Source organism: Anguilla rostrata, chromosome 5 (genome assembly GCF_018555375.3).
Source record: "Anguilla rostrata isolate EN2019 chromosome 5, ASM1855537v3, whole genome shotgun sequence".
In the NCBI taxonomy this organism is placed as follows: Eukaryota; Metazoa; Chordata; class Actinopteri; order Anguilliformes; family Anguillidae; genus Anguilla; species Anguilla rostrata.
The window spans coordinates 58,715,082-58,786,522 of record NC_057937.1 but is presented as its reverse complement, the minus strand read 5'-3'; the positions used below and the strand labels follow the sequence as shown (position 1 = coordinate 58,786,522).

General features: G+C 45.5%; 3 protein-coding genes, 1 long non-coding RNA gene and 1 other non-coding gene across 5 annotated transcripts in view; 3 read left to right on the top strand and 2 right to left on the bottom strand.

Moving 5' to 3' along the window:
- Positions 1 to 7,272, top strand: part of pnp6 (purine nucleoside phosphorylase 6) — a 19,492-nt gene extending 12,220 nt beyond the window's left edge. Inside the window, exons 4-6 of the mRNA XM_064337404.1 lie at positions 2,528 to 2,703; positions 3,705 to 3,895; positions 5,886 to 7,272. Coding sequence (XP_064193474.1) covers positions 2,528 to 2,703; positions 3,705 to 3,895; positions 5,886 to 6,082 — 564 coding nt within the window. The 3' untranslated portion in view covers positions 6,083 to 7,272. The remainder of the gene's footprint in view (positions 1 to 2,527; positions 2,704 to 3,704; positions 3,896 to 5,885) is intronic.
- On the bottom strand, positions 4,989 to 5,059 carry trnag-gcc (transfer RNA glycine (anticodon GCC)). The gene has a single exon. It is a non-coding gene; the product is annotated as a tRNA-Gly (tRNA).
- Positions 7,273 to 17,823: 10,551 nt separating the features above from the next.
- On the top strand, positions 17,824 to 44,976 carry calb2a (calbindin 2a). The gene is made up of 11 exons (XM_064337403.1): positions 17,824 to 18,027; positions 29,120 to 29,196; positions 30,992 to 31,081; positions 34,066 to 34,146; positions 37,173 to 37,229; positions 38,711 to 38,788; positions 41,175 to 41,230; positions 41,357 to 41,396; positions 41,589 to 41,642; positions 43,818 to 43,889; positions 44,197 to 44,976. Exons 1-11 carry the CDS (start codon positions 17,937 to 17,939, stop codon positions 44,311 to 44,313), a joined length of 813 nt encoding a protein of 270 aa, XP_064193473.1. The 5' UTR covers positions 17,824 to 17,936; the 3' UTR covers positions 44,314 to 44,976.
- Positions 44,977 to 54,738: 9,762 nt separating this feature from the next.
- Positions 54,739 to 59,789, bottom strand: LOC135255786 (uncharacterized). The gene is made up of 2 exons (XR_010330268.1): positions 59,186 to 59,789; positions 54,739 to 56,014 (listed from the first exon to the last, which is right to left on the bottom strand). It is a non-coding gene; the product is annotated as an uncharacterized LOC135255786 (long non-coding RNA).
- Positions 58,815 to 71,441, top strand: part of LOC135255785 (aspartate aminotransferase, mitochondrial) — a 13,137-nt gene continuing 510 nt past the window's right edge. The window contains exons 1-10 of the mRNA XM_064337401.1: positions 58,815 to 58,982; positions 63,058 to 63,214; positions 64,510 to 64,638; positions 64,886 to 64,945; positions 65,066 to 65,227; positions 65,804 to 65,908; positions 66,966 to 67,116; positions 68,660 to 68,825; positions 69,512 to 69,662; positions 69,964 to 71,441. The exon at positions 69,964 to 71,441 is cut by the window's right edge and continues 510 nt beyond it. Coding sequence (XP_064193471.1) covers positions 58,900 to 58,982; positions 63,058 to 63,214; positions 64,510 to 64,638; positions 64,886 to 64,945; positions 65,066 to 65,227; positions 65,804 to 65,908; positions 66,966 to 67,116; positions 68,660 to 68,825; positions 69,512 to 69,662; positions 69,964 to 70,086 — 1,287 coding nt within the window. The 5' untranslated portion in view covers positions 58,815 to 58,899 and the 3' untranslated portion in view covers positions 70,087 to 71,441. The remainder of the gene's footprint in view (positions 58,983 to 63,057; positions 63,215 to 64,509; positions 64,639 to 64,885; positions 64,946 to 65,065; positions 65,228 to 65,803; positions 65,909 to 66,965; positions 67,117 to 68,659; positions 68,826 to 69,511; positions 69,663 to 69,963) is intronic.

Genomic DNA, 71,441 nt, shown 5'->3' with positions numbered 1-71,441 from the left:
GTGGATGAAAGTTGGGCAGTCAATGAATGACTTACTGGACATTTTGCAGTAGTGGAGGGGCGGGGGGGTAGTTTCTTACAGGAATGCACAGTCATTCGCAGATAATACCTGCCCCTACATCTGTCCTGAGAGGCTGTGGTTTTTGCCCAATGAAAAAGCAGTATCTCATTGCGAAACAGGAAGTGCAGGCAGTGTGACAGTTTTCTGTTTCATGTGGTTAGTCACTGTAGCGTTATGACTGCATGGGGCATGGTGGGGGGGGGGTCCCTCCTTGCTTGCCTGTGTGACTGGAGCTTGAACGCAGAATGTGATTTAACTGAGTGTGACCTGGATTATTCATATAGCATATCCTGCTGACGCACTAGTCTTTGGTGCGGCGACACACCCTATTCTCTGCAATCAAACCCCGATCCCATCCGCCCAGGGAAGGAGCGTTTCGGTCAGCAGGGTATTCCCGGTGCTCACCCAAATTTACAGAGGGCGTGCACGCTAACGTGCACTCTCCCAAATTTAGAGGGCATGCGCACTACTCTGAGCTCTCTGACAATTTACAGAGGACACACACGCTGATCTGCACTCTCCCAAACGGGACCCACAAGTGTGGTTGTGCTTTTCAAATTTAGAAGAAAGAAACGGTAGGTAAAAAGGTAGAAAGTTAAAAAATTATTTTTAAATAAGTATTTGTCATTATAGTCATAAATCAAGGGTGCAGGGTAGGGGTTAGCCTGTTTGAGATCTGTGAGATGCAGGTTGGATTGGTAGTTGACCCTCTTTAATTTTCACCCATTTTTAAGTTAATCTTTGACTGTTAGATTTTCATGCCTGGCTACAGAATCATCTCCATAACCAGCCCTAGCCCTCCCTGGTGACCTTTGACCTGTTCTAGTATGATGCAACAGTGCCTCTAGAATAGTGCCTCTCTTGGTGATCTGCCTGCCACAAGCTGCTGATTACAGACTGAAACCAGAGATATTCTAATATATAGAGATATGTCCCTCGATGAATATCCCATTCCACCTCCAGGGAGCGACTATGAGCACTAAAACTGGGTTAAACAGAGTATAATGAATGGGGATCAATGGCAGTCTTCCATAAAACCAACTCTGTAAGAGAGAGTCATTTTTATTGAAGAAAATTTACTGACGCTTTTATGCAGATAAGAATTTTTTATGCACTTGAAATGTTTACATAAAAATACCTTCTTTTTTTAGTGGTTATGCAAATAGATCATGAATAGTCATGATTTTTTTTTTAAATGTATTTTGTTTTTTAACTTAAAAGCAAAAAGCAAGATGGAGGAGCTGCAGGCAGTTGGAGTCTAAATAGCGAATGTTATAGGCCAGGGCTTAATACAAATATACAAATGAAAATATGCAAATGAAAATATACGCAAGCACCATAGAAGTAAAAATAATGTTACTTATAACAAAATAATTGCATATTATGAAACAACAGCTTAAAACTGTAGCTAACATGATTCACTCACTAGCGAACATGCTAGCTCTAAAGACGAACACTAGCCTACAGCAAGGATGCTAAACTATTGATAAAATATGAAAATACATTTTTTTTATGACACTGCAACGTTTTAGCTAGGATGCTGGCATTATACTGAAATGTTTAATGGCTTGCGTAACATTTCTTTCAGTACAGTTGAATTATTTGAAATAGACTTTGACGATCAAGTCATAGCATGTAAGCTCCATTCACCCCCATACATAACCACTGGTTCTGCTCTGTTTAGCAGTGCCCCCCGATGGTCAAACCATGGCACTGCACTTCCATTGCCGTCGATGGAAGTGGCATGGCTTTCTCTCTCTCTATGGGCTTGGCTGTAACTGAGAAGCAGAAAATGCCCCTCGTTTGAAATTTAGTTCTGAACATGCACCAGCACGACCCCGCCACATTCCCATCAAACCTGTCGCCGTGCCAACGCCGCCGCGTCTACAGCCCAAGCATGAACCCCTTGCCTGTCTGAGCAGGCATCGCTCTCATCTGCTCAGCACCGTAAAAAAAGGAATTGTTTTGCCGTGGTCTTGTCGTTGTTTACCGCCACCAAAAGCTGGCCGATGTGCAGTTACCCCACGGGATGGATTATTACCCAGTTACATAACAAGAGTCAGACTTTACACGGCCTGTTCCGCGGAGAAGTGATTATATTTCCATCGAATTGCCGGTGGTTTTATGAAGAGGCCCTCGTGCCAGGAATGAGAGTGGGGCACCCAGCCGACGCGTACTGTACCTGTCCTGTGTGTTTATTCTGCTGTTTCGTGACTCCGGAAGGAAGGTGTGGACTGTCAGCAGGAGCAGGAACCGTTTCACTTATCGAGAAAACTGGCCCATCGCTTAAGGTTCTTTGTATGAAGGGGGAGATCTGTAACTGAGTCAACTGTTGAGTTTTGATCAATTGTCAGAACAGGGAAACCGCTGGATTATTGGCAGGTCCAGTAAGTCAGGGATGAGAGTTCAGTGGTTACTAAGGGTTTTGCTCTCTCTCTCTCTCTCTCTCCCTCTCTCTCTCTCTCAGGTAACATACCCCGTGCGCGTTTTTCACCTGCTCGGAGTGGAGACTCTGATCGTCACCAATGCCGCGGGGGGCCTGAACCCCGACTTTAACGTGGGCGACATCATGCTCATCAAGGACCACGTCAACATGCCCGGCTTCTCGGGGGTGAACCCCCTGCGTGGTCACAATGAGGAGAGGTGGGCTCTCAAAACATTTTATTTATTTTGCTGTATTACGAAACTGCGTGTTTTATTTACTTAGCGCATATCCATATATTATTAACTGAAACGGAATGAAAATGGCCAGGAGACGTATTACGAATTGTAACGATCTGTCAGCGTGCTGCTCGTAGTTGGGATGGGCTCACCCTCGACAGGTGACCTTTTCCTAGGGGGGAGCTGTCTGAGCCTTTTTCTTCCCACTGGGGAGTTTATTTACTGTTTACCTCAATCGCTCGCTTTTAGGGGGTTCAGGTCTGGGTTTTTTGGCCACATTTCTTTTATTTTCTCATTGTGTTTTCCCCAAGTGTCCCTGTAAAAAGCACTGTACATATAAAATTGAAGGGGACCTGAAGTTAAGGCACTTATACAGGATTCCCCCGGCGATGATTTACCCTTTTAAGGACAGATTACAACAGAAGCATGCCGTGCAAGTCCCAGATTCACATGGCAGACCCTCAGCATGTGATGAACGCGTTAATTTGCTGTAAAATAGAAGAGGGTTTCTTTTGCAAGTGCTTGCGTTTTAACTGAACGAAATGTAGACTGACAGCCAAAATGAGCGGGATCCAAAACTGCGTTGACATCTGGTTACTGGCGGGAAATTTAAAAGAACAAAAGGCACCCATGGATTTAAACGTCAAACGCGGTGACCAGGAGAAACGTGCTCGCAGTCTAACTGCATGGGACCGTTCGCGCAACACACAAACAAAAAAACTGAAATCGGACTCGTTAAATTTAATTGGTTTGAGTATTTTGGTTTTTCAGGAAGCAGGATGACTGCGCTGAGTAAAACCCGTAACAGCTTTTTTTTTAATTTTTTTTTTTTTACTTCAGTCCATGTTCCAGATTTGGGAGGGTTCCGGGTTTTACTCTTTTCCCAGTTATCCGGCTAACCCGGTGATGATCCCGCTCTGTGAAACAGGGTCCAGGGTGGACTTTCACGGCCTTGTTTCCTCCCTCCCTTCCTCGCGCCCCAGGTTCGGGACGCGGTTCCCCTGCATGTCGGACGCCTACGACCGGGAAATGATCCGCCTGGCGACGGAGACCGCCGCGGAGCAGGGCTGTTCCTCCTTCCTCCAGCAGGGGGTGTACTGCAACCTGGGAGGCCCCTGCTTCGAGACCATCGCGGAGTGCAAAATGCTGCAGTCCCTGGGCGTCGACGCCGTCGGTCAGTTGCCGCAGAAATGTCCCAGCATCCCTCTCTTCTCTCCCCCCCCCTTCTAATTCAATAATGCCTGACCGCCAGGCCGCCCGGCAAAGCAGCTGTTGGGGGAAACTCGGTAATATCCGGATCCGTAGTATCTGCTGGAAACGGGGGCCATTTTCACACCAGTATCTAGATCAGAGGTTTTCAGCCTTTCTTTATGATCCAGGGACCCCCGGCCCAGAATCAGAGGCGCGGAGGGGAACCCCAATCATACCTGAAAAAGGGTTTTTTTAAGTTTTATTTTGAAATATGTTCCCAAATCAAAAGTATAGTCCATTGCGTATTGTACCATGGCATGTCTTGAGTTTCTGGGGGGGTTTTTTTCCCCAAGAGATGAAAAATCTACTTACGTGTGTCAGATGGATACAGATGGGTGTCCATGCTCTGGAACTGTGAAGTATTACACTGCTCTGAAATATAATTAGCGTTACATAACGTATATGAAATAAAATAAGCATCATATCGTATATATAATGCTTATTCTGTTTCCATAAAGGTCCAGCCTCACTAGTGCAGGTCGGGGCAAATTCTCAGGCAGAGTAACATGCCGACAAACAGCTGGTTATTCGTCATGGCAACCGAGTCAGGGAAGTCAACCTCTGAGTCAAAGGTCAATTAATGTGAACTCTCGGCGGCGTGGAATTACATTCCAAGCAGGGAAGCGTATCCCATCTCAATCCGCGCACCAACCGCGCGGCTACTGCTGCACATAAATTCTGACTGCGTTAGTTTCACGTTCAGCAACAGGCCAGCAGACCACAGGGCACCACGTAATGTTCCCGTGGTCTCCTTAATTCATTTATTGATCTTAATAAAGAGCTTGCGTGACGGGAAGAGGCTGATGGTAACATTGGACTGTGATGCCGCCGCATATTAAGACAAGCAGAGTAGCACAGCCTGAGGGACCACTTGGCCTTATCTCACTTCCCAAAATTCCCCGTCACGGCGAAAACCCTGACGTTACGTTTTCATAATGCAGTTTTATTTGCTTACGCATCAGATTGGTGCGGCATTGCTGAGGAGGATGGCATAGGAGGGTAAGAGAAAAGGGTACTGCATTGGCCGGGAATCGAACCCGGGCCTCCCGCGTGGCAGGCGAGAATTCTACCACTGAACCACCAATGCTTGCACATTGCTACACTGTTGCTAGTGTGCCTGAAGTAGGCGGAGCAGTAGAAAGAAAAAAAAAAGCCGTATTAGCATTTTCAAGCGACGCATAATAAATTGTTTCACAAGTTGCCCTGCAGACAATAACCTTTCTCTCTCTCTCTCTTTCTCTGTAACGTCTTCTCTCCTGCTTTCTCTTTCTCCCTTTCACACAGTATCTATAGACATTCTGCATTTGTGTGCTAAGTAAACCTGGTTGCTGTTTCCAGTACAGAGATCACTGGTAGTAGTTCCCAGAGACAGCGGTTTTAACAGTTTATTCCCGCTGATTTTAATCTAATAATAAACCATTCTTTCCCCCAGGCATCCCTGTTATTCCTGGGCATGCCCATAAACAGCCTTTGATATCTGAAATGGCTGGATAGTTTTAAGCAATGTGATGAATGTGCTTCCCTATCTAGTCTGCCTGAAGCAAAAACCACATTGCCATATATCGAACATTTTGAAACATTAAAACAAGAGTCTAGGGCAGTGGTTAATGAACTCTGTTCCCGGAGATCTGCCATTCAGCAGGTTTTCATTTCAACCTTAATTTGGCACACCTGACTTTAGAAAAAGCAACTTAGCAAAGATCTCCAGCTGTTGCAAACGAGGCGCGCTTTGTTAGGGTCACAGTGGCTGGTTGCGGCCTGTAAAAAAAATGCCCACAAGTCATTGCAGTAATCACAGAGAAAATGGCCAGTTGACTGTGTGTGTGTGTGTGTGTGTGTGTGTGTTTTAATGAAACACTGGAGTGAAGCAGACTTACCAAGAATACCCCCCACCCCCTCTCTCTCTGTTGTAGGAATGAGTACAGTCCCAGAGGTCATTGTTGCTCGCCACTGCGGCCTGCGCGTCTTCGGGCTCTCTCTCATCACCAACAAGGCAGTGATGGACTACTCCAGTGAGCAGCGGGCCAGTCACGAGGAGGTCCTGGAAACTACGCGCAGGAGGGCCCTGGCGCTGCAGGGGCTAGTCAGCAGCCTGCTGGCCAAGATTTAGAGCGCCCACTGTCTACGCAAGTTGTTCTTTTCTGTGTTTTTTTTAAATTTTATTTTATTTTTTAGGTTAAAGGAGTTTTTTTTTTTTAATCTTAAAGGGTAGTTAAGATAATATTGAGCACCAACAAACAAAAATGAAAAAAAATCACACATCATGTTATTTAACATGTGACACGGCTTCAGATAATCTTCTGTCAGTGCATCCTGCATTGGCAGTGTATATTTGTAAGCATTTTGTGTTACACATTTAGCTTGAACAATCTCCCTCTGTGTAATCTACTAATCCCCCCAAAACCGTGACCAGGGAAGGCCCTAATGCTGGAGGACCCCTAAACGGCATTTACATTTTATTTGCACTTTGTCCGTCAGCGGCTCACGGTGGCAATAGATCAAAGACTACAAAGGAATACTGCAGTCTGTCACAGGCATGTTATTGCATCACTTCCTGTTCTGCAGAAAATGACTTTTGGTGTGGATAGACTGCTTTTTCAACAAACAAATAATAATAATAATAATAATAAATTATATATATATATATATACACAAAAAAAGTTACTGTAAAGGGAGAGGGAAAGTATTGTCCATGCATGTTTCCAGCTACTGACTATAACTGTAACTGTTTCAACGAATGTATTTATTAAAGATTACTTCTGGTACTTTCGCACCTGATAATACCTCTAATGCTTACTCTAAGTCTTGAGTCTCTAAATAAGATTTAATTTTTTCCCCAAGGGCTAATACACAAATGGGACCACCTAATACGTTTTATTGTATTTACTAAGAAATATTACATTTATATTTTTTAATAATGCTGATATTTACTTCCATATTTATGTTTTAAAAAAGAGAGACTACATCATCGGTGGTACATTAGCCTATAGCCATGGGGAAGATATATATATATATATATATATATATAGTGTTCTTCGGTTGTTTATTTCACAAATGGTGAAAAACCACTTTTACTTGAACATTGTGTTACAGCATTGTGGGGACTATAGCAAAGGGATACTTTAGGCTATGCTCCAAAGATTAATATAGCCTATATCTACGTAAATATAATTGATGGTTTAATGAGATTGTAATATAATTACTAATTAAAGTATTGTAAACCAAGGATTAGGGATTATGAAAGTATATTTTGTATTCTACAATAAAGTAGACAACAATAAAACAAAAAATAAAAACAGACATTTTGTGTCTTGTCTATGTTTTCTGTCTACATTTCTGTAACAGCTAAAGGGGGGGGGGCCTGGAGTCCCGCTTTTTACCGCGCTGCTAACCCCATTCCCCACTACCGTGTGTTTGTATGTACAGATAAATAATACGGCAAGTACTGTTGCTAATAATAATAGCATAACGTTAACAACAACAATGATGATAACAATAACAATAATACAGAAACACATACATACATTCCAAATATACAACCATACAATAAATAAAAAATAAATAAATAATGTAAGCTTCCAGGAACATTTCGCCATTCCCCATGAGTGCCAGTTAACTGATTTTCGCAGCTCAAGTCAGTCTGGGGGGGGGGGGGGTGGGTCCTGCGTTGCCTTGGAGGGCAGTGCAATTCCCAAGGTGGGAGTGAGCGCGGAAAGCGGGCTCTTAATCCCTGATTAACACAATGTGAGGGGGGCAGTTAAAAAGCGGTTCCATTAAGGGATAATGTGAGAAGCGGTGCCGAGCGGCTCTCGTGGTCGCTGAGGTGTCGATGAGGAGAGGCCGTTATTAAGCCACGCGGACGAGCGAAGAGCCCGGCACGCGGCGCTATACGGCGGTAGGCAGGACCCTGGCGCTGCCGCGGTTTCTCCTGTCGCGGTGTCACTATCGATCGCCGGGGAGATCGAAGAGAAATAGACTCGCATCTTTTTTAACAAGCTTCATTGAGCAGAGGAAGAGATTTTACACCGTGTTTAGAAAGGGCATTGGGGGTAATAGTCGTCAATAAGGGAGATCAATAACCACAGAGGAAAGAGAGGTTGAGAGAAAGAGAGAGAATGAGGTAGACGGGGGAAAGAGAAAGGCGCAATGTTCTCCCTTTTTCTGTCACTTTGTAAATAAAAAATATGCAAAGTTACATATCTGATATATTAAAGTAGCCTTTTCTCAACTGTAGGGGGCGACATCTCCAACCATCAGGCACTGGCGTGTCGATAAACCTGTAATTACCTCAGACCCTCAGACTGATTTCTTTTCATTTCTCGCCCGGTTTAAGAGTGAGAGGAGCTTTCTGTGTCACTTTTTTATTTCCCACGGTATAGCCTTTCACCGTGGGACTCTAATCATTGTACTGAAAACCAGGTGAGGAACACTCATTAACTATGTCCCAACATTAAAGAACCTTCAACCATGTTTCATGTACAAAACTTAAGACCATGATGTCATAATGCTTCCCCAATGGCTGGACGTTCTCTGCCACCTTCCCTGTAAATTCCACACAGTTTCAGTGAGAGTCACATTGGCAAAAAAAAAAAAAAAAAATCTTAATTATAAAGCAGAGCGTGTAAAGAATCTCCTCAGGAGAGTGTATGATGGCAACAGCAATGTTGATGATGTAGGTGAGGCTCAATTTAAGGATGTAATGTGCACCAGTTTCACAATTGTGTGTGTGTGTGTGAGAGACAGAGAGAGTGTGTGTGTGTGAATATTTATAGTTGGCACGGAAATGGCTCAATGTACAGTACAATGTCTTTCTTGCTCTTAACATAAGCAAGCATGGTACCGTGAAGCTAAATGGACTTAAATTAGCTTCTACACTGTAAAATATCCAGTGGTATTTCGACTCTAACAGAGTACATATATAGTCCAATAGGGGCCATACAGTATGTACTCTGTAAAAGTTGATTTAACACTGAACATTTTACTGTGTAAAGACAACCACAATGACACACATATGTGGAATTGGCACCAAATGGACCTAGGTCACGTTAAACACAATACTGGGTAGCAACCAGTCCACAAGACAGACACTGAAAGCACCCGCTCATTTGTAGCTCCAGGCAATGGCTGTAAAACAGAGATTTTACAGCCATTACAGCCATGAGATCGCACCTGTCCAATATGCATCGCACTTTTGGATCAAAATGTTTGGCCTTCACCCCATGCGGCAACATTTAGGAGTTGTGTGCTTCGTCTCGTTTGAAATATCTTTTCTTCAGGGAAACAGTCAGCAGACAGTACGTATGTAAGAAGAACGCAAAATGTTCAGAATTAAATGAACTCTCACAGAGTACAGTTTACTCAGAAAGAATGCATTTGGTCCCTCTTAGTTATGAACAAGATGGAAAAAATCCAGAATTAAAAAAATTTTTTTTTTACATAATTCAAGTGTCAAAAATGAATTCCAGGTCTAAGGAGGATAATCAAGACCACAATTAACAAATAAATGTATGCACAATTTTTTTTATAATACTGATCTAACCTGCTATAGAATAAGGCTGCAGAACGAACAAATCGCATGTTTTCTCACAAATGCAAAAAAGGCAAATTGACTTCTAGGTCTGGCAAATCATATAAATAACATGGTCTGCAAAATTCATTTTAGAAATGATTTCTATACATTTTTAGCAATAAATCTCTTTAATAGATTTCTCCACTTTGATATTTTGGCCTCAGTCAATACCAAACAGGGTCTGATATTCTAAAAATGGATTCACCTCTTATTAATATCCATTTCGCTTCATCCACTCCACCCCTCCTTCCACGGTTGTGCTTGAACTGCGCAGTAACATTTTACATAACATTACCGAGACGGAAGAACTACACCCTGAAAACGATCTGTCCAGATATAGCCGCAAACCATTAGGCTAATGTCCTCATATGCATCATCCAGCATACCTTCGGTGATCACACACTGTGGCTAAAATGTCAGGTTCTCACAATGTGTTTGTAACGCTATGGCAACGCTGTCCCATTTTCAGTGTGACCGGATGTGCAGAACAGGGGTACCCACAGGTATAAAATCAGGCGGACATGTTGGATATGTACGTAAGCTTTAACATGGAACTAGCTTGTGCTGTCGTTTGAGAGGTTGAGAGATGTGTGTGTGTGTGTGTGAATGTGTGAGGATGCGTTTGTGTGTGTGTGTGTGTGTGTTATTGTTGGCTGACCCTTCCAATAGATTTGACAGATGTAACAGAATTCTTTCACAGACAATACATCACAATCACAACTCCCGTTGCACAGAAGGCCACTTTCTGCTTCTGTTTCTGAGACTCATGGATTACATTATTCATTAGCTTTGTATATGTGCCCTTCCACAGGAAACTTTTAACAACTTAGTTTTCTAAAACATATAATCTATCTATATGGCTGGATATTTTACTGAGGCAATTCAGGGTAAGCTTGTTCCTCAAGGGAACACAGACACACACACACACACACACACACACACATATGGACACACACACACAAACACAAGTCATGTGTGTGCGCACATGCATACACGAGCATGCACCATTGCTACTGAATGAAATGCAAACTCCATTTCTCAACGACCCCCTCCTCCCCTCCCCCCCTCCCTCCTCTCTCTCTTCATTATTAATATTTTCTGCTTCCCATTCACCCACGCTCTGTAGAACTGGGACTGCTATAAAACATTAACACAGTGAGCTTTAATGCCAGGCTGCCACCAAGGCCAGAGAAATGCTGCCAAATAATATAACATTTACATTTTCAAAATAAAGCCGCAAGGGTTTCTGCTGAGGGAAAAAAAACCACATAGGACATTCTGAATGAAAGTGTAATTTAATACTTTAAATAAAATACAGATAATTTGTGAGGCCTGTGAAAAGAGAGAGAGAGCGAGAGATTTAATTAAGATCTTAAATGTTAATCTCAAGTGTTTTAGCTGCTTTGCTCTGAGGTATTCCCGGAAAGAATGTTCCTCTCTAACCTTTCATAAAAAACACACACACACACAAACATACACACACACACACACATAAACATACACAGAAGCATGCACACACACACGCATACAAACACACACATACAGAAGCATGCACGCACACACACACAAGCACACGCACACAAACACACACAAACAACTGAACATTTTCTCTGTGGTTACTACAATGAGGGGATTTTTCATTGTAGAAAGACAGAGAGAGAGAGAAATAGAGAGGGGGGGGGGGGGGTAGCCCAGTATTATACACGGTTTCATGAGTCATTGACTAAGGATGTGCAGTGAACGTCTTGCTCAGACCTATTTTTGTTCAGCGCTCGTTCAATTATTCAATCATTCATTTTAAAACAGTACCGCTGTTTCATGCTAATCTGTTGTCTTTCCTGCGGTTATGTCTACAGTGCACATAGCGATTCTATTTCCCGTGTAACATATTATTTTTGATAACAATATTATTATATTGGTAGTCAAAGACGTGCAGTAGACTAACTGGATACCGTAGGTATGAGTGCATGAGTGGTGTGTGTATGCCCTGAGAGGGATTGGTGACCTATCCAGGGTGTATTCCGTACTGCGGCATGCTCCAATTCCCACCCCAAAATGATTAACGCATTGTCTTTAATCGATAAAAATAATAGGTTTACGCGTAGCCTATACTTTTTCCTTTTCTCATATTTACTTGTGAAGCGCAACGAGCGCTGGACGAGAAATAATCTTATTAAGCAAAAACACTGAAGAACACGCCTCTGTCCTTATTTGAAACGATCGTAAATCTTGAAATGTCATTTATTTAAAATACACTTCCACACTCGGGCGACCATGTTTGCGTTCTGCATAATGCACTTGGCAAACGGCATTTTCTTATAAGCGGACGAGTGATCCGTGAAGCTAACGTCACACGAATCACCAGTGAGCTCCTTTGGCATTCTCGCGACCCACTTCAGTTAGTAATGTGGCCCAGGGCTTGATCTCTATTTAAAAAAATAAAAAAAAGATTTTAATCTCAATGGATTTCTAGGAATAAATGGATTATGAAAAGGAAGCACGTTTCCTGTTGCTATACATGGCACCAGCGAGGCTAATTGTTGTAGGCCTAATAACAACTACTAGTCCTAGGTAGAGGGATTTGTGGAACGTATAGGGCCTATATCACAGTTTGTCTGCTACCACAGTAAAAAAAGAAAAACTAACTTTCATCCTGCGATAGGCTGTTAGTTGATGTTAGCGCCGGTTCAGGATGAATCACGTAGCGTGTTTATCAGGTTTTAGCAGCGTTTAATGATCAATTTTAAACCAATATAATTGGAGTGGTTTCTTTTGTTTCCTAGCTGTCAGTGCTCTTACTGTCATAATGACCATTTCTGAAATCTTCCTGTAAATACAGTAGTCAGTGAGAGTCCTGTGACTGGTCTAGAACAATAGTATTCGCACCTGGCTGACGTCCTTGTTACGCTCTGGGATACAGGAAATTGTTATTTTTGTTCAAATAGTTGACATGGGCTGTTATCAGGAGCACTCGTTCGCCAATTGTCAGATTTAGTAGGCTACGTGCTTTGTGTACAGGCAGTATATTCTGCACACGCAGGTGTGAAGAGTTATGCTTCGTGCTGGGCACTGTCTTGTTGCGATGAAATGCGTGAAAACTACGGCGTGCTTGGCTAAATAAAGCGTCCTCCTCCAGAATATATCACCATGGCGGCGGCGTAAGTACATTTAAAGTCCACATTGACTCTGTAATGGCTATATCTTCTCATTCCGAGTAATTAAGTCAGGACTACTGGCCATAAAAGTGTCAGTGCGCCGTATGTTTGCGCTCGGACTGCCAATGTACTGTAGGCTTCGCTTGATCACAATGATGGCTGTGTAGGAGCCATATATCCACGGAGTTGTCCCCCGGCGTTATTTACTTTAAGATATGCCCTGTGACGTACCCTACAACCGGTGTTCATACAGTTGAGTTCAAAATGAGCGGATTGGTCAGCGCGTGACTGAATGTGTTCCTCGAGTCCATTCGTCGTAACTGCGCATTCACTCACTGGGAATCAATAACTTTGGCTTGGGTGAAATAAGGATAACAGCCGCGAAGGTCGGCTAAAAAGCTCGTTCAACGCAGCTGGAATTGCTTTACCCAAATTATGTGCATGGATTTTTACAAGCCAGTAACAATTTAGCGCCTTCAAAATGTGGCAGAGGCCTATGTGTTTTGTCCGGGAAATAACTCCTTTGTAATCTACCATTATCGAATGTGGCACTGTTCTGATGCAGTCTTGCTTCTAGCAGTTGGTTGATTTATGAATTAGGTAGACTGCGCAACAAACTTTACAATAAAAAGCCATGTCTGTGTTCATCTGCCGAGCCATAGGTGGAGATTCAAGGGGGGGCTTGGCGGCCCAATACAAAGTCACTAAATTCATGACGTTATGGTCATGGTGAAAATGACGGTATAATCAAAGTGTGATTAAAGTGTACAAAACAACACATTTCCCAGGTTATGAGTTTTTAAATTTAGCTTACAGAACGTGAACTCGGAAAATGATCTGGAATTTGCAGCTGCCAGAACATAAGGGTTCTTTCAAAATAAAGTAAAAACGGATAATAAAATTAAAAAAGAATCAACAAGACTCTTCCTAAAATCAAAATAAAATCTCATTCTAACACCCGTCTGCAATCAATAAGATACACACATACCAGCACCATTCACCAACACATTTACCCCCCCCCCCCCCGCAACCCAGCCACCCACCCACCCACCCCTTCACCCTCACTCTGCACAATTATATCTATGGTAGCCCTACATGACAAATTGCTGGTTTTATTAACTTTTTTGGGGGGAAAACTCCATCCATTTTGTGATGAAGAGACAGAACCCGCCTCTACCATCTTTTCTCAGAAGCATGAATGCTCTCTTTCACATCTCCCTCTCATCCCTTTGTCTCCTCCTCCCTCTTTTTCTTTTTTCCAGCTCTTTTTCATTTTGTCCTAATCAACACACTGCAATGCCTAGCGACGATGGAAAGAGTTTTCTCTCTTCCTCTGCTGTGTACTGTACCTTTAATCTCTCTCACTCAGTCTCCCTCTCTCGCTCGATCTCTCTCTCCATCTTTCTCTCTCCATCTCTTCCCCTCCTTCAATATGGAGGCTAAACCATAGCTGCTGATGCACCAGAGAGAAAAGAAGAAGGAAAATATGAGCAATTCTTCCAACACGAGGCAATAGGCCCCCTTCACCTCACCAGTGATGACATTCCCCTCAGTCTCCAACACACGGCGGTGTCTGTGGACAGTTTAGCCCTTTACTATTGAAACACGAAATGCTCGATTACTAGGAAGGTTATGTCCAAAATGATGGTGAATGGTAATTACCTGGCAGAGCTGGTGGTATGGCTTTCCAAACTATGGAAAAATTGATTAAATGAGAAAAATGAGAAAATTCTCTGGGAAAATAAGCTAGCTGAAATAATTAACATTCAGGATAGCAACCAATAACAACTTAACATTGTGCAGTGTATTATTATTTTTTTTTTGATATCACACATAAACCTTTGATGTCAAGGAGAACAGTGCATGTACATTATTTATATGTACAGTACGTACTTCATGGTTACAGTTCTACTTCGATGCCCATCTGGTTGAGAAATGGGATTCTGGGAACTTTGCTTTGAAACTTCCAGGCGACGGCCTTTGACGTCATCATTTAGTCATGACAAACGTCATGGAAGCTGCTCGTCGAATACGATTACAGCACGTGCCGAATGAAAGCGACGAATGCCAGATTTATTTATCCCTTTTAACATTCCCCCCCCCCCCCCCAAAAAAAATGAACACCGATGACCATCTGCATTTCAAGTTATTTACGACGTTGAGTCGCAAAAACTGGCGAAACATTCCACGGACCTTTCTTCCACGGCATCGTTCGTTGCGACTCGCTTGGAATGCCGTTATGAAGGGAGATTGAATTCCACTGAAATCGGCCTCAACGAGGAAACGCTGGCCAGCCCAGGAGAGGGAGTGCAGTCGCCCCCCATTAAAGGAGAGAGTCCGAGGCTGCGGTCAGCTGTGTTCTACACTCACGAGAGAGGCAGGTGTTCTTCAAAAGAGATAATTACTGCCCTCCTCACCTACTCTTCTGAAACCTGACACAGATGGGAAAAATGTCAGCCACTTGTGTCCTGGTAAAGCAGGCCTTACAACCTGAAGGCCGCAGGCTGAGTGCCCAGCACGGCAAACACTGAACGTTTTTAATTGTCTGCTTGAATCACTGTTGTTGTATATAATTTTCTTATTATTGGTCATTATGATTCTCCCCTCTTGTAGATGTATATATGTTTCAGGTTTACATGCATTTGTGCTTATGTATGTTAATTTTACATGTCATATAATTATTGCAGTTGTTTATTGGTTGTTTGTTTGTTTGTTTGTTCGTTTACTTTAATTTCTCATGACTGCTTTGGCAACACTGTCGTACTGTAGGGTTGTGCTGTCAGTAAAGCAGATTTTAATCAAACTGAATTGAATTTTAGACAGGGAGAAAGAATGAGAAAGACAGACAGAAAAGGAGAAAGAAAGAGAGAGAGAGAAAGAGCTGAGAGAAATGCTGAGATACAATGTGTTATGACAGACAGGGGGAGAGAGAGGAAAGGAGAGAGAGAAAGAGAGCTTGACTGTCGAAAGGTTACACATTAATCCTGTCTGCAGCGCTGACAGTTCTCATCTTGAACGGACGATGCGTTGGCTTCTGTCCCACCGATAAGCTGCATGGGGGTGGGGGGTTGGGGTGGTTGGGGGGGGGGCAGCGTGGGCCCAAACACCTGTGCTGATTAATGTTTCTCGAAGGACCCAAACTGAGCCGTCATCACCAGGCAGAGGGGTTCTGAGCCAAGGCTTCCAGGGGTCACCCGATGTGCTGGCTGAGGCCCAGTGGCCAGGGAATCCGGGCTGTGGCTCCTGCCTGGGACGACACTGTTGCCCCCTTCTGGACGGAGTGGGTAGTAGTGGCGAAAGACTTTGCGACATTCTCATAATGTTCTTCCAATGCGAGGGGGGTGGTGGGGGGATTGGGGGGGACTGTGACCTCATCTCTCAGCCAAGACAGAGTGCTCCCAAACATAACGTTACGTGACCTGTGTGTGCACAGTTTCCCTCACATTGAGTCCAAAGTGTGTTCTATACATGCCTGGTTGTATGTTCTATATGGCCCTGCTTGCTATGCTCCTTCCCATCATAGTTATGGGTTAAAAAAACAACAACAACAGCACAAGAGGCTGGCCTAGAGTGCAATGTGTAGTGGATAGTATTCCACCCGCTTCCTGCCTCCCCTCCCCCACCCCTCCAAAGCTGGGTGGAGTCAATGTGATTACACTGTACACCGGAGGTGTTTGCTTTGGGACACTGCAAGCCAGGGAACTCAGTCTGACAAACTCTGGCATGTATGTGTTTCTGTGTGTGTGTGTGTGTGTAGTGTAGTGATGTGTGGTGTGGTAGTGTGGTGTGGGTGCATGATGATGCAGGTGTGTGGTGTGTGATACAAGAGAGCACAGAATGGAGGATTTGATGTCTCTTGTTTAATGAAAGTCGGGGGAGTGGAGAGTGGGGGGGTGGGGGGGTTGGGGGGGTGGGTGGCACTTCCATCGAGCGTATGAAAAAAAAAAACGTTCCTGAGGTTAGAATCTTAAATCAGATTTGCTCCTTGCACTGGATCTTAAATAAACGGACGGAGAGGCGGAATCCGTTCGTTTCCCACCGCCGCTGATCGGAGGAGCAGCGGCTGCACCGCCTTCACCTGAAATAGGGAACGGCAGGACGACGCGCTGGCGGATTTCTCCGGGGACTCGTGTAATTAGTGATTAGCCGGCGGTTTTCTAATTAATCAGGCCCTCAGGGCGGTTGCTGGGGGAAATCGCTGGTAAACGGCTTGTTAAAAGCGAGTTTTTTTTTTTTTAAGGTGCCTTCCTATCGGGTCGGGCAGCCGCTCCGCTACGGGCGCGTAGCAATTACTGCTTTGCGTACCCTCACTCTCCCCCTAACCCCACCCCACCCCTCGTTCCGCGCCCCCCCCCCCTTCTCCCCGCCCGTTGGCATGGTGCAGCCATGCGAAAGTATTCCCCTCGGCCCTGTGCTCCTGAGTGACTCGGTCCCGTACCAGAAGCCTGTAAACAGGCGTTGCTGTTGCGGGATAATTGGCCCGTACCTGGGATTCGTCCCAGGTGGCCAGTCCTTCTCACTACAAGAGTAAACACCTTTTTCTTGCCGTGAAAGCCCATGGACACCTCTTCTGATGAGTTTTTTTTTTTTTTATTTAAAGAAATGTAAAAATTTGCACACAGCACGCACTCACGTTCTCAACTACTATCCCACTGAAAACATACACCTGCTATCTTATTCACGTTCTGTATTACACTCCAAGCAAGCCGGTTGATTGATCTGTAAAATACAACATTTAAAAAAAAACTATATAGTGGAGTCGTTTGAATATGTTTCTGCTTTAGGAAGAGTGGACACATCAATCTCTCTATATGGCATGATTTCCATAATTCCAATAGGATAGAAGAGCAGCGCTGTCAGTTCACAGCCTGGGGGATCAAAGCAGCAGCAACCCGCAGCAGACATGGCGGTTGGAACAGCGGTAGATGCGTCCTGGGGCATTGCGCATCTCTCGGCGTACCGAGAGGAGAGAACCCGCGCACTCTAGAGAGATTCCTCCCGCCGGGCATCGCGCGTGCAGGCAAAGTTTGCTGGGAGAGGGGGGCGTGGATCTTAGTGCCGCTGCGCCTCCCGCAGGACAGCGAGCAGTACTGCACGCGCGGTTGGGGGTTTAAAAGCTCCGACTGAGCAGCGATGCTGTGACAGTAAGAATCTGGATCTGACTGTGTAAGAAGTTCGCTCGGGATTTTCAAGCGCAAAAAAAAAAAAAACACAGTGAAGAAAAAAATTAACACCGCACCATGGCCAACAAAGCGCAGCCTCCTTACCTACACCTGGCGGAGCTGACTGCCTCCCAGTTCCTGGACATCTGGAAACACTTCGACACTGATGGTTAGTAAGAGCTATGCGAACTTATTATTAAATATTTTTTGGGATGAGAGTGACTCTTGCTGACGGGGCAAAGTTGTTTTAGTTTCACGGTAAATGAAATGATGCTGTGGAAGAAAGAGGGGCAGAATGTACCGTGAGTTGACCCTTTGCTTTGAAAAAAAAAAAAAAGATATCAAACCTAATCAGAAATATTTTAATTATTTGAATTCATATTTTCCCAAATAAAAATACTCGCATTCTGTCTGAAATATATTGCGTCAATCTGTGGAATTACTTTAAAATAGGCGACGAACTAAACCCTGATTTCAGTTACGTCCGTCTTGAGGGCAAATCTATTAGAAGTGGTACTATGAAGACAGTTCCGGAGGATGTTCAATATTGCTGCGTAAAACTACCTGAAATATTGGAAAATTGTCCTGAATAAGAAAATGAAACAATGCATTTAAACATATTTCTTTGGGTATGACTTTTGTTTTATTGAAAACGACTTGCCCTGAATTGGTTTTTATTTAAAAAAATATAACCATCTTCAGATGAATCCCGAGAGCTCTATGGGATACACAAACATTATGTGTCTGAGGACCCGGGTCTGGCATTGTGCCTATTTAACCCTAATGGTCAATTTTCCTCGCGTAATTTGGACGGGACACCACGATCAATTTTAATGCGAAGCCATGTATAAACTTTTTTGAGAGAAGTCCAACAGTAGCCCATAAACGATATCAATGCAGCGCAAGCTTGAAATAGTTTTCGTTTTCTTTTAGCACTGTTATCCAGACCCAGTATACAAATATTACAGTTTATCATTTTAAAACATTTGCTTGTTTTGTTTTGTTTTGTTTTGTTTTATTGTGCTTGTTTTGTTTTATTTGTTTGGGTCAGTTATATTCATTATAATAAATATAATCGATTTATATCACAAGATATTTACTAAAGCAATTGCCTATAAACAGCTGTATCAAGCACTGACCCACTTGGATATCAAGCCTACAGCCTGTATCATGTTATATACATTTTTCGCAACAGCTCCCTATCGCCACGCATTAAGACGCAACTGGGAATGGGGATGGGAGTTTATATTGAGTTTCTTTATCAAAATTGCTGAGACGTAATGAATAATGTATACCGCTGCCAGATATTGATTTTTTGCGGCGGAATCCGATCCGATTTAAATGGACCGGTGTATTTTTATCAGTAGAGTTTCTGTCAGCGGAGCGGAATATTGACAAGAGAAGCTGTTCTGATACGCGCGCATCCGTGTACCTCGCGCTGGAAGAAAGATGGGCGTGTCAGCAGCCTAACTAGCGTTTCAGCCGGCAGCGCATCTTCGCCGCTCTCCTGGGACGCGCGTCTTTCATTTCCAGTCCAATAATCAATGGGGCGATTGGATTTACTATAATAAACGCCGTTATCTTTTCTTAGAAGTTTAATCACAGAAGGCTATGTAACCGATATTTTTCTTCCGGCACCACCCAAGGAGGAGGCATTTAGGAATTTAACTTGTGTTAGTATAAACATAATTTAAATACATATATATATATATCGATAGAGTATCATATATGAGAAAACATTTTACTGAAAAGTGTATCATCGTGTGAAGTAAAATACAGTCATTATGAGTAAGTTGTACGAACGCACTTTGGAGTCGGCTGCTGAATAGAAATGCATTTGGAATTCGGACTTCTGACAGACACACATTGGCACATTTAATTCCTTTAGATGCATTCCATGATTTGTTCCAATTAGCTGCGCAATTCATCCTGGCAATGCACACGGTGATCCGCAATCTGGGAATTTCACCAAATTTCCGGCAGTGGCTTAATACCTCGGCACGCGCATTATTGTTGGATTCGTTGACGCATTAAAAATTCACCAAAAAAAACAAAAAAGATTTTCTGACGTTCACTCGCTCGACATCGTTTTCTCAATGTGTGAAAAACACTCAGCAGTCAACGCTCAACATCAGTGCGCATCTTCTCCGCTGCTACAGGCTGGCCCCATTCATAAAGTGTACTCAGTCCTTTCGACTGCGTGATCGCCGCTCTCCGTGGGTGTCTGCGATGTGAAACGAGACGAGAAGGCTCTCGGTGATAATTATGGAATTATGGTGATAATTATCGTACGCTCGCGAGTATGAGCCACAAGGGCGTCCTCAACTGTGTTTAAATATGATTTCTACTTCTATTTTTACAGATGTTTTATGTCGATATTACTGCATTTCGGGACATCTGTCTACTTATATGCTTTGCTGATTTTTTCAGTTAGAACCATTACAGAAACGGTGGCAAATTATAAAAGTGCTACTGATCAGTCAGTTGCTTTCCATGCATTCGATTTTTGTTTTGCATTCACGGATCACTTATTGTACCCTCGGTCACCCAATACCCTCTCCAGACCATTATTTTTATCTCTCGTATAAGTTGAAGCAGTAGTCCATATCGCGAAAATTCAGTGGGTACTATAACCGTGTTACGATTGCTGTCGGCTCCCAAGTGGCCTTTTCCAGGATGAAAGTACCACACAATTAACTCGTTTTTCCTGCCGAAAAGCTGATCGCCTGTCAGGAAAGAAATACGTGTGCATTCCACTAAGGAGTGGCGCAGGTTTTTTTCTTTTTTTTAGCGCACCGCTGCGCGCGCTGATGCTAGGAGAGCCTCATTTGGGGGATAGGGGATTGCTCTTCTTGCGAGAAAAAAGGACACACCCGAGCAGAGCTAGGGAATCCTCAGTCTGTGCTGACGCGCACGGACGTGGGACGGTTCTAGTTACCTCTCTATTAGACCCCTCTTGCTCATGCTGAATTGCACCGGGTACCGGAACAAAAACGCAGGAACTTTTAAATTGCTCGCTGTCTCCATCCAGCGGCAGCGCAATTAGTCCAGTTTTCTTTACACCCGAATAGTTAAGCTTCCCTGAGCGCGACGGAGAATGCTCTAAGCTCGGTGAGCGCACGCAATTGCGTACTCTCAATGGCACATTATGTCAGAAACAGATATTCATATTACAATGAAGTTTTCAGACACACACTCTCCCTCGGCATTAATAAAAAGACTTATGATGATCTCTCTCTCTCTCTCGCTCTCTCTGCGCGTGCATGTGTATAGATAGAGAGGCAGAGGTAAACTTGTCAACAACAACTGATGGGCTCTTGTTTTCAAGTGATAGCCTACTCAGAATCGCTTGCATCACATTGATTAGAAAACTGGCCTCATAAACTAAGGGCTGCACATACCATTCGAGAACGGGGCAGTGATGTCACAGCTTTAAGTAATACGATAATAATATTAAAGATGTATGCATTAAGCTCTGCATATGAATGTTTGCCTAGCAGACAGCCGACATCGCAACCCGCTTCTCTAGAAGTCCTTTTCCACCTCTGCATGGCTTTGTGCACTTCGTGGAAATAAGGGCAATCAGTCATCCATAATGATTCACATTATTACTCTTTTAGAGGCCCGCACTGAGCCGTTATGCAATATCATCATTGACAGTTACGTATCGTTTAAGGACCGTTGGGAAATGAGTGCGGCGCGTGACAAATCACAGAAATGCGATTATGACGCATGTCGTAGCGCAGTTTCAGTTTACCTGTAAAACGAGTCAGGCGCTCGGTGCTACTATGAATTAATCAGCCTCTTCTGCGACGCCTGAAGTTTGAATGCATCTAGCTCATAAAACGAAATGGGCTTGCACTCCAGAAATATCACAGCTTTCGGGATCTTTCCAGGAACGAAAGCATTCTGTGTGGGAAGAGGGGAGATACCCTCATTTGCAGATTCGTGGCGGAAAAAAGGAAGTGTCTTCATTTGCATTAAATATGCCAAGGCATTGAAATGCACTATTGGAACTGCAGGCATAATTGCAACATTCGTTTTGTTGTTGCTGGGTTTAAAAAAGAAAGAAAAAAAAAGAGAAAAAGAATAGGAGCCAATCAGCTGGCAAGGTTGGTGTCTGTGGTTATTTTAAGGCTGCAAAGAAGGGGCATGGGGTGTATAAATATTAGATGGGAAAGATGGGGGTGGGGAGCGATGGTCTAATCCTAGACATAATCTCTAGTTTATGAGATACTGTTGGCGATTTTTTTCTTCAGTTTAGATATCATGATCTTTCAATTCAATGATACACAAAATAAAATTCAAATAATATATTGAACAGAAAATATGCTTTTTATGGTGATCATTACACATTAGTGGTTTAACTTGATTCTCATTTATTACTTGAAAATATGAAAATAGGTGCAATGAACTGGTGAGGGAAACAGCACTTGTGACTAGAAGATTGCAGGTTTGAATCCCATGTGCCACTTTAATATTTGCCTGCAAGGCAAGATGCTTTGTCTTGAAACTTGAGTGGGTATTTTTCTAAATGTCAGTGCAGACTGCTGTCCAGATGCAGGTTATATGTCTAATTTCATTGGTCGGCTCTCTGGGGAAAACTCAGATGTCAGCCATAATCATGATAAATCCCTCCTCGTGGGGAGTGGGATTTATGTATGAGGTATGATGTATGATTTATGGTTTTTAAATCGGCATGATAAGTGCGATGAGGGAGTCTGTGAACCAGTCCCTCCCCCCATATTAGAAATTTGATAATGGCTGTGGTGATGAGGGTGACTGTGGAACAGACAGTGGTTACAAAAATGAGGACGGTCACGGTAATGACAGCGCTCGTATGGGTCAGCCAACGCCTGAAATATCAGCTGTGCCACGTCGAGAAAAAAAAAAAAAAAGAAATAAATTATGTAAATATCCACCACATCAACCGTAAGCAGTGCAGTGAGGACTAGGACTATCCAAACAAACCAAGAGATGTGCAAAAAGGGAACTGATCCTGAATGGTAGATTAAAAAGAGCATTTATTTATTTCCATTTCTACCCAGGTTGCCAGCATTTCCCCCATCCTGCCGTCTATAAACCAAACATAACGGCGATCAGCTGCATGCTCCAGTGTCCCGTATCCATTCCTACAGTCATGGCACAGTGAAGAGCCGCCCTTTGGACTGGATCAGGGCGGATCATTGCGGTTTATCTCTGCTGCTCTGTAATGCCTGCACTCTGTGCCAATCCCCATGCAGGGTCATGTGACCCTTTCCATCATGACCTCTGACCCCTGACCCCTGACCCCATCCTCAGCCATAATCTCCTCAGCTCTTCTGAGTGCCAGGAGAAAATAAATATTCTGTTCTATTCTATTCTATTCTATTCTAATAATTCACAATTAGACTACAACTCCCACAAGTATTACACTTACTGTGAACTAAGATGACAGTAACGGTTATGATGTAAAATACATCTTAAATCTGCACTCAGTTTGTTGGTTTGCAGTGGCAGTTGCTGGAAGATGGGTGAATATGAGGCTTAACTATCAAACACCACTGTGTGTCTGCTGTCATAGCTGGATTCTTCACCAGCACAACACACATTATTACTAATAAGAGGATAGAGACCATGCAAAAAATAAATAAATAAATAAATTCAGGACTAGGTGAACTCCAGGGGCAAGAAGGTGCTATGCGGACTGCAGTGGCCTAACATGAATTTAATTGAAATTAGTAAAGGACTTTTACTGGAAGTTGTGTTAGAACTCCACTTTATAAATTACCAGTAGTGATTGTTACATCAGCATTAGAATGTTCCATATTTGTGATCTCACACCTTAACGGGCTAAGTGCCATGGGATCTTTAGTGAGCGCAATGCGTCCGAGTTTTAGCTTTACTCATCCAAAGTGCAGTGTCTCCTACAGAACGGTATTCCCTCCATCAGTGCCCTGGCTGATTGCCTGTTCTTTTTGCTTCCTTGATGAAATGCTGCCCCCTACTGTCCCACCAACGGCACTGCCAGCAGCAACATGCATTTCCCAGGGGGGTCTCCCACCCAAATGCAATCAGGGCTTAGGGCTGGTGAAAGCCCCCCCGCCCCCACCCCCCCACCCTCGGGTTGAGTGAGTTGAGGGGAGTTTCCCCAGACTTTGGCACAGATGGATTTTTTTCGACGGCTGAACAACCCACCTGAGGCCAGGGGGTTGATCCTCCCGCCCGTACTGCAGTTGGCCTGAATCAGAAAGAAACGGATGAAGCGGCGGTTAATTTTCAAATTCCAACTGCCGTTGACTATATCAGCAGCCCTTCTCCAGCACGTGGTTCTGGTACATCTGAGGCGGGAGGAGGAGGCTCAGAAATGGGATGTTCTGGCACAAATTCACCAAACTACCAGGAAGCAGAGAGCAGGCACAGTAGAATGTCCAGTGTTAATTCAACTCTGACAGACTAAATACGAGTCCAACAGGGACCACGTATACCCTGTAAGAGTTAATTTAACACTGAACATTTTACTTTGCAGCAGCAAGGAAGATTTGAAGTATTCCATACTGTGGTTGGAGATGGTGAGACAGTTTATATGTATTTGAGATATTTGTTGTTTAAAGCCAATGTTTTCAGGAAACAACCTTCATAAAAGTTAAAAAAAAAACGATCAGGTTGCTTTTCCCAGCTGGTCAAATCAGGATTCAATATGGTGGATGCTGTGCCACCTCAACGCAGAGCTCTCCTACTGGTCACCAGTGATTTTAGGCGCTTAGCAAAGCTCACAGGAAGCCCAAGCAAACACAGCATCACGGTCCAATGTGCACTGGTGAGCCCTAAAGTAATGACTCCTCACCATGTGTTTCCCAGTAAGGTTTTCTCTGCACTGTGACAGAGGCAATGTGAGCTGTGTGAAATCGCACATGCGTTTATGTCCCATGCATTTTATTCAAACTGATATTCAGGTTATGAAGCGTGAGAGTGTCACAGTGTTCCTTCAGCAGAGACATTTACAGTAAAGCAACCGCTTACGTTAAAGGTGACGCTTCCGGAGCTGGACCAGAGGAATCACGTCTCAGTGCTGCTGTAGTCGGACAGATGTAACGCCATCTCTCCACCACCTCCCCCCCCCCACCCCTGACCCAACACACCACAGGGCACAGCTGGCCTGCTTTGTCTGGCGATTTGGGTAGATCTCCTTGTGCGGATTGCCGAGGATTGGAACATTGTTTGCAGCTGGCTATTTACCTATCAAAGTATCATGCAAAGACAAGGAGAGGGTGGGGGGGGTGGGGGGGGGGGGGGATGGGGAGGGGGAGGTGTGATTTGTTTGGAGATAAGCTCCGCTCCTGTACACATGCTCGCTGTGTTGTACGATTGGTATGATTGGTCAGTGATCCGGCCAATCTGGCTTAGGAACAAGGCAACGCTCGCGAGTCTGGGTATTTTGAAAATATGAAAACTTAAAGCTTAAAAAAAATAATAGGTGAGACAAAATATCAATCTATATTTTTATATTCAAATGGTGTATTTAAAAAAAAAAATGTCATATACGGATTAAAGAGTAAACTCATCACATATGTATGCAATATGTAATGCATGCTCTATATATGCCAATAGATAATGCATAGCACTCAGTATGAGGTGGATGAATGTTTTAGCATAACTGCACGGCTGTTATAGCGCCTCCATTAAAATGGCTCCTTCCTGGGAATAATTCATATCATCCGGCAGGAAGCCGTCGTGTCCGAAGGGACATTTCCGCAAACGTAATATTCACCTCGACCCAGAAAGACATCGCAAGTCTAAGATTTATTGCATTTCGCCACATCGGATTTGGAGCTTCCGCTAATTGAGTCGAGAATGCGCCAAGGTAATACGCTATCGCTATGATGCAATGAAAGCTGTTGTGTACGGTTATAGAAATTCAGCACAATATGAAGTAAATTGTTTTGCAAGACAGCGGCGCTTCTTTTCTGTTGACTTTTTTTTTATTGTAATTGTTTTTTAATGTATTCTGTTCTGCTTTTCTATTTAAATATCATTCTTTGGTTTTCCCCCCGGGAGTGTTCCTTCTCCGCATCGCCTGCAAATGAAAGTCATCAAAGATTTGAAGGGTGAATTAATCGACAGACGTGGGTTGGGGGGGGGGGGGCGATGGCATTGGGCTTTGACAGACGGCATTTTGTTTTCACCCTTGCAGGTGTATGGGATGTACAAATACAAAATTAGAATGCTCTTCACTGAACATTCCAATGCTGATGTAACAGTCACCACTGGTAACCTAAAGCAACGGAGTTCTAGAACACTGGCTGTATAATTGTAGAGAAAAAAAACATTCCAAAAATCCTACTCGCTGAGGGATGGAATATTTTAAGTAGGCCCAGTGAAGGCGTGTGCAGTGATGTGGGACTGACTCCGCCTCCTTCCTCTGCCTCATGGGAAGACGCGCTCCGACTCACGCTCCTCCGCTCGAACATCAGCTCTCTGCCGGCAATTTAAGCAAACTGGCATTATCCATGCAAGGGGTGGGGGAGTGTTGCGGGGGTAGAGAGGGGGGGGGTGGGGGGGGGTTGTTGTTGTTTGCGGGGAGGAGGGTGACCCCAGGAGGGATCCCCGATTTAAAACCCAGCCCTCCCCATGCACGATTCCTGCGAGGCACCCATCTCAAGGGGGTGGGGGGGAGGGGGGGGGGTCTTTGGGGGCCTGTGAGGGAGGAGGCAGCCATTAGAGAAAACACACAATGTTAATCTATCAAATCGACCGTCATATACACGCACCCGACACCCCCCTCCCTCTTCTCTAACAAATCCCATCCGTAAAACAGTGCTGCCAGATAGAGTCACCAATCCCTTTCCTTAAACTCCCATATTATCCCTGCCATGGATGCCCCATAAGCCCACATTCCCCCTCTCATCCCCTTTACCACCATCACCACCACACAGATTAGTGAACCCCTTGGAGCACTCAGTAAAACCTTTGTCCTGGTGATGGCTGCACTCCAAACTGAGGTATTGCATGTGGATCGAGAAGACCGTACAAACCCAGCCCACAGACGTGAGGAAGGACATTACTTTTTCCAGGATTTGGGTGAATTTCTGAGGTTTTTTTCTCAACCGCGGCCCGTTTTTTAGAACAGAGAAATTAAATAAAATGGAACCTGTCTGTCAGCCTGAAAATCTCTCTCTCTCTCTCTCTCTCTCTCTCATCCCTTCAAATGAATTAACTTCAAAGAACCACGGCAGTAAGGCAGCCCCAATTAGAGGCATAGAGAAAGTGTGTGTGTGTGTGTGCGTGTGTGTGTGTCTTGGTGTGTGTCTGTGTCTGTGTGTGTGTGTGTGTATATGTGTGTGTGTGTGTGTGTGTGAAACGTGGGCCGGGGGGGGGGGTGTTCAGTCTCAGAGAGCCTGTGACAGCTTGCACACTCTTTCCTGGATTTTTAATTAAGATCCATGAAGTGGGGATCCTGCCAGCCAGCCGGCCAATGAGGCGGTCAGAACAGAGAGACTGGAACAGGGAGAAAGAGAGGGAGAGAGAGAGAGAAAAAGAGAGGGGGAGAGTGAGAAAGAGAGAGGGCAGAGAGAGAGAGTGAGACTCTTCTACTAAAAAATGCTTTATTCCATATGACATTAAACAATGGCCATTAAATAGTGAGAGAGAGAAAGAGACAAATAGAGCAGGAGGAGAGAGAGAGTGTGAGAGAGAGACAGAGAGAGAGAGAGATAGACATGTTCAGAGTCCCTCTGAGTGATGAATTAAACTTTCTTTAATAACAGCCATCATTTGAATAAGCCACCAGTTCAGCAACCAGAGAAAAAAACAAATCTGACCCCAGGCCACTAATTACTGCTTTCAGCAAATACAAATACATGAAAACCACAGAGATCTGCTGAGAACCACTGTTTACTGGAGCACCTATAGTACTACACTGAGTCTGCTGTGTGTGTGTGTGTGTGTGTGTGTGCCACTGTGTCGGTATCTGTTGTGTATGTCTGTGTGTGCAGATGTGCATGTGTGTTTGTGTGTGTATGTGTGTGTCTGTGTGTGTTTGCGTGTGCGCGTGTATGTGTGTATGTGTGTGTTTGCGTGTGTGTGTGTATGCGTGTGTGTGCGCACGCGTTTGTGTGCACGCATTTGTGTGTGTGTGCTGGTGTTCCTTCACGTCCTTAAATTTTTCATCCTTGCCTGCCGAACATCTTCTCCGGTCTTCACATTGGCCATTCGTTCACAGGTTATGCATGCGCACAGGTACATGCATAATTTACCACACGGGTGCAGCACGGGGCAGCAGTGTTACATAATGGTTAGGAAGCTGGGCATGTAACTCTTAGGTTGCTGGTTTAAATCCTGGGGCGGGGCACTGCCACTGACCTGAATACTGAACGTAAATATTAATCCGTATAAATGGATTGCATGTAATGAATTTGTAAGCTTTGCAAGTCGCGTTAAACAAGCATGGCCAACGAAGGCCTTAAATTTAATGTAAATGTCGGGAGAATTGTTGGAGAGTTGGTGCTCTTTAATACCAATTCTATAGCATTAACATGCCCTGGGGGCGACATTGCTCAGGGGGTAAGAGCGGTTGTCTGGCAGTCAGAGGGTTGCCGGTTCGATCCCCCACCCTGGGCGTGTCGAAGTGTCCCTGAGCAAGACACCTAACCCCTAAATTGCTCCCAACGAGCTGATTGGTACCTTGCATGGCAGCCTTTCACCGTTGGTATGTGAGTGTGTGTGTGAGAATGGGTGAATGAGAGGCATCAGTTGTAAAGCGCTTTGGATAAAAGTGCTATATATATATATGCAGTCCATTTACCATAAATGTGTTATTAACATACCAGCCGTTATAAAACATGTATAACTTGCATGTTAATATAGTGTAGTTTGTATGTTCATGAATGTGTGTGAAGTGCTAATGGAGGTGCTATGTTGGGCTAATATTTGCTTGAAAGGGTGTAAAAATCACATTTAACTGGGTCCAACTCCCTGTGTAACAAAATTAGTGCTAATTATCAAAATTAGCAGTGTCACACACACACACACACACACACACAATGTGCTTTACAATGGAGATTTTCTGGAGGGAAAAAACAACTGAGTCAGTTTTGGGAAAAAACTAGAAGATTATTGCCCAAATAATGTCACGGTCAATATGTGCTCTTGGGAAACAGTGGGATAGAAGGTTATGGATGTTTCACTCTGAGACAAATTCTGCATTTTAGTTCTGAATGACACCTGCGTTTGATCTGTGGTCGTCTTTCAATTCTGATCGAATCTGTTCACCTGTGTTGCAGGTAATGGCTACATTGAAGGCAAGGAGCTGGAAAACTTCTTCAAGGAGCTGGAGACTGCCCGAAGAGGGGCTGGTGTGGTAAGCAACACACACACACACCCACACACACATGCACATTCACATGCACGCACACACACACACGCATACACACACACACACACACATGCACACACACACACACACACACACACAACCACACACACACACACAACATCTGTTAGTCATGATCAGGATGTGCAGGTGACCAAAATCATAAGCAGAATCCCTTTAGAAATCAATCACTGATCTCAAACCCTCCTGTATTTTGCTTGCTTGACACTCGTGCGACGAATCGACTCGATGGTGAAACGCACAGTTTTGGCCGCTAATGCTCTCCACCCCTGCGGTTCCGTGCGATAGCATTCTGATTCTGTGCATCTCCGAATTTACAGCACGCAAACGCGCCTGTCCCTGCTCCTTCCTCACCAACAGAGCACAGTAACAACAACATAAAGACCAATTAAGCGGGACAATCTCAGAACAGCGCAAATCTTCATGAAAATACGTTCCTTTCCAGAATTAACTTTATTGCCACTTCGCCATTTAACCACATGCTGTGCCAATATGGGGCAATGTACCTCTTTAAAAAAGGCCTGTCTTAGTTCATTATTACTCGGATTTTGGAAGAAGTTATCTTGAAATGTGCTGCACGAAGGGAAAGGGCATTTTTGCACCTGCCCCAAGGGATTAATTGTTTGGGTAACTGGCGTACAGTAATCGTTAAACATCCTGAACAAATGGGAAGGAACGTGAGAGGCACAGCGTTAAGTTTAAAGGTCAGCCTTCAGCCCCTATTTTAGACTCGAGCACTGCCACCTCAGATTCAACAGGAAGTGGACTGGAAACAGGAATTTTTTTTTAAAAGTGAAAGTTTTAAAAAGTAGGTCAATGTGGCATTCATGTAGCTCAAAGATAGACCACCGCCTTGGTTTTGAATTTTTTTTTTGATTAACGGTTTGAAGCAGAAACTGAATTTTTTTTTAAATAAAAAAAATTGCTAAATTCTATTCTACTCAAGTGGCAACTGCATTGTTTATAACTGTTTATCAGGGTCAGAGCTGTCGGCTAACAGACTTTAATTGCATGTCATTTGCGATTCGAGGAGGTAAAATATGTGTAAATTAAATATGTGTCTGACCTGTGATTTAATCTCCGCCAGTTCACATCCAATCACAGACATGTTAATATGGGGGGGTGGGGGGCGGGGGGGACGGGGGGACGACGAGAATATATGTCAGAATACATCAACCATAAAAAAATTTTTCACAGCACTCAGAGTTATTCAAATAACGCCCTCCAGTCCAATCAAACAGTACTTCATTATCAAAATTATGTCAAGGCTTATTTCCCTGGAGAGTTCTACTCAAGCACAAAAACAGAGCTTTTCCCAGACAAACAGGATGTGTTGTCATTTTTTTATTTTTTCTAATTTTTTTTACGATTTGTGCTCCGTGAACAGCAAGGCCATCTGAAAGATGAGGGAAAATTGTGGAAATGCGTTTGATTCTTGGCTTGGATAGTGCTCGTCCTCAGGCCAGCCAGTATGGCAACCGGCATGTTAAATCAACCCTACGGCTATTGCATTTGAGTTTAGAAGCTCTCGTATCAGAGTTGATTTTGCAGAAACCATTTTGCTGTGTGGGAATAACTGAAAATGAGGGGTAATGGGCCATAAGTTGGGCTTGCTGTAGTGTGTTTTTCTTGTGCCTGTAGGGCTGGCTTTCTCACAAATATTGACATCATTTCGTGGGCAAAGGGGACAAAGTTATGTCGATACTCAATCAAAACTCTCAGAGTGCGAGCTAAAATTATTGCTGTTTGTTCAATTGGACAGGATCCCACAAACGTTGCCTTCAAGGAGAAGATGAAGGAGTTCATGGCAAAATTCGACAAGAACGCAGATGGGAGAATTGAGATGTCCGAGGTAAGAAATCTTTTTCAGATGTTCCCAAACTTGACCCTTGGGGGACTGACTGTATATCCCCTTGAGTCCTGGCAAAAAAAAAAATTCTATTTTGTGACATAGCACAAGTGTCTTGGATGACAATACATGTTGCAGTGAAAATATTTTTAGAAAAATATTAATATAGATATTATTTTTCATATATTTATCGAGAGCCTTGTAATGTAGGCTTCAACATAGTAGAATATATGGTTCTTGAGATTGAGACCAGAGACTCATGTCCCCAACAGAGGACAAATATGAATTGCAGGGTCTTGCAGGGTGGGATAAGGTTTTTCTTGATAAATTATGGTCGTTGATAAGGTGCCATAGCTGTGTTGGAGAATTTAGCGCTTGAACAGATTTGTAGGATAGGCGCATTGCCATTTTACGTTGTGTCTTAGACCTCTTTGACCAGGTTTACACACATTCAACATTTCAGCTAAGAGAGAGAGAGAGAGAAAGAGAGAGAGAGAGAGAGAGAGAGAGAGAGAGACAGAGAGACAGAGAGACAGAGATCATCATAAGTCTTTTTATTAATGTTGAGGGAGAGAGTGTGTGTGTGTCTGAAAACTTCATTGTGATATGAATATCTGTTCATATATCTGAATATTCTGACATAACGTGCCATTGAGAGTGTAGCTCAGCCCTCCTTACATATTGAAAGTGTCAAATTAAAAAACAATTACCAGCCTCTTATGCTTCTGGAGCTGCAATTATGGCTGTGAGGAATCCCAGCGTGCACTGGAGTACCCTTAGCCCCCCCCCCCCCCCGCTCTGTAGTACACTGTGTAGAACGTACGGTGGACACACAGCCTTCCAGGACTTTTAATCGTGTCAAACGCACAAAAAACTCTCCTCGTTGTGCTCAAACACCCCAACAGTAATCACCAAACACCTGCTCCACCCCCCTCCCCCCCCCCAGTGGGATCGAACTCTCAGCCCCTGTGGCAATTAGAGAGGATTCAGCGGACCAGGTGTTACCTGTGTGAGATAAACACCTTGAACCCAACTGCCCCCCCCCCCCCCCCCCCCCCCCTTGGCTCAACTCGGGCCACACAGCGCTGTGCTGCCGGTGGCTGTCACGGCAACACACGCACACAAGAGCGGCGCATGTCACTCCCGTGCAGACGACGCGCACTCACACGTCAGGGTTGCCGGTTCAAACCCCACTCTGGGCATGTCGAAGTGTCCTTGAGCAAGACACCTAACCCCTGACCCCTAACTGCTCTGGCGAATGAGAGGCATCAATTGTAAAGCGCTTTGGATAAAAGCGCTATATAAATGCAGTCCATTTACCATTTGCGTGTTCACGCGCATGGATTGCGTGCGCACGGGCACACACGCGCACACACATACACGCACACGCACGCGCACACACGCGCGCGTGGAGGGAGCTTAGAAAGGGCTTTACTCTGCCGATAATCCGGCTGGGGGGGGGGGGACGGCGCTCGTATTTGTCCGAATGTTATCGCGGCACACGTAACGCACCGCGCAGCCATTATGTAATCTGCGCTTGATCCAATCACGGTCGGCTTTGCTCCTCGTAATTACAAGAGAAGCGCGCTTCGATTCGATCGGACCCGCCTGTGTGCTGGCCGTGCTATTTTCGCTCTGTGTCTCACTGTGTTTCGGTGTCAGTAGACGGCATGGTACAGTGGGACACGACGCAAACGACGCGTCGCACATTTTAAATATCCAGCACTGATTTTCATCAGACTATTCGGCTATTCGCTATTACGTGAGATCGTTTGTTGAACTAGAGCAGTGGCAGAGTAATAGAGCATTTAAAAACCTGTGCGCTCTGGTATTTTTCCTTATCTTTTAAATGAACGGTAACACTTTACAATAAGGTCACATGAATTGCCATTAACTAATGTGGTTGTTAACTGCTAACTCCTGAAAAGTTCATCTGTACAGCTTCGTTAATGTATTGCACATCATTCATTCATGTTAACAACTACATTAGTTAAGGCCAACTCATTTCGGGATTAAAATAACACATTTATTTGTTAATGGTTAACTAATTATAAGTCCATCCTAATGTAAAAATAATGAAGTAACTAATACATTAGTTAATGTATTTATTAACTACTAACTACATTTCATGGTTAATTAATGTATTTGTACACCAATAATTAATGTTAAGAATTACATTAGTTAACCCCAATTCATGTGACCTCATTGTAAAGTCTTGCCATATGAACAACTGATGGAACAGTGAAGTTTCATGAAACACAAAATGGGTGGAGCTACAAGTATTTTAAAAAAAATCTCAGTAACTATTTGGAACCAATCATAATGCTCTGCTGTGGGAAGTGATTGACAGCTCCACCTTCCATTGAATTGTTTACTATGTCACATCTGTGTCCCTCTGCAGTCTGACATACATCAGTTACTTACATATACAGTTCACAGCCAAGCATGTGGGGGGGAGGGGCAGGGGATCAAATATATCAGGATGGGGGTCAGAGGCGACCCTGTGGACCCAGACCAGTGAAAATGAGGGTGCTTGTTGTGAGGTTGTGAATAAGAGGGTCCCGACTCCTGCCTTTTCGGTTTGGCCGCCTGTACACGGCCCGTTTGTCCCGAGGTGGCAGGGACAAGCGTGAGTCTGTGCAGGGTCGTTCGTCAGTCTGACGGTGTGTGAAGGATGCCCAGCCCAGAGAGGGGCGCATCCATCAGCCCAAATCGACCTCGTTCCAACGCCGCTCTCCCACGGGTCGGCGACTTCTGCACTGTCAGGGAGAAAGTGGGTCTCTGAGCCCCAACAACTCATGTCACCAGCACTGAGAAAGCCTCGCTTCTCCCTGTCTCTCCCCAGCCCTCTGTCTATATATTTATTTTCTTTTTCTCTCTCTCTCCTTGTCCCTCTCTCTCTCTGTCTTCGTCACATTATCCCCTGTTTTTATTCTTTCTCTGTTTCTGTCTGTTCTCACACGCTCTTGTTCCCTCTCGCCCTGCAGCTGGCTCAGATTCTGCCCACAGAGGAGAACTTCCTGCTGTGCTTCAGACAGTTTGTGGGGTCCAGCTCGGAGTTCATGGCGGTAAGCGAAGGGAGGAAGAGTGTGTGTGTGTGTGTGTGTGTGCGCATTGTGTGTGTGTGTGTGTGTGCGTGTTTGAGTGTACATGTTTGTGTGTGTGTGTGTGTGTCAGAGAAAATGTGTACATTTCTGTGTGTATGTGTGTGTTTGTGTGCACGTGTGTGTATGTGTGTGCATGTGTGTGCGTGTCCCTAGTCTTTGAAGACATTTCTGAAACCTGAAGAGATTTATAAAACCCAATCACCTATTTTGACACCGCAGTCTAGAACTGGTGACATTACCCGAAAGTGCGCCTATCGCACACAGCCCCGCTGAGGAGTTTTCGTCTCCACAAATGGCAGCCCGTCCCGTGGAGCGCCCTTTGACCTTTCAGTTCTGCTGTCTGAGCGATGCTATCGGCTTCGTGACTGAACACCTGTGCCGTTCGAGAAAAAAAAACAAAAAAAAAAACACTCCGCAGGTGATTATGAGCTGTCATTCACGGTCTCATCGAGACCAAAAGTGTTATAGATAGGTGGCGGAGGACAATCCCTCACACCCGGCATCGGCAGAATGTAATATTTATCTTCCGCACGCAGCATTTGAATACCAGAACCGCAAGCCAGGCTCCTCGCATTTACATACACAGTGTATTCATTCGTTCGACTGCATATCCTGCGACTTTTCATTTTCAGCTCGTGTGACTGGAAATCGTTTTTTTTTTTTTGGGCAGAGCCCATACCAGTGATTTTGGACAGGAACGTACTGTCGGCTAACATACTTAGGTTTGAACTACCACCCGCCCCCCCCCCATCCCCTCCACATAAGCATTCAACCACACACACACAAAAACACTTGCACATACACATACACACACACACAAACACACTTGCACATACACATGCACGCACACACACAAACACACATGAACGCACAAACACACACACACACACACCACACACAGACAGACAGACACACACACACAGACCACACACACAAACACACACACACACACTCTCTCCCACACTTTCTCTCGTTTTTCTCCCGTGAAAGAGAGTGCCATTTTCAGTGCCATTTGTTAGCCAGGTTGGCATTTAACGCTGTTTTTTTTTTTTCTCTCTTTTTTTTTGCCGCCCTTCAAAAGTAGCCACAGCGCCGCGCGGCTGACGGCCGGCGGGCGGAATCGGTTCTGATAAACTGACGGCACATTATTCAGCCGCCATTGTCTCCGCCAGCCTCGTCCGCAGCAGAGACAAAAGACACGCATCAGCTGCCAGACCTGAGAACGAAGGAAAAAAAGGAAGAAAGAAAAAATTGATTTTTACTTCCTGGCTCCCACACCCCCCCCCCCCCCAACCCCACCCACCCTATTCATTTCTGTGTCAGTTTAAAGGATTTCATACCTTCTAATAATGAGAAGGGTGGGGGTGGGGGGGGGGGGGGGGAAGAGACGAGAGAGATATAGAAAGAGGGATGGAGAAAGAAAACCAGACGTTGGAAAGAGATGAGGCGGGGGGGGGGGGGAGAGAGGTATAGAAAGATGAAGAGAGAAAGAGGAAACAAGAGGGTGAAAGTGATTAAACAACAGAGAGAGAGGGAAAGTGAGAAAAAGAGAGAAAGAGAAATAGAGAGAGCGGGAGAGAGAGAGAGAAAGAGAAAGAGAGTGAGGGACAGAGAGAGAGAAAGAGAAAAGGGGGAAGATGTACTGTGTTGCCTAATTGTGGAATTCTCTCTGGAGGGATAAATGTGTATATATAAAGAAAGAAAGCGGTGAAGGGGTGCTCTTTAATCACCCAAACCTTTTAAAAAGGAGAGAATGAGAAAGTACAAACTGCTATTTTGAGAGAATCATGTATTATAGATGGGCCTTTCTGAGGCTCTGCAAGGCCGAGGGCGGGGGAGCATCCATCTTTGATAAGAGCGCTCGCTGGAATCGGGACAGCCGCCAGATTAAAATATAAATTAAAACGTGTTCCTCCCTCCGCGTTCCGCTCGCGCAAAAAAACTCCGGCGCAAAAAAAGTAATGGAAATGTGAGACTGAAAGCGCTTTAATGAATAACTCGATCTGATAAGGCAAGCTGGCAGAAGGGAAGAAGAAGAAGAGAGAAAAAAAACAAGACAATTACATGCCAAATATATTCGATATCGTGAGATTGTTTTTTTTTTCTTTTTTTTTTTGTCATCCGCTAATTTAGATGTTCGGATATTCAGCATGAGTTGTCATCTCCGCACACAGTACTTTTGCCTTTTCAAACTGTTTTTTTTGTGTGTCATGAATATAGTTATTTCAGATGAAAGCCGCTGCGGTATCTCCAGGAATGTCATCGCCATGGTGACACGGCCCCACATCATTCGCGGAGAGGGGAACTCATTCCGTGCTCATGAATCCGGTCAAATTAAAAGAAATTACCTGGATTGTTTACGTACTGAGATTTTACTTCATTATGCAAATACATCCGTTTTAGAGATGCAGGGCTATGGTGGATTTGCGTGTGTGTGGTTGCGCCTGTGTGTGTGTGTGAAAGCATTTGTGTGTGTGTGTGTGTGTGTGTGTGTGAGTGCGCGTATGTGTGAGTGTGTGAGTGTGCGTATGAGTGCATGTGTGTGTGTGTGTGTGTGTGTGTGAGTGCGCGTATGTGTGCGTGTGTGAGTGTGTGAGTGTGCGTATGAGTGCATGTGTGTGTGTGTGTGTGTGTGTGAGTTTGCATGTGTGAGTGTGTGTGTGAGTTCATGTGTGTGTGTGTGCGTGTGTGCGTGTGCGTATGAGTGTATGTGTGTGTGTGTGTGTGTGTGTGTGTGTGTGAGTTTGCATGTGTGAGTGTGTGTGTGAGTGCATGTGTGAGTTCATGTGTGTGTGGGTGTGTGTGTGTGTGTGAGTGCATGTGTGAGTTCATGTGTGTGTGTGTGAGTTTGCATGTGTGAGTGTGTGTGTGAGTTTGCATGTGTGAGTGTGTGTGTGAGTGCATGTGTGAGTTCATGTGTGTGTTGGTGTGTGTGTGTGCGTGTGTATGAGTACTAACCCCGGTGTGTCTGTATGTTCGTTCTGCAGGCATGGCGGAGGTATGACACAGATCGCAGTGGATACATTGAAGCCAATGAGCTGAAGGTAAAAGGGGGCGGAGTCTAGCCTGTGCTGCTCTGTGACCTCACACAGACAGCCTTACAGCACTGATTCTACACAACACGGAAAGCAGGGGTGCCTGTACATGTGCTGTGTGCTTACATAGACACATACATAACCACACACACACACACACACGCGCGCACACACACACACACACACACACACGCACGCGCGCACACACACAAACACACACACACACACGCTCGCACACACACACGCGCGCACACACACACACACACACACCCATACACACGCGCGCACACACACACACAGCTGAGGCCTGTCAGTATGTTATTTAGTAAGACTCGCCCCGTGAGACAGAGAAAGTGAGGCTCCTGATTGCTACCCTAGAATAGAACATGAGGACGGGATGCACCTCATCCGAAAAACGAACTGCAGCGAACCCCCGGCCCTTAAAGACCGAAGACAAATGTGCCGCTGTTGCTGCTGTCGCTGCTGTTGCTGTTTGTAAATTCTCGGGGAATATTTGAATGTGGCTGTGAAGAGAAACAGCCTGGCAGCATAGCCCGTAAATGGACCGTAACAATTTGAATGCAGGTTTTGTTTTTTTGTTTTTTTGCCCGCGGATTTGCCATGGCATCTAAAAGCGTTTGTTCGCTCTGTCGTGCGGGGCAAAGTAAAGCTATGGGGAATCTTCATGTCACGCTGCAGGTTAGACTGTACAAGCCCCCACCTCCCCCCCCCCAACCCTTTCAGAATATTTATTGTGTGTCAGCCTGTGTTTTCTGGCTGGTTAGGGTAATCCCCTATAGGTCTTCTCCCTCTCTTTACTGATGCAAGAGAGAGAGAGAAAGAGACAGATGGAAACTAATGCAAAGCATTATGGCTACCAAGCCAGCCACGCAAAAACAATATACAAATTTCACAATCACCAGAAAGGAGGGAGGGCAAAAAAAAAAAACATTCCAGAGGATAATCAAATGCAGGCAGATTTGTGTGGAAAGGGGAGAGGCATTAGAGAGTTTTGATTTACAGGATGGAGTAGATTAAAGGAAACCAGAAAGCAGACGTGGTGCTTTGTGTGCTACTGGTGCGTCCCTTTGTCTTCCTGGAGGATCTAGTCAAATGAGAAAGTGCACTGTTGATTACATCGATACACTCTCTCATGTCCATGCATCCTTTGATGATAATGAAAGAATTCAATGTATTACAGGTAAAACATTACAATGCCTTCAACCTATAAAAGGATGTTAAATCCCTGATATATTCTTGTTACAGCTACAATCTTCTCTTTCAATCTACTAATGCTTTTCTGAACCTTTTGAGCAATTTGCCATAACCCTGTTCTTCTTGATCCCTTTCTATAAAAAAAAGAACTTTTCAATCCAGAAATCTTAGCCTGGTAGCACCAATGTGTGACTCTGCGACCATGTGACCGAGGTTAACCAATGGCAGAGCCAGAGCCATGTGATCATGTGACTGAGTTTTCGTTCACTCCACAGGGGTTCCTGTCAGACCTGCTGAAGAAGGCCAACAGACACTATGATGACCAGAAGCTGCTTGAGTACACACAGACCATTGTGAGCACCCGGGCCTCCCCAGCACACCCGCAAGCACCGCAGCTAATGATTGGAGCAGCCATTTCCATAGAATCGCTTGATTGGTTCAAGTCAGACCTGGGTCAAATACGTATTTGTTTTGGATTCAAATACTTCTCTACGCTTTACTGATCTTGTCTGGTATATTGGAACCAAGGAAATACTCTCAAAAAGTGCAAACCCTGCCTTCTGGTCATATTGGCAGGCTCAGTTACACCAGGCAAAATCAATAGAGCACAGAAAAGTATTTGAATCCAAAACAAATACATAATGTGACCCAGGTCTGGTTCAAGTGAACATGACATGGGGCCCGGTGGTCTTTGACTGTTACAATCCAAAATGGAGTCCAAGCATGGCAGAGACACTAAGCTAGGACCGTATAACAGGGGTGTCAAACTCCGGTCCTGGAGGGCCGCAGTAAATTTTGGAGCACCGGAGCATAGGAGCTTGTTGGAATTCTGAAAGAGGGTGGGTGACTCACTCTGGGGGGGGTGTAAGGGGGAAAGTTGGGGGGGGGGAGCTGCTCAGGCTCGGCACGCTGACGAGGCCAGACGCGTGTAATCGGGTTCAGCCTATCGTGTCAGCTCATCTGGAGAAATTTCGCGGCGAATGAGCAGCGTTATCTCCCGAGCGATCGGCCAGTCTCGTTGGAATTTAAAAAAAAACAAAAAAAATAAAAAAAACAGCTGAAAAAAAAAAAACCGAACATGATAATTGGGCACGGCGTTCCGTTTTTTGTCTGCGTGAAATTCCTGAACGAGCAAAACCACCGGAGAAAATGAATCAGAGTCATTTGTTGCTGTACACGCTTCGGACTTCGGGTAGTGGACTGTGACCAGCCAGCACACAGACACGCCACTTTTATAATGTGCTTCTGCAGGAGTGCAGATGTGGACTCTCCCAAGCTTAACCTTCGGTGCATAAGCTACATTACATTACAGGCATTTAGCAGATGCTCTTGTCCACAGCGACTTACACAGCTTTTACACAGCAACATAAGCTGAGGGTTACTTATTGCCCCTTATGCTTATTACTGCCCCTTATTTCCCCTTACAACTCCTTAATGCCCCTTTCTGCTCCTTTTTGCTCCTTAATACCCCTTGTAGACCTCCCTACAAGGAACACTTCTACAGACAGCCTCCAGCAGAGAAACTGACTGCATGCTTGGAAGCTACTGTCAGTTACAATTCCCTTTTTTCACATTCATTTCCATTACGTTACGTTACATCCGTTTAGCAGATGCTCTTATCAAGGGCGATTTTACAAATTAAAGCCTACAAGCTCATCGAAATGGGTTTACAAGAACTGTAGTGCTACAGTTTTGGCATTCGGCAGATAATGCAGCAATAACATTTGAACTTATGTGAACTGCAGTATGATGTTTAGAGAACTCATAACTCAAAGGTCGTGAATTTCCAGCGGGGGATCTATTGTTGTACTCTTGAGTTTAGGTACTTAACCTGAAGAGCTTCAGCAAAATATCCAGCTCTATAATTGAGTGGTATGTGTAAAAGAAAAAAAAAAGTTATCAGTGTAAGTTGCCCTGGATAAGAGTACCTGTTAAATGCTATAATTTACTGTAGAGTAGTATAATGGTTAGAGATAAAATTAGTTACTTGACATTGCCGAATGTACAATTGCCACTGCTACTATAATCGTTGAGCCTGGAACTCAATGTGAAATGTTTCCGGCAATATATATTTAAAAAACGACATGTCAGTCTTAAGCTAAACCTGTCTCCTTATGTAGAATATATCCAAATACCAAAAAAAGGAGTTTGATTTTGGGGCTGGCTTCGTAGCACTGACTGTATAGCACTGATTAAACACTTAAAACGCTCGCTCAGCAACGCTCACCCCTCTTCTAAAAGCACTTTAAGCACTTTACTGGGATGAGGGTGACACACATTTCAGCTACTGCCAATATGTACCGTCCACTTGGGTGATGCACGGCAGCCATTTTGTGCTGGAATGTTCACCGCCACACATCAGTGGAGGTACGGAGGGATTTATTTGGGCCACTTGAATTGTGGGAAGATTTACTGAATAGCTAACTGAACCCCACTGATCTGTAGATGGCCACGGAGAATCATTACCTGACCCAGGTTCAGGGCATCTGAAAGACTGTGGTCTAATCACTGAACTCTATGAAATGTAATGGATGTAGCTGTTGACTCTACAAGTTGTAACAACTTGACTATAACTTCATTACTGAATTGTGTCAAGTAAAACCATGCACTGGATTCTGTCTGATAATTCGTAACTCAGAATGTCTTCCCAGTTTCAATGTTTCGTTAAAAACTCTCCCTCTGTGCCTCTGTCTGTCTGTCTGTCTCTCTCTCTCTCTCTCTTTCTCTCCACCTCTCCAGCTGAAGATGTTTGATCTGAATGGAGACGGGAAGCTGGGTCTGTCAGAAATGGCCAGGTGGGTGTCTGACGGCCTGTGAGCAATGCACGGTGGGAGTTGTAGTCTCAGTCTGTGGAATTCTGTAGTCCGCTGAGCAGTTCTGAAATGTATCCCACAATAAGTCTCTTTTTTCTGTTATTGCAGGCTACTACCAGTGCAGGAGAATTTCCTACTGAAGTTCCAGGTAAAGAGCAGAAGAACTTTTAACCAGATTCAGATATCACTGGGACACCAATTCATTAAAGGAGTTTGGTCAAATCAATCAATCTGTATATATATATATATAAGTGTATGTATGTGAGTGTGTACAGCGTGTGTGTGCGTGTGTTATGACCTCACAATCTGACCTCTAAATCTATTTCCTATCTTTGAACAGGGCATCAAGCTGACCTCTGAGCAGTTCAATGCCATCTTCACATACTATGACAAGGTAAACAAGGAACACCCGATACCCCTCTTCAAAAATACATATAAATAAACATGCCGCATGTCTGGAGGGAAAACCCGAGTGTCACGATTCGGCGATGATTTGCATGTCGAGTGCGTGAACGCAACTCCCATGCAAAGCAGGGACCTCTGCCAGGCACCTGGACAGGGAAATCAGCGAGAATGGAACACCTGCGCTGCCGTGCGTGTGTGTGCGTGTGTGTGAGTGTGTGCATCCATTCCACAGGGGGTGGCCCTGTGGTATGAGGGAGGGACTGACCATGACTATGATCAAAGGACAACCCTAACCCGAATATCTCCTCCCCCAACGCTGACACTAATCCACGTGCTCACGTCCTCCCGACGTTCCTGAGATTAAACCTCTCACAGTATGACCGGGGAAACAAAATCCGCGAGTGATATTTGACCTCGCTTCCTCGCGTTTTCGGGGCTTGGGTGTGAAATTAACTTTACGGGGCGCGGCTTTGCAGCCGGGGGGCTAAATACGAGCCAGGGACGCGGAGATTTGATTTGATATTCTTTTCTTTTCATTCACGCTTTCTGTGGATTAAATGTCACATGTCATTAATTCATTCTCTCACTTTCGATGGCATTTGAAGCACAAAAGCATAAGCAGTAGCGCCTGCCCGCATTCATATCTTAATCATATTCGCTCCTTAATTCTATATTATTTTTTATTAATAAATGGTCTTATATATCATCATAGCGGGGACCGTTTCGAGAACTTACGATTAGTATTAATGTATAGCCGCAGTCTATTCGTTCATCTGCAGTATGCTTTAACGACATCCATGGAAGAGGTTGAGAAATCGTGACAGGAGCTTTTTAGTCGGGTAGTTTTACCTGCAGCTCTGATCCCAGCTCAGCGACGGGTATTATCCGTTACACCTGGCTTGGCAGATGGACGCAAAGTTTTAGACGGACATAACTGCAGCGACGGTGAGGAAAGTCGGTTTGCGCCAGTGGTCACCTGACCACAGTATAGTTTGTTTGTGCCGCTGCTCAGTGGTTTTTGGTGCTTTTGTGACTGGACCGAAGGGGATTCTACTGCGTGGGGAGGGCGACGTGTTCGATCGGAAGCGATACGCTGGGGTTTTGAGCACGACGTGTTTTGGGTGCCCCCCCCCCCCCATCGCTCGTCCCCCGTGGCTCGGACGTTTAACAACTGCGATTTCAATAATTAAAAGTAATGACAAAAAAAAAGGCGAGAGGAGGACAGAATGAAAAATCACTTCAGGTCAACCGGACGCTAATGTGGGCTGCACTCTGGCAGAAATAAATTGTGCAGTCGGATGCAAAAAGCGAACAGATGAACAGCACGCTATCTTTCCTTCTAATGAGCCAAAACTATCCAAACAAATAACACAGTTGCTGTGCCGTTAGTGTTGTGTACCCCCCCCCCCCCAACCACCCCATAATTTCCTTCACTTTTTGTCAGAAATGTTGTTTCATCCCATACATAATTAAACAGCAGTATGCCACACAAAGCATTCCTCTTTTGCCCTGTACCTCAGTTTCAACCATGCAAAAAGATATTCTGCATGCTCAAGATGCATGCTCAGTCTTGTGAGACACTGGTCACTGTAATTTCTTTAGGGGATCCCAGAATAACTGATAAAAGGACATTACAGAACAGAGAATATGCAGTCTTTTTAAACTTTAGAATAAGAATTTGATTCGAGATTTAAAAAGACTACTCTCTCATTTCTAATTTCTGAAAAAAAAGTTTAAATAGTGTCTTGTAAGTGAGCATGGTTTGGATGATTAATGACCCCAGTGACGCACAAAAAAAAGTAACTGACAATAAGAAAGAAAATATGATTCTTAATGAGAATGATAATATGAATAATAAAACTTAAGAAATGAGGCTAATGTCTGTTTGGTTGGCTTCCTCGTCTGCTCCACATTGCTATGCCTGAATAACGGTCTCAAACCAGCAGGAGTTTCCGGGGCAATGGCTGTTTGAGCTGATGTTCAGCTTTTGTTTGCTTTAATTGGAGTCAGAAAAGATCGCCTTTCATGTTTACAAAGGAAACTAAACAAAACAGAAAAACAAAAAAGCAAAAAAAAAAACTAAACTGAAATGTATCTGAAATGTTTACCTGTATTCTTTATCTCTCTCTCTCTCTCTCTCTCTCTCTCTCTCTCTCGTTCAAAGGATGGAAACGGATACATCGACGAGCAAGAACTGGAAGCTCTGCTCAAAGACCTCTATGAGAAGAACAACAAGGTGAGTGGCCAACACGGTGGGAAAGAGCTGCAGCCTTTCAGAATGCAAACTGTGTCAGCTTGGCTGGGTACTCAGCATGAAATATGACTCTGAATCTTCTGACCGACCTTGCAGCCATTCCTTAATAAGGGAATTAATTTACATACGTTTATTGTTCACCCTGACTTACAAATTAGTATTGATTCGGTGGAGTGCGTCTTGTAAGAGACCCCATATGACCCGCCGTTTGATGTGCAAAACTGGAGGTTGCGATGCGAACTCGGAAAAAGTTTTTAACAGTTTCTACCTTTTTCCCACGATGCACCAGGAGGTGGACACCAAGAACCTGACGGGCTACAAGAAGAGCATCATGGCCCTGTCGGATGGCGGGAAGCTGTACCGCACCGAGCTGGAGATCGTCCTGTGTCGGGAGCCAATGCTGTGAACCCTGTGACCCCCCCCTGACCTTTGACCTTCATTATCCACCCCCACCCTGCCCCCTGACCCCTGACCCCATCCCATATAACACCGACCTCCACCTGTCAAACTCTACATAACCAGGTGCATGCGCTGGGCTCGGTTTTCATTGGTTTTTTTAAAGTATAGATGTGCAAGTGAAAAGGCACAGACAAACCCTCTAGCTTTTGGCCTCGCCCACCTCCCGCCCCACCCCGCCCACCTCCCGCCCCATCCCCTGCCCTCCTGCCCAATCGCAGACAGGCGCTTCTCTTAAACGTCACCATCGTCTGCGGCTTGTTTTCGTTTGTTAAGTTCTATTTTTTGAAACTTTTAAATAAACAAATAAAAAATGAAGCATAAGGTACATCTTAATAAATTAATATATTTAATCTGAGAAAAATAAATGAAAAATGAATATGACTATGATGTGATGAATATCTATTTGAAATGCTTGGTTTGACTTCTGTCTTCTTTGTTGTCTTCCCTACTCCTTCTCTTCTTCTTCTTCTTTGGTGGGTCTGCTGTAGGTCCTCCTGCCTCTGTCTCTCGCCATTGTATCACCGTTACCTTGTTTTGTTTAGGAGTTTTTGGCTAATACTGTTTTACTGAGGATGTCACTGGAAGCTACAATAAAGATATCTGAAGACTAGCTCCTGCCTCTTTTGACTTCATTTTTTATTATTTCTATTATTCATATCGTCTCAGCTCGTTTTCCCAGTTTGTGGCTGTGCTCTCCTGAGTCTGATGAGGAGTCCCATCCTTTTCCCTTTTCTAAGGGCTCTTTATATTTCACTTTTTTCCGTCAGCTTGCTGAAATATTAAACTTGGAGAAGAACAGCGGCCGAATCTGTGGTCTCCAGGCGCATAGCTGAAAACGTGTTGTCTGGCCGATCTGTTTGTATAGGGGCGACATAGCTCAGGAGGTAAGACCGATTGTCTGGCATCGGGTTGCGTTCAAACCCCTGGCATGTCAATGTCCTTGAGCAGACACCTAACCCTAACCTAACTGCTTGGCGAATGAAGCATCATTGTAAAGCGCTTTGGATAAAAGCGCTATAAAATCAGTCCATTAAATGGACTGCATTATATAGCGCTTCAATGTGCCTCATCACACCCATTCACACACACACACACACAACGGTGAAAGGCTGCCATGCAAGGTAACAATCAGCTCATTGGGCGCAATTAGGGGTTAGGTGTCTTGCTCAGGGGACACTTCGACACGCCCTGGGCGGGGGATCGAACCGGCAACCCTCCGACTGCCAGACAACCGCTCTTACCTCCTGAGCTATGGAAGGCTCAAGGAGAGAGCAGATGCTGGGCCAGATCTTAAGGATTAACGACCAGCGTCTGCATCGCATTCTCACATGCCTCCCCGGTAATGATGAAAATGTGTGAATGAAAAGTTAACCGTTTGCTGGGTACCTGAATAGCAGCATTGAACATTAGCAACCCACTCATTATTCAACAGACATTCTTCATTTCCAGGGAAATCGTATTAAAAAAAAACTGTCAGAAAGGGGGACGGTGTTGTAAAAGGTTTAATTTTCGTCTGCCCCGCTCGCTTCCATAACAATAATTTAGGATTTAAAATCGACTAACACCCTCAGAGTGAATACATATTGAGCCGACGAGTTTTGAAATAAAGTCAATTGAAGTTTTTTTTCTCTCTCTCTCTCTCTCTCTCATGTTATATATTGCAGGAGATTTTACAACCGCCGTTTCTGAGAATGAGGTCATGGTGCCATTTGCATTTTCATTGAACACGTTCTCGAAGCTTTATTCTCTGTCAGAATCATAAAATTCCACTGGAGCATTCATATGACATGAGCTGGCATACATCTGAAATACCACACCAGGACTAACTAATAAAACTCTAGCATGCTAAAGAAAAGCTTGTATAAGGCCTTTTCCATGAATGTGGCTTCCACTCCGGGTTCCCTAGTTGAATGAAAGTCTTATCTCTCTGCCAATGCATCACTTTTGCCCCATTTCCATTAAAGAGGCAGATGAGTTATTCAACCCAAAAATATGTCTGGGTGTTATGGCAGCTGCCTCCAGGGTGTATCTGTTCTAAAACGTCACTCCTGTAGTGTAAGACGTTGGTGGAGTAAATGTTTCAGTGGGGACATGTATCAGAGCGACACGTGTGTAATGCAGTGCAGTGGGGATGAGTGCATCTTCTCTCTGTGGTACAGTGTGGAAGCAAGAAAAGCGTATTATTTTTCTTCTTTTTTTTCAAGCCATTGTTTTCCTTTTTTATGTATTTTTGTGTTTTTGGAAACCAAAGTGAACATCAGTTCAAATATATATATATAATCATAACATCGTTGCTGTTGACATCGTCATCACCATCGTCGTCGTCATTATAATTATGGCACCCAGAGGTCATTTTACAGGTGTTGGTGACATACGAACTGCTCACAGATGGGGATACGATACAGATGAGAGTCCAAATGGACATGTGACTGAGTCATGTGACGGAGTCATGGCAGTGTGGCTCCATCCATTCCACGGTGAGGGGGGGTTGGAGGGGGTTGGCGGTTTGTGTAGGAGCACTGAGTTCAGGGGAAACGGGTGCATGTTATGTAAGAGCCACCAGAGATGAACTGCATGCACACACAAAATTAATAAACTGAATGAAATCACGTGCACAAAAAGTTACAACGTACACAGGTAAATGTTAGAGCAGACAATGCTGCAGATTCATCCATGGGGAATTCCATGCACGCACACATAAAATGCACACACACACACACACACACACACACACTCTCACACACACAGACACGCACACACACACACACACACACACACACACAAAGATTCTTCAAAGTGTACTGTATGTTTTACAAAACGCTGTTTTTCAGATTCGTTATCGCAAAATACATTGCATCTGTGTTTCTCTCTCTAAAGATAAAGTGTGTGTTTTCTCTTTAAAAAGGGACCTCCAGTTTTTCTAGTAAAATTCTTCTCTAATTGTGTGCAGAGGCTTTTAAACTCACCTCAATAATTCAGCGCTCGAGCCTCCCTCGTACTGTACACAGAGGAGCTTGCAGGAGTACCCATCAATTAATCATCAGCACTTGAATCTTTAATTGAAAGGCAAGTTTCGGTTAGAGAAAATACAGCTTTTTTTGTACAATGCACACTATTTATACACACACACACACATGCGCGCGCACACACACACACACACTCCTGCATTGCGAGTGACTGAAAACAGAAAAAGAGAAATAAAGTAACAAGAATGTACATTTTTACAGCATCTCCCCCAGCATCATAATTCAGAAACAGACAAACTTCCCCCTCATCTTCCCTGAGCTCCTCCCATTACCAAAAAGCATCGAAAAAGATCCCCTGCCAAATCTGTATCTCCTATCTCCTCCTCGTTGTGCGCATCACTTTGAGCTCCAGACTTCGAACCCCTTGAAACACAAGATTCTAGAACTAGACTAGATCCAGGTGGACAGAAACAAACAAGCAGGTGAACACAACGGGCGTGCACTGGACCCCTGCTGATTGTTACCGTGGCATTAACCCTTTGAAGAGTGGGGGTTTCTTTCAAAATTCTAAGCCAGCGTTCTAGAACACTGCCAGTAGTGATTGTTACATCAGCATTATAACGTTCAGTTGAGAACATTCTAATCACATATATGTGCGATCTTACACCTTAAACGGCTGAGTCAAAGAGAGAACATGGCTGTAGACAGCACCAGTGTATGGTAGATGCAGAGTTTAGAGGTTTGGGGCCTTGAACTGGTCACCATAACGCTGTGGGGTCCAGTCCCAGGGGCGGTGTGTGTAAACGCAGCCGCGCGACTCGGTTTTTGTCATTAAAAGTGAGCTGATAGTGAAGAGGGCTGCTTTACGTCACTGGGATGTCGGCAGGAGTGAAAAGCGGTTGAGACCCTTGCTGTGGGCGGCCTGGTAAGCCTCTGCTCTGCTCCGCTCTGCTGTGGATATCTGACAGGCGTGTGCGGCCGTTCAGATGCTCACAGTGCCCCTGTAGTCGTGATGATCAATCTCTGATTATATCATTTTGTAATTCTCACCAGCGGGGTTCAAATTATACTGGGTGGAGGGGGGGGGGGGGGGGGGGGTTGGCTGATGAGATCACAGCTCAGAGGGAGGGTTCTGGTCTTTTTTGGGGGAGCTCCCCCCCCCCAGCGCCCCCTGTAATCCCCCTGATCAGTGGACCCCCCCAACCTTCTGTTTTTATGTCCTTCAGGGGGGTTCAAGTCTCAATTAAGGGGGGAACCCATATTCTTCCGTAGCACCCGAAGCTGGTGGAGTCGGCACGTACTACAATAGATTGGTTGGCGTGGACACAAATTGTCAGAGGTGCGTGGACATCCAAAAAAAAAATGAACAGCTCATATCCTCCTGAGTCCCTGTAGGGGACACAAGTCTCTGGTCTTAATTTCTCTGGTCTTAATAAAGAGAATTGTATCACGTCAAAAATAATATTAAAAAACTTTTTTTTTCAGCCATATCTCAGGAGGATAGGAGGAAAAGTGTGCCGGTTTTGTTCGCACAGATCCACGCATCCTGTGCAGATGTAGATAGGAGGTATGAATTGGCCTGGAACCCTCAACCCGCTCCCGCTCGACCCCTGCGTGACCTCCGCAGAAGGCTCGGTCTGCGTCTCTACCGAGCGTCTGGCGTGTGGCCAGCCCGCGCCACACGGACCGTCGCGTGATTTTCAGGAATTCTCTGGAAGTTGGCGGATTTCGCCAGCGCGGGGGATAACAGATGTGGGATAATCCTCCCGACGGATCTCCTAAGGGGGAGGGGAGTGCTTCACGTCCCGCTCTCATCCCGTTCGTTAATCCCTGCTTTCCCGAGAGCGAGTTTAAAAAAAAAAAATTATATATATAAATAAAAATGGGGCGAAAAATGCAGATTTGTGCCTTTGTTTTGTTTAATTTTTTTTCTTAATCCATTTTCGCAATGGAATTAATCCCCTAGATGCTTAAAACTTGCGGGCCGCGCGTGCTATTGTGCGTGCGTTGCAGGAGCGGAGGGAGAGATTTTCCTGCACGCGCTATTTATTCCACTGGAAGCTAGCGATTCCCCCTGCCCACATCCCTGACCGTGTCTTTACGGGGGCCCCGGGCAGCAGGTGACATACTGTCTGGGGCATAATATGCAGCAGCGGCTCCACAGGCAACAGAGTGCGCAGATGCGACCATCCGGCGTGCCTCAGTGTGATTCTTAATGGCAAGTGTTCCGGAATGTTCACCCGATGCTTCCAGAACGGACCCTCTAGGAAACAATAACGCAATATCCGCGCTGATTACAGTGTCCGCGAGACGATTCGACCGTTTTTCCTGCCCCCGACGAAGCTTCCGCCGGCCCAAGCTCGCATGTCTAATCGAACCGGCTGCTCCCGGTCCCTCGAGTCCGCATGTCACTCGCTCCAACCTTTAAAAAAATCCCTCGCGCGACAGGGAGACGAATGCCTGCGCGCATCCCGAATGAGCGAGACTAAGACATGGTAATTAATTAACGGTGTAATTATTAACGTATGGCAGTTTTCATTATGGAAACGGCCGCGCGTGCCGCAGTCGCGAGGCAATTTAACGGACGCATAACAGGAGCGCTTTGAGGCTGACAGAAAGGAACCCGGATGAGTGATGAGGGCATTTGTTGTGAAATTGCTTCCTTTCACGTGAAGGTTTGAATGTGAGTAGAGTTTTTTTTTTGTTAAAAAGGAAGGATAGTGAAGGATAAAATATCCCTGGAGCTGCCTGGCATTTAACAGGACAGGACAATTTACCACAACATTAGGCCAATTGGGGTGAGGAGGGTCCATAATCCTGTGGGAAGTTTTCGTATGGACGAATCAATCACTGCAAAGCGAAAGCAATTTATGGCAGATCCTTGAGTCTGCGAATAGATTGGGCCCTGGCCGTCTGAAACTTGTGAATCGGCAGGGAAATCATTTCATCTTCCTTTTCTCCCCCCCCCCCCCCCTTTAGGGATTATGCTTGAATTCCCCAGACCTATGCATATATGCATACCAGTGAATTAATGGACACATTTTAATTGGTAATTGTACACACGTGTAATTACGGACTGAGCAACAGCCACGTGCAAGACAAGAATAAGGGTGGGATGGGGGGGGGAGGTGGGGGGTGGAATCCACATCAGAGGAAGAAAAGCCTTGTTTTATTTATAGACACTTTAATTACAGCTCCTGTGAATTAAACCTGTGGTTAAAACTGGTGCACCCCACCTCAGCCACCCCCGCCCCCCTCCAAATCCATTGGACACACTCCAGAAGAATTGGGTTGGGAATGAGGAATACGTTAACCAATCGTAGCGGTGCGTTCCTCAGGCTGCCCAACTGCTCTACTAAAGTTGTATTCATCTTTAGTGCAGTGGTTAGCGCTACTACCTCTCTCTCCCTTCCACACACCACAGGCCACACAGTACTACAGGGGATGCCAAATTCTTGCTGATCATGGCTGGTATTCTGTAGGCCCCCTGGCACATGCTTGGGGGCAACTAATCCAGCGGTGGACTGAGGAACCATGGGTAATTTCAACCCCACAAGCGTCCCCCCACCGGCTAATTTTGCAAAGCCCAGGGCACAATTGGCTAATGTCGTTGCCATGGCATTGGGCTGTGATGCTAGGCTGTAGGCTAATTCCTGGAGGTTTGTGGTGCCGGCTTCTGATGTTTTTCCGTACTTCAGCACTTAGTCTAAGTCAATGGTTTGCTTACAAATTAGGAGTCCACACGCCTTGTTTTCCGAAGACCTACATGGACTGCTGATCTAGAAGAAACTACAAAACCCAAAAAAACTACAAAAAGAGGTTGCAGTCAGCTGGACCGGCTGAGCTACAGGAGATGGCACACCCTTTCTCAGAGCACGTCAGTTCGCTTCAGCGTCATCTCAGCGCACAAAGACTGCGGTTCACTTAAAATACAAAGTGACCTCACCCATGTTAAATCAGTTCTTTTGACTCAGAGTTCAAATTGGAGATCTCAGCTTTAACTCCTCAGAGAAACAGACATTCCATGGTCTTAAGGACTGTGGTTCTGCAAGGGTTAAATCTGCACCAAGACCCCCTCCCCCCCGCACCCCCAGCTTCGTATATCTACTGTAATCAAAGTAGGATCCCAGGGGACACCACAAATCCTCTGAAACTGGGAGAGAGAGAGAGAGAGAGATTGAGAGAGAGAGTGATGAGCTTTTTCTACCATAAAGGACTTTCTTGCTGGAAGTATCCATGACAACTAGGCCGAACACACAACCGGCTGTAATAACTTTGATCAATGGACCTTCATACAGTATGTAAACAGTCCAGTTCCATGTGTGCGTATACCAAGCAAGCAAATCCATGGGAGTGTTCATCTGTTTGTGTGTGTGCGTGTGTGTGTGTCTGCGTGCATGTGTGCGTGTGTGTGTATGCTCGTGTGTGCGTGTGTGCATGTGTGTGTGTCTGTGTGCATGTGTGCGTGTGTGTGTGTGTGCGGGTGCATGTGTGTGTGTGTGTGTGCGTGCATGTGTGTGTGTCTATCTGAAAACATGGCATTGTACCACGCTGGCCCATCGTATCAGTGCCTCTGCTCTCTTTTCTGTGCCACTCATGGTTTGCAGGGACAGACTGACGGACATACGGACGGACAGCCTGGCACAGGGGACGGACAGACGCGGGAAGGGCCCAATTAGAACATAAACAAACAGAAGAAAAAAAAAACACGAGAGCGCCGCCAGGCTCGGACGCCTGCCAGCCGCGGGCGCCAAACTGGCGCGGGCGAGCCAATTAACTTTAGAAGAGTCTCGCCACGCCAGACGGCCGTGCCAGCGGCTCCGTGCCGCAATATGGCGGGAAAGGCGGCAAGAAAATAGAATCTGTGTTGTGTGCGACCAGCGTCTGCCCCAGCGTCCCCAGGGAGCTCCCTGCCCCAGCGTCCCCAGGGCTCTGCCCGCTCCAAATGTACCAGAGCACCCCTGAACACCCCCCGCCCCCCTCCACGCCCCACCCCCCCCCACCCCCCACCCCACCCCCCGATGACACTCAGCCTCCCAACAGCACTTTAGAAATGTTCAGTTCAGTCCTGGGAAGCCCCTTTGAGAAGAGGCCTTCAAATGTCAGTGCACATTAATCTTCGGATCTTCCTTTAATTTCCCCTTCCATCTGCACCCCCCCCCCCCCCCCCCCACCGCCTCCCTCCTCCTCCCTCCACTAACTCCCTGGAGTTAACTGTCAGACTCCCTCATTGCCGGATAAGCTGCCGAAGCTTTCATGCTCTCCCATTAGCAAGAACACTTCCATAGCCCCAACATCACATACTGTCTGGAACGCAACCATACCTACACACCCTTGTCCAAGACACCTTTACCCCAGCACACACACATACACACACACACCCACACGCGCACACACGCACGCACAAGTACAGGCACACACTCACGCACTTGGCCTAACACGAAGAGGAACAGCGCACCCTGTGGTAAGACCTGGGACTGCACCTGACGATGCGTTTAGGAGGTTCGTATTTTCCTGAAGATTTAGTGCATATCTAGCTGCCGTCAGTTCAACGCCATTCTCATTATGAATAAAACAGCACCTCTGAGCTCGGCTGTTCCCCTAAACATCCCAATAACATGACATGTCAGTGTAATGTGCAATCCATAAGTACTGAGCACGATTATTTTAAAAAAGCACCAATAAAAAATTTTTTTATTTTTATTCTACAACAGGGAGAATTCCTATGTGTTCGTGTTTAAGAGATTTTTTTTCTCTCTCCCAATGTTCTGTATTCTGTAAATATGGAACGTTTTTGTTTAGCTCTTTAACGTTCTTGGCGTAGGACAACTTGTAACAAAACAGCGCACGCAGTTTCTGGAAGCACCGTTTCAGAAGTGCTGTTTTCCCGCAGTACACAATCTCTGGATGTTCTCTGATCCTCGGATGTTCGCTTCCCTGGGCTGCTGCACTCAAAGGACAGGACGGCTGCTCATTACACAGAGGGGTTCCTCTGTACACGTATGACAACATATGGACAAGAAGTAGAGAACATATGGAGAAAGAACGGTAATGTGTGAAATATTCTGCTTTTGAACCAAGGTGATGTTTGTGCTGGGCTTGGGAATGGGGCGGGGGGGGTGGGGGGGGGGGGGGGTATCCCACAGAACAGGCTGAAAATGGTGGTTTTTGATCCTACATTCTTTTCAAGCGAGTCCAAATCTGTGTAGAAAGAGAGACATCTTGACAGCACATGTGCACCACAAACAGACAGATTGCGGGACCATGACAACAAAGGTGTCCCCTGGAACAGTTCCCGGCTACACGCTCCCATACACACATGCTCTCTCTCTTTCTCTCTCACACACACACACATACGCACAGTCACGTCCTAAAGAGAGAAGAGAGGAGAGGGTAAAAAATAGGGGGATGAGGATGAGAGCGGCACGGTGGCAGAGAACGACCAGAAAAAGGGAAGAGAGGAAAAGAAAATGAAAAATAAGAAAGAGAGATTGGCAGGACAGAACATGCAGGGAAAAAAACGACTAAAAGAGCGCGAAATGATAGGGGGGCAGCTCAAAAAAGGGACAGAGAAGTAAAAAAAGGGGAAGGGAAGAGGCAAAGGAGAGTGAGAAATAGGAGGAGATGGAGGAGGCTGGGAAGGCAGGAAAGGGAAGGTGAAGAGAACCCCCCCCCCCAATCGCCCGTCTCAGAGTGAAGAGCCCCATGTAAAATGAATGATGTGCATTAACCCAGCACCCCCCCCCTTCCCTGTTCCCCATCCCACCACACAAGCCCCACCTGTCTGCTGGGATATTAACAGCTCATTTAAACTCCTTTTAAGGTGGGGGGGGGGGGGCACAAAGTGGTACAGACACCAGTCATGTATGAGTAATCTGGCCCATCCTCCCCTAACTGTACAGTAGAAGAAGGGGAGAGGAGACTGGCTTAGTTATTATGGTGTAGCATTATTCAAAACCAGCACCCATTATATAACCATGCACTGCCATCATACAGCTCTGTTACCGAGTATCACCTGATAAGTCAATTTTATAGATGACAGTTTAGGATCTTGGGGGGCAGGGTTGAGGGTCCAGGGCCCGCATGCTTTAAACTCTAAATCGCACCCCCAGCTGATCAATGCGCTCCTTGCTTCCTGGTCTGCGATCCGCGATCAGATTAATCACGTGTGCACTCAGCTGTCGTAATAATATAATAGATAACTAAGAACGAAAGAATTCCCAGCGATTCGGGAAACAAGAGGCTGCACAAAAACGCCCCTGGCCACAAAGACCCCGGGGGGGCAAAGAGCGCCATCCTGGGGCGTCCTGACTGCACCAACCCCCCCAGGAAAACACCCAGGGAGCAAAAGCCCGAATCTGGATGTCCAGATGGGAGGAGATCCAAAGGTTGACAGATGCTTTGACATAAGCAGACTAGGTTAACCACAATTTGGCCCAGGTGTTCCTTGGATGTAGCCTGGCTACGTCATAGTTGGCTAGACAACTTTAACTTTTCAACCATATGTAGCCCTTGTTTTCATCCGGGCACCTAGACTGTTTCACCAACTCTTCAGCAACAAAAATGTTCACAACAATCCGACAGACAGGGACTGAGGAGATTTCACAGGAAGCATTTAGTGGTCAGTTTGTTCATTTCCTCCCAACAATTATTTCACATTTCCTCTGTGACCTGCAGCACATATTGTTGCCAAACAACAGCACTGTGGCGAGACCCAGAGATCAGTGCTCTGCTCTGTGTGTGGAAAGTGCTAGAAAACAAAAGACAGAATCTTGAGAGAATCTGAAACTGACCATCCCTGCTTTATGTCTTCCCCATTTATTTCCTATCTTTAGACCCCCCCCCTGAGTCAGCTGGAAGCACAAAAGACCGGTAAAAACCGGTTAAAATCGCTCCCGCGCTGCAGCCTCCACCTAAATGCGATAATAGCGAGAGGAAATGGATCTAGCAATTCCATCATTCAGTTAATTAAATCTGCGCCATTTCGATGTACCTTGAGTTAAATTAAATTCAAGCCTTATTATTAATTAAAACTAAATTAAGGAAAAAATAACTCTGTCCCGAAGGGGTATGGAGCCATGGAGTAACTTAGTGTGGGAATATCTGATTAAAATTAACCATCATATCGGTCCATTTTATGTTTAATTAATTCATTCCCTTTACATTCTGGGAGACAAATTGAATCATTGTTGACAAGGCTAATTGAGTCACAATGGGAATACGCAGTCAATTGGGGGAACATAACAGATCATTATATTAACGCCTTTGGTGCTAAAATGTGTTGCTGCGGCGCATGCTTTGTTCGACGGATACGCGGGAGGCAAAGGGATGGGAACTACTCAATGGCGAAGCTTAGGAATCTGATGTGAAGTGGGGGGGGGGGGGGGGAGACGCTAGATAACAGGAAGAAAGCAAAGAGGGGCAGGTGGTGCGAGGACAGACTCGGGACAATCGAGCACGAGGCGCTGCTCTTGCGCTGAACTCCCGCCAGCTTTCTTTCCAGCGCAGAATGCGCTTAATAAAGACGGTGCGGCGCGCGGCGTAGAAGGTCAGCGGCTTTTGTTCCGCGCGGCTCGGCCGAAGCAGCTGCGTAGATGAGGCAGACGAGACGCCAGCTGGGGCCCAGACAAATTCCCCCCTCTTCGCTCTCAGCCTCCGCTTCTCCATTTCGGCAGTTCCAACCTGAGGGGGAAAAATATATATATATATATAGAGAGATATCAAATCTATCCATCCATTATCTGTATCCGTTTATCTTGGGCAGGGTCGCAGGGGTTGCTGGAGCTTATTCCAACATGCCTTGGGCGAGAAGCAGGAATACACCCTGGACAGGTCGCCAATCTATCGCAATTCAGAGTCTCCAATTATCCTACATGCATGTCTTCGGACTGTGGGAGGAAATCACAGTACTCGAGGAAACCCACGCGGACACGGGGAGAACATACATACTCCACACAGAAAGGCCCAGGCCGGGATTCGAAGCCAAGACCTTATGTGAGGCAACAGTGCTACCCGCTGCATCACCACGCACAATATATCAAATTAAGATATTAAAAAACAATATTCATCCTATAAAAAATACTGACTTGCTACCATTTTCATCAATGCAAAGAGGAACACAGGCATTGCAAGTTTTTTGCATTGAATAATACCGTAGTTGTTGAACCGACAATATGCCGGTGTGCATTTTTATGTGAATGATTGACATATTTTAAGAATTATGTGGATGAATGTTTTCAGCTTGAATGCAATCATATCCCCTTTATCGAAAACACATTCTAAATGCAGCTTGTTCAACCCCAGAGACTAACTAATCCACTACCAGTGCAACTGCACCACCAAGTGGATTTTTTTGGTATTGCATTCCACTACTTTCACACAAAATTTTGGGTCCATGAGAACTATCCATCAAGTTCTGCTGGTTGTTTTCATTTAAAACTAACAACCAGGTCAGCTACCATAGATGACCGCTCAGTCTGAAAGTGCAGATTTTTATTAAACATGTCACAGAGAATGCATGGTCCAATAATAATAATAGCTTTATTTGTATAGCACTTTTCAATACAGGAAATAAAGTGCTTCACAATAGTCGATACAAAACACAGAAACAAATAAAAATAATAAAATAACATTAAATAAATAAATAAATAAAATAAAATAAAATACAAAATCACCCAATAAATGCTTTATTATAAAAATATGTCTTAAGAAGTGAAATAAAATAGGGAACTGACTCTGCAAGCCTGATATTTACTGGCAGAATGTTCCAAAGTCTAGGGCTCTGACAGCAAAGGCACTGTCGTCGTTGGTTTTCAGCCTTGACTTTGGAATGGCTAGGAACGCCTTACCCGAGGATCTCAGTCTGCGTCCTGGCTCATAGGGGGATAAAAGATCAGAAATATAGCGAGGGGCCATCCCATGCCTGGCCTTAAAAGTAATTAAAAGAATTTTAAAATCAATCCTAAGATAAACTGGCAGCCAATGCAAGGATGCTAAGACGGGTGATATGATCACATTTTTTGGATTGAGTTAAGAGCCGAGCTGCAGCATTTTGAACTAACTGTAGGCGGTGGATTGATTTCTGACTAAGGCTTGTATACAGGGAGTTACAATAGTTGAGGCAGGAGGAAATAAAAGCATGGATGAGTTTCTCCAGATCTGGGGCAGAGATGAAGGACCTAACCTTTGCTATATTTCTCAAATGATAAAAACATTACTGAACGACTTTTTTTTACATGGGGTTTGAAACACAAGTCCTGATCAAAAATTACACCAATATTTCTGGCTGAGGACTTAGCATAGATTGCTAGTTCTCCTAGGTTTGCCAAGATTTGATTTCTGCTTGCAGGGGAACCAAGTACAATGATATCAGTTTTTGTATGGTTTAGTTGGAGAAAGTTGTCTGACATCCAATATTTTATTTCAGCAAGGCACTTGTGGAGGGTTGCAATATTAGACTGGTTACCGGGTCTGATTGGAATATAGAGCTGCGTGTCATCGGCGTAACAGTGAAACTGGACGTTATATTTGCGGATGATGACATCAAGAGGGAGCATATAAAAGGAGAATAAAATGGGACCCAGGATTGAACCCTGTGGAACACCTTAAAAAATGTCCGTGGGGGGAGAAACTGAGCCAGCCACAATCACAGAGAAGCATCTATTAGATAGGTAGGACATGAACCAGCTTAAGGCCACATCATTGATACCTGCCCACTTTTCCAGTCTGTCGGTGAGCAAGTTATGATCGACTGTGTCGAAGGCTGTGCTGAGGTCCAACAGAACTAAAATGGCGCATTCACTAGCGTCTTCAGCCAACAGCAGGTAATTACAGACTTTGAGCAGCGCAGCCTCAGTAGGCCTACTGTGGAGGGATCTAAAGCCAGATTGGAATATTTCGATATTTCAATAGACAGAATAACACCACAAGTCACTAAAAACAAATACATTACCTTAATTATACTGTGTTAAAACTCCCTGAATGTTCTCTGCATAATAACCCGAGATATACAGGAGATACCTTCGTTACATCCTGAACACGACCCATTCTGGCAAGTGAAAACCCCTTTTCGAATGTGTTATCGTTTTGCTTAACGACTAACAGTATAGGTTATAACGTTTCGGAACGAGAACTGAGCAGCAATACAGCGCCTGAAATGATGGAGTTTCAAACAAACGATTCTCGGGTATAACTTTATTAAATAAATACATTTTATTCTGAAATATAAATGAGACACATTCTAAAAGTATATAGTTACCTCAAGAGGTAATCTCAGCGAACATAAATATGTTTTGCAACCATGGACTGTAGAAAAAATAGTTTGCAACACGCAATACACGGTGCATTGAGCCGATTGAAGCTAGGTTTAGCACCGCTGTTGCATCGGTGTGTGTATGACTTGGAGTTGTAGTTTGGAGGCGCTGTGGAAAATTTAGTACACAACCAGGCCATTTTACGTGCTCTTGGTTGCGTGCAACGTGCGTGCGATTCCTCGACGAGCCTGCCAACTGCCTAACCATTTCATCCTGTCACTTCACCCCGTGCTTTGCCTCGAGCAGCGAACCACAATGGCCCTACTGAAATCCAGCAAGATCTTCTCCAGTATCGGGACTTTCTCCCCTTCGTTGGGGGTGTTCCCCATTCGAGCAAGGTAACGTTAACGTTAGGTTTTTACATTGGCACTGTTCAATAGTGATGCAACATCACAGATTTTTCAGTTCCCTGCTAATGTTAGCTAGCGTTGTATGTTCGCCCCTCTGGCGTTATCCACCTAGCTAGGTACGCGCATAAGCAGAGCTAGTAGCATTTATAAAAACCCACTGTTAATCATTGAAGTTAGCTAGGTAACGGTACCTGGTTAGGTAGCCAGCCAGCTGAGTTACGTTGATCTTCCGGATTTCTAACTTAAAAACGTCAAAGAATAGTTTTATGTTGCCTAATTAGCCGTCCGTTTTCGCATATCTTTGAGTGAGATTGGATGTCAATCTGAATATGGATCCTATCTAGCTTTGTCAATTATTCTGTAATGTGGCTTAATGGTTTAGCTATCCATCCGCTATGTAGCGCGCATATACGGGAGCCAAGTCAAGGTCTATCCAGCTGCCGTGAAGAATGGTAATTAACTTGGGTATTTGGGTTATGCTTTCCGGACTGTTTTAATAGTGACTTGTGTTGCTAACATAGCTTAAGTAAAAAACGTGCATTTCAAACGTAATGAAACTTATTCCATGCGTTCTGCGTGCAGTTAGCCAAGTAGACTAGCTAGCTACATTTGGCGAACTTTTCTGTGGAGGTCCGTCTAAATAATATTACTGCTGGAACTCTCAACAGCCTATGTTTTTAGCCTTTAGCCACAGAAGTGGGTGCACGATTTAATACTATTAATATATGACAGCCTCATATTTTTGTATTTGCGCAAACCTAGTTTCAAGCTAGAAGAGGTCATGGGAGCCATTTCTATTTCGTCTTCTACGCACCATTTTAGTGGAATTCAGAATTTTGATCAACTCGGGACACCGTAGGCTTGGTCTGTTTTATATTGTGATTGGTTAGAAGACGCAGATGCCTCGATGCCGATTGGTCGGAGTTTCTGTGTCCTTAAGTTGTCCTCTTGGAGGACAAATTGGTATAACTTACCGCTAGTAGCCTATTTTCAGTACGTGACTCTGGAAAAACGCTAAGAATTGTGCGCCAGCGTTCAGCCACAATTGTGCCGTCGATTGCGTGCGTTTCTGTTGGCCCGTACCATACCAAATAACGAATGTACATGCTCAAGGCCTTGCCAACTGGCAAATTACTAGCTAACTACTCACGCGTAGCAACCAGTCGAAGAGGCTAGGGACTGTGCCCCATCGATGAGGGTTTTTTTTTCAGTCCATTAATCACTTCAGGCAATGCTCCTTGTCTGCGAAGTGATCATAAACAGGGATTCGTAGAAGTTCAGGACACTTTTTGGCACCTAATTTTTCCTTCTTTTAATGGCTCTCTAAGCACCATAATGATCGTTGCACGAAAACATAGGTTAAAGCATACATTTGAATTTAGTCAGCATTATCCTCTTGATACCCTGTTGATGCTATGATTTGGTTTTAATAATAGTGGGTCTATTATCCGGGTGTGTCAAACGACCAGACTGTACAGAATAGCGTGCTAGTAATCTGTATATAGTAATGATGACTGTATTGCAATTCAAGGACAGAGATCAAACCGATCAAGCTTTACTTGCAACACTAGTGAGCTTTAAAAACAAAAAAAAAGTGTTTCTGCTGACTTTCAGTTGGGCTGACAGATAACCTTGCTAGTTGCCCGTTTACTGCATGAGGCACATGATAAGCCCATTCTTTCAAAGCCATACAGACTGCCTGTAGGAATCAGCATGGGAATCTGGAGTTCGCTCATTCCCCCTCTGCTCCTGTATTGGCTACAGAAATGGAAGAGAACGTTGATGAGAGAGAATGCTGGTGTGCATGTCCAAAATGTGACTAACTGTCACGGTCATAGGGTCCAGACAAAGATGCTAATGAAATCAAGATCTCATGTTTGAAATGAGTGAATCTTCCCTAAAGCAGATTTGACGGTTTATTTTTCCCCCACATTGCAAGCGGGGTACGGTACAGCTAGGTCCCCAGCATTCAGTGTGAAGCTGCTGCCTCCACTTCCTGTTCCACCAGGCATTAAGAAAAAAAAAAAACGTTCTCTCTTTTTCGTTATCAATCAGGTGATGAGTCAGCTACGAGTCATATCAAGGCTGCTGGCGCGCAATTCCTCTCTACGGTGCCCTTTCAGAATAGGCCGTCCATCCAGGGTTCTATATTTAGTGAAGGTTCAGGAGGCTTTGAAAGTGAAATGTGAGAAGACCACGCAGAACAGAGCTGGTGTGTGCGACCGTGCCGGATAAAATTGATCTCATTCGCTCTCTGGAAACTTACCCCCGTTGGAAAGCAACGCGCTATTGGCTGTCCGAATCATGGAGGTGGGAAAGGTGTGCTTATACCTCATCTTGTGTCCTGAGTCACACTCTTCAGCCCTGGCAGACACACAGGATGCAGTAATAACCATTCTGTGAATTAGAATTCTTGCTTGCACTTCCGTCTGTTTAGCTGTCCCATGACCACTAAGTGCTTAGGTCAGTTTGTGATGGGAAATATGAAATGCAATTTGCATGTTACAAGGTTTCCTGTGTAATATTTTCCTTTCAGAAACCCATTCCAGGTTTTCAGTTTGAGTGTTTTTTTATTTATTTGTATGGCCAATTTTTCATTGTGTTGTTTACTTGCCTTTTAGAAAAATCCAAGAAAGTTTTACTGATGCTTAGAAGGATAAAATTCTAACTTATAAATACAGTGAATAGTCGTATCATTGTTGTAACACGCTGGTTGTTAAACCTATTAATATCGGGACCCAAATGAGAAATTTGGGTAACTTCAGGGACCTATCAAATACAAATAGGCTACTAACTTAGCCCAGTGGACTAAAGACTCCTTCTGGGACCTGCCTCATGCACTCCCACGACCTATTTTGGGTCCCGACCCACAGTTTTTGGAAACGCTGCTCTTTGAACTGAAATGCAAATTGGGCACACTGCTATACGTAGGGGGTTTGAGGGCTGTCATTATAAATGCTGCTGCTGCTGCTGCAGGGCACGCACGATGACAGGAAGTGAGCTGTGGGAGCAACCCTGAGCTTCCTCTCTGGCTAACTGTAGGTGGCCTCTAAAAGGAGGGCTGTTGTAAGCCTCTTATGCTGGAGCGGGTATTTGTGAATGCTCTCTCTCTCTCTCTCTGAGACCACAGCTTTGTGCAAGTGAAAGAGCTCCTTTTATTCACGTGTTGGAAGTTTTGTAATAGTATATCTCCCTGGCCTCTTTTATTAAATAAGCTTCTGTGAGAAAGGAGGTTTTGCCCCTTCTCCCCAGTTGTGTGGCCAGTACGGGATGGTCACATGACTGTCTAGGCTAAACTTGTTATGGTAACTAAGATTGAGTGGCGGGGGGAGCCTTGGCTGGCAGTCAGGCTAATCTGCAAGAGAGCATCCTTGAGGTCATGAAGTAAGATTCTCTGAGGATGAATAATTGAGTATGTTACTTACTGTTAGTTTTTTATTTTGTGTATTCTGACTGTACACTCAGAATCAACGTTGTAATTCTGGTTACAATAAGAGCTGCAACACCTTGGACTCTGAAGCTTGAATGAGTCTTGAATTGTCAGGCTCTGATTGGAGCACAGCTACTCCTCCTCCATGGCCTGTGGGAGATGGCTGCCTCAGTTGACTCCAGATGTGGAAGTGAATTGTGTAATTTACAGCGTGTGCAAAATTGTTTACTCTGCGAGGTCCTCGGGACGAGGGCATTGACTGAGAGCATGCATGTGAAGCATTAACTGTGTGACTAGGAGCAGAGCAGAGTGTGGTGATTCAGTCTGTCACTGCTAGTGTCCGGCTCTTTAAATGCCTCTGCTCCTCTACCACTTTTCCTGATGGCCTCATGCTGATGACTCTGCTGTTCCTGCCCCTCTACTGCCCCCTCCCCTCTCCTGCCCCCCTCACCTTTCCTGCCCCCTCTACTCTCCTGCCCCTTCTCCTGTTCCCCCTTCTGTCCCTCTCCTGCCCTTCTCTCCTGTCCCCCTCTCCTGTTCCCTCTCCTGCCCCCTTTCCTTCCCCTCTTCCCGCCCCCTCTCCTCTGCCCCCTCCTTTCCCTCCCCTGTTTCCTCTCCTGCCCCCCTCTCTAGCTCATGGTGGTCGGAGGTGCAGATGGGGCCCCCCGACCCCATCCTGGGGGTGACGGAGGCCTTCAAGCGCGACAGCAACCCCAAGAAGATGAACCTGGGCGTGGGCGCGTACCGTGACGACCAGGGCAAGCCCTACGTCCTGAGCTGCGTGCGCAAGGTGTGCATCCTGCGGACACCGTCCCTCCCTCTTCCTGTTACACCGGCACCGCTCCAGTGAGCTTCAGACGGATCGCAGTGAAACCTGCACGCAATCAGCTTTCAAACACTAGCACGCCGTCACCATTCACCACTGGGTCTGAACTCCAGTGGCTATGCACAAAAAAATGCCCCCAGGCTCTTCAGAGAGACTACCCAAAGTAGACGCTGGAGCGCTCATGCAAAATGAAGCCTCGTTAATTTGAATAAGACTGACTTTTCGACGTTGCGTCTTCCTCAGAGTCAACTCAGAGCACCTTCTCTGTTTTATAAGCTTTGACTGATGTGTGTAAGACAGTCACTATGCATTACATTACGTTTTATTACATTTTATTTGGCAGACACTTTTATCAAAAGTGAGAGTAGTAAGGGCATGCGAAAGGTCATTGGGGCAACTGCAGAACACATATAGTATGCTCTTGCAGTAAATGTAATTGTGGAACATTCAACAGAATAAATATAGATTAAAAACAATGAATGATCAAATTAAATGCATCTTTCGAGAGTGAGAGTCAGTTTATTAGAATGGTTAAGAACAAATGCTAAAAAATGAGTAAATGAGAAGAACTGAAATGTATAAATGCCTTTGTCAGGGGGTCTTATTTGTTTAGCAGATGAGCCTATTCAAAATAACATATTTACTCATTTTCACCTGGATATTCAGGATATTAGGTTGTTGGCTCAAAGGTGTAAAGCTAATGACCTGCCATGGACGTGAGACCTATAGAGTTACAGGCCCAGTTGGGCAACCGTACACCACAGGCCCCACGGCCTTCTGGGAACTGTCGATGCGGTTCATTTCAGGTCCTCGTTGAGTAACGCCAGGACCCGGAACTTACACACCAGCTTGTGTGTTAGACACGGCAGCTTAGAGAAGATTGCATTAAGTGTGCTGTAAAGCATTGGGCACGAGTGGAGGCCTATTGCAGGCTAATAAAGGTCTTCTATGCAGCTTGTGTGCAAGATGTGTGTGTGTGTGTGTTTCACTTTGTTAGTCTTGTACTTGCCTTAGACTGCAAGTCTAAAATGTAGTCAAAAAAATGTTAAATATGAACGCCTGCCCATTTAGTCAACAGTCTTATCCAGAGAAACGTACACAGCTTGCATTCTTTTAACATACAATCACTCCATTTATACAGCTGGTTTTACTGAAGTAGTTCAGATTAGGCACGTTGCTCAAGGGTACAGTGGCAGTTACCGAACCGTTGCACTGCCCCCCCCCCCCCACTCAATCTCTCGCCACTTCCCCCTTAAAAGGCAGAGGCCCTGATCGCCTCCAAGAAGCTGGACAAAGAGTACCTGCCGATCGGAGGCCTGGGGGAATTCACCAAGGCCTGCGCGGAGCTGGCCCTGGGTGCTGACAGCGAGGTCCTGAAGAGCGGCAGGGTGAGTGCCCGGGGAGAGGGGGAGGGCGTCCGCCTGCGTGCCCGTCTGAAAATGATGGGAGCGCAGAACGTGCGCGACCTTCCGTGAATGGCGGTATATAGGCTGTAAATGGGATGGATGGCGGCGCTTGGGAGAGTCTGAGCAGTGTGCTGTTTGAGAAGCAGATGCGTTCTGTTGGGGTGAAATAGTGTCTTTGGCAAGTTTGCATCGCGTTGAAAGTCTCCCCCCTGCTTCGCTCTCTTTGCAGAGTGTTACCGTCCAGAGCATTTCTGGCACCGGGTCACTGAGAATCGGCGCCGACTTCCTGGTAAGTCTCCCTTTCCACAGCACAGAAGGTCTTTATCACTGAGCGAGCTGCACTCGGAACAGTCTGAGGAGTAAATCTCACTCTGCTGCTCCCTCTCCCCCCTCCTCCCCCACCCCCCAGGCCCGCTTCCACACGGCTGTTCGGGACGTGTACCTGCCCAAACCCTCCTGGGGAAACCACACCCCCATCTTCAGGGATGCGGGCATGCAGCTCAAGGCCTACACCTACTATGACCCCAGCACCTGCGGGTTCAACTCCAAGGGGGCCCTGGATGATATCTCGGTAAGACTGCGGTCAGCTTACGTTCATGATAACATGGGTGTAATAAGTGTCTCTGACCTCTGAACCTTTGAAGAGTAGTTTTTTTTTTTTTTTTCTCTCTCTCAAAATTCTAAGTCAGTGTTCTAGAACTCTGTTGCTTTCAGTCACCAGCAGTGATTGTGACATCGGCATTGGAATGTTCTGTGAAGAACGTTCTGATCACACATTTGCGATCTCGTGTCGATTTACCTTGGGTGTTCTATTTTTTTTGTTTTACGTCAGATGGGGAATAGTTTGGGGTTTGGTGGACAGTGGTGAAGGAGGAACGTGACTTCAGTAATCCCAAAAGTGGGTGGAGTTGTAATGCGATCAGCTTGCTGATTTGAACTGATCATACCCTGTTACTCTGAGATTGATTATTCAGTTGATTGATTGGGTTCAGCTGAATCCGTGATTTGACGACACATCACAGATCTACACATCTTATAAATCCAGTCGATGATGTGCACGGGGGTCACTGGGTCTCCACATCCATTCAGTTTAGCAATTTGAGCAATGCTGAATCATTAATAATTTTAAAAAATTCCCTCCTTAAAGAAAATCCCGGACAAGAGCGTCCTGTTGCTGCACGCCTGTGCCCACAACCCCACGGGGGTGGACCCGCGACCGGAGCAGTGGAAGGAGATCGCCGCCCTGGCGAAGGTAAGGTGGCATTGCAGCCGGAAGCTGCATTAGAAGGCCTGGACAATTACATTACATTACAGGCATTTAGCAGACGCTCTTATCCAGAGCGACGTACAACAAGTGCATCAGTTCAAGGTGCAGAGGTGCAGAAGAAACACACTAGAGTGAAGTAAAGATCGTAGTGCCAGAAGTGACCACATAGATCAGGACTCCAACCCTGTAGGGTAACCTGTTCAGCGAACAAACAAACAATCCTGCCAAGTACAAACTAGCACTGAAATCACATTTGCCTAATCAGAATCAGACAAAAACAATCCTGGCAAATAAAAACTAACGTGATCGTATTAGCCTAACTAGGTACATTACACACCCTAAGGGGCAAATTCGTTTTATAAAAAATGCTGCACGCGGGCCCAAAATGTTACACTAAACCATTCATAATACAAAGTAGATCCAGTCTGCATGTGTTTCTAGAGAAAGTCGATGTTTTAAAATGTGCAGAGATATTACTCTAGTGTGCTGGCATTGTGCGGACCTCAGTATGGGGGCAATTTTTTAATGTGACTGATTTCATTCTGAATAATCAGAATAGTCTCATTAATCGAAGGACTACTCTATACCTTCAGTGGGCCAAATTAGACCCCCCCAGGGCTGCATTTGAATAGCCCTGCTGCAGCCCAGGGCCGTAAAATTTCCTGTGTTTAACTGAACGTTTAAATTCTGTTTGTGTAATGTGATTTAGGGAGGGACTGCGCTGCGGTTCTGGGAACAGTAAAGCTGCTGTGGCTGAAGGCAGACGCGTCCCGTATGGGGTGTAGGGGGGTTACGTTTCAGCTTTCGGACCTGCCCCTGGCCTCGGACCGCGCAGGGTCCTAAAGATCCCAACATGCTTTTCCAATGTTTGAGAATGAAATGGGAGCTTTTCCGTTTGCGAAGTGGAGGAGAGAGCACGGAGTTGCTCTCCAGCGCAAAGTCCGAGGGCGCGCGGCTGTTTGTGTTTGTGTTTCTCACCGCCTCTCCCCTTTTCCCGCCAACCCCCCTGCCCCCCCCTCGCCCCCCCCACCCTCCATTTTAGAAAAAGAACCTGCTGGTGTTCTTCGACATGGCGTACCAGGGCTTCGCCAGCGGGGACATCGACCGCGACGCCTGGGCCGTGCGCCACTTCATCGCCGAGGGCCACAACATCGTGCTGTCCCAGTCCTTCGCCAAGAACATGGGCCTGTACGGTGAGTCCGGGCCCCCCCCCCGTCGCCCCTGCGGCCCCACTTCTGGACCTGGGAGGGAGGGAGCGACGTCGGCCATGTTGGAAAAAGAATCTCTGTTCCCGCACTCGAGTGCGATTCTGTGTCCTGTCTGCAACCTGGCCCTGATTAGAAAAAAGTCATTGAATATTGTTTGGCATTTCCTCCTCCCTTCCCCCCCCCATCGTTTCTCTCTCTCCATCCGTCCTCTCTCCCATTGATTCTTTCACTCTTTGAAGTAGCAGGGCCCCCCTGCTTCCGTCTATCCATCCATTATCTAACCCGCTGGAGCCTATCCCAGCATGCACTGGGCGAGAGGCAGGAAGCCCCAGCTTTTCCCTTCTTTGTTATTTTGATCCGTTGTTGATCACTTTCTTCTAAACCACGCCTCCCTCCATATTGTCGTGTGCACATATTTTTGTAAGATGCATTGCAGTTGTTCGCTAGAAACTAAATTTGGACAGTAGATAATGAAGTTTGCCGTCTCCTTATCACAAGGGTTTGCATCGCTGACATTAACCGTCCACTTCTCAGCATCTTCAGACTATGAGCCGTTCAGCAGGCACACTGCTCACATTCATTTTTTTTTTTTGTAAAAAAACTCATTTCATCAGTGCAGGGGGGGGGATATGCGCAGTTCACGGGCACAGACTATTAGAATGACGGGTACCTAAATTGCACGTCTAAATGTCAGTCGGTGTGCTTCTCCTCCTCCTCCTTATTTGTTATTTGTATCGATTTAAATATTTTGGTTTAAAATGTAATGAAACCCCTATTTATCCAACCTCGCGCTAGTTTCTGAGCAACACGTTGCTGACCTTCATTTAATTCCACGTTGAACCTAATTCCTTTCACAAAATACCGATTCCTGAAGTGGAAATTAAACTGCGAATCCCGTTTATTTGAAAGGTCAGCTGGGCGCTGACGGGCGTTCCGTAACCACGGGAACGCGGGGGGCCTTTGATCATACGACGGCGTGTCGGCGACTCTTTCCCCGCGGCGGTCTGCCAGCGCTCTGTGGGCCGATGCGTTCGCTCCCTGCTCTGTCCCCGCTGCGCTACGCTGCTGCCCCCGCTCAGGACGCTGGCGTGCTCTGATGAGCGTGATGCGTGTCAAATGGGCGGATCAATCGGTCCTGTGGGACCGCATGTGCTCAAGTCTGTGGCTCACAACCTGAAAGTGGGATTTAGAAAAACAAGAACAAAAAGACTTTCTGGGGGTTTAAAAAAAAAAATTTTTTTTTTTTTTTGCTTGTTTTCTGGTGAGTACTCTGAGGTGAGTACTCTGGTGAGTTCTCTGTGGTCAGTACTTGAGAAGCTAGAGGAGTTGTGAAGGGCATCTGGGTCAAACCTCTTAGATTTCAGCTCTCCAGAAACCTGACCCCTGCACTACAGACTAGAACACGTGCCTGATTGTTAAAGCGACGTTTCAAACAGATTACAGAACGAGGCCCCAGAACGTAAACGCTGCAAATTTCCCTCTGAATGTGTGCGAGAGTAAATTCTTTTGCTGATTGGCTCCTGCCCAGGTGAGCGTGTGGGCGGGTTCACGGTGGTGTGCAACGACGCGGAGGAGGCCAAATGCGTGGAGTCCCAGCTGAAGATCCTCATCCGCCCCATGTACTCCAACCCCCCCATGAACGGGGCCCGCATCGCCGCCACCATCCTCAACACCCCCGAGCTGCGCAGCGAGTGGTGAGTCCCGCCCGACTCCGCCTCCATCCGCTAACCCCGCCTCCATCCGCTAACTCCGCATCCATCCGTTAACCCCGCCTCCATCGGCTAAATCTGCCTCCATCCACTAACCCCGCCTGCATCCAGTAGCCCCTCCCCCTTCTACTCATCCCTGCCTCCATCCGCTAACTCCGCCTCTATCCGTTAATTCTGCCTCCATCCTCTTAACACCTCCCATCCATTAAACACACTCCCCCACCAACCCCACCCATCCACTGACCCCCACCTCCACCTGCTAAACTCCACCCACACGCTAACCCCACCTCAATTCGCTAACCCCCCATCTCTACCCACCAACCCCACGTCCCCCCGCCAACCACGCCTCCACCCGCTAAACACTACCGGCCCATTGCCATGCCCAGTTCCCTTAGCATTATCCTTCCTTGTAACTCATGGTTTTATATGTTCATATGAGAATAAGAACGTATGATAATGAGAAAGTAATAATGAGAGTGGCTCATTCAGCCCATTTTGATCCGCCTTGCCTATCGCACATCTGGATCCTCAGTGCTCTACCGCTACGAGGATCCCACCTACCATGGTCTTGCCTGGACTTGAACTCTCCCAAGCGTCTCTACCCTCCCATTGCAGTTGTATTTAGTGCATGCCCACCCCCCTCTTCTAAGCTCCACCCCTTTCCCTGCCAGGTTGGAGGAGGTCCACAGCATGGCCAATCGCATCATCAAGATGAGGGAGCAGCTGGTGGCCAACCTGAAGAAGGAGGGCTCCACCCTCAACTGGCAGCACGTCATCGACCAGATCGGCATGTTCTGCTTCACCGGCCTCAAGCCAGATCAGGTAGGAGAACCACACCGCGGTGCTGCCCCGTCGGGCCCCGGGCCTGGGTCCTGTCTCTCCGGGCCTGGGTCCTGTCTCTGGGTTATTTTAGGAGTTAGATGTTCATACTTGCGGTGTTATTTCTTAAAGGGATTTAGAGTTTTGGAGAGCCTGAATTTACATGCTTGCCATTCTGGTATGATGTAATTGAATTTGATAAGACGGATGTGTCTTACTGCAGGTGGGATGGTTCAGGAGTGTTTTTTTCGTAGTCAGACTGAGTGCTGTTTTGTGCATGTGTGTGTGTGTCCGTGTGAAACAGGTGGAGCGCCTGACGAAGGAGTTCTCGGTCTACATGACGAAAGACGGGCGCATCTCCATGGCGGGCGTCACCTCGGGCAACGTGGCCTACCTGGCGCACGGGATCCACGCGGTCACCAAGTGAAGCGGGTGCCCGCGGCGCCCGGCAGCCGCCCACAACACCGGGGGCATCCGACGAAAAATCTCATTACTGGTGGAGGGGGGGGGAGGGGGGGGTGGGGGGGGGGGGAACGGCTTTTCCATAATTATTATTACTTTTCTGTGTCTGTCCCACTGACACTTGCATAGAAGGAGGAAAAAAAAAAAGCTCAAGTTTTAGGAATCTGCATCATGGCTTGAGTTCATAATGTATTAATGTGAGTTCACTTTGTGTGTCCCCTGTGATCAGGGTGTTAACAGTCAGTCTGTTCCTCAGACCTGTACAATACCACCCTCCCCCCCCCCCCCACTCCCATCTGAAAAGGTTAAAGGTCATTGGCCAGGGCCCAGAAGGGCCAATGGGGTTTGGGTGCACAGCAGAGACTTGAGCACAAATTCAACCAATCATTGTCTTAATTGGGCAAATTTAGCCCCTCCTCCTTGTTCTGAGGATGTTTGTTGCTAGGAAACCTGGATTCTGCCCCTCCCCCCCAAGGTGCAGGCCGGAGTAGATCTATAATAGTGCTTGCATTCTTCTGGATTTATTCAGATAAGAGAGCAGCACACACAACCTTATGGTTTTTTTGACTTATGCTGGATAGGATAAATATGACCGCTTCAGTTGACCCCACCTACCCCAAATCCCAAAACCTTTTTGAACTTTTCAGATGGGAGTTTATCCTGTTCACAAAGCACTGATGTGTTTTTTTTTTCTTTTTTTCAAAAACAAAAACCCTTGGTTTTAACAAGGAATATTTTCTTGACCATGTGGTTACTTGGGAGGAAGCTTGCTATTTTAACTGAATCCAAAAATATATATATTTAAAATGTCCTAATTTAAAAACGTGCTGCCCCCTCCTGAAAAGTGTTTTTCAGTGTTTTGTCTGTAGTATAACATGCATCTGTGCTGTTTCACAAGTTCCTCGATCAAAAAAAAAAAGAAAAAAACGGCGAATCATGCTGCAGTAATGGAACCATAGCACTTGTTCAGTTGAGGTCGGCCGTACTGCTTCTGCGATGCACCGATACCAGGAACGGCTCCGACAGAGTGTGTCCCTGTGTGCTCTGAGGTATCGTTGAAGAATAACGGCCCCCCTTTCTTAAAGATTTGCACTTGTGACTTTAAAACGTGCTGGGGCGACATCGAACGGAAACCTGAAAATGGCCGCTGGGTACTCTCCTGGAGGAGATACGGCTGTCTCCTTTACAGCTGGCTTCAGGTTTCTGTTTGGATTACTCCACCCGTCTACTCTGTAGATAATAATCTGAGCCCTCTTTCTCTCACACGTGTGTCGAGCGCTCACGCCCGCTCTGAATATCTAACATGCTTGATGTGTCATT

Coding starts and splice junctions, on each gene's coding strand:
- calb2a (XM_064337403.1), top strand. CDS start 17,937: ATGGCCAACAAAGCGCAGCCTCCTTACCTACACCTGGCGGAGCTGACT. Junction 41,397..41,588: donor ATTTCCTACTGAAGTTCCAG/GTAAAGAGCAGA, acceptor ATCTTTGAACAG/GGCATCAAGCTGACCTCTGA. Junction 43,890..44,196: donor TCTATGAGAAGAACAACAAG/GTGAGTGGCCAA, acceptor ACGATGCACCAG/GAGGTGGACACCAAGAACCT.